The 72,089-nt window shown below is 43.2% G+C and overlaps 2 protein-coding genes across 2 annotated transcripts in view; one reads left to right on the top strand and one right to left on the bottom strand.

Annotated features, from left to right (window-relative positions):
* The window catches only part of MED17 (mediator complex subunit 17), a 20,399-nt gene extending 10,962 nt beyond the window's left edge, over window positions 1–9,437 (top strand). Inside the window, exons 9-12 of the mRNA XM_063093952.1 lie at window positions 2,250–2,387; window positions 5,606–5,723; window positions 7,616–7,775; window positions 8,805–9,437. Of these exons, the coding sequence (XP_062950022.1) occupies window positions 2,250–2,387; window positions 5,606–5,723; window positions 7,616–7,775; window positions 8,805–9,016 (628 nt within the window). The 3' untranslated portion in view covers window positions 9,017–9,437. The remainder of the gene's footprint in view (window positions 1–2,249; window positions 2,388–5,605; window positions 5,724–7,615; window positions 7,776–8,804) is intronic.
* A 7,791-nt stretch (window positions 9,438–17,228) lies between these two features.
* Window positions 17,229–42,952, bottom strand: VSTM5 (V-set and transmembrane domain containing 5). Its single transcript, XM_063092654.1, has 4 exons — window positions 42,862–42,952; window positions 17,639–17,965; window positions 17,405–17,545; window positions 17,229–17,272 (listed from the first exon to the last, which is right to left on the bottom strand). Exons 1-4 carry the CDS (start codon window positions 42,950–42,952, stop codon window positions 17,229–17,231), a joined length of 603 nt encoding a protein of 200 aa, XP_062948724.1.
* Between the last annotated feature and the right edge of the window lie 29,137 nt (window positions 42,953–72,089).

Below are 72,089 nucleotides of genomic sequence, written 5' to 3'. Positions count from 1 at the left end.
TGCTAAAAAGTGTTCTTTTGTTCTATCATTGGCACTTAGTGAAGGAGTCTATTTTTACTTCATTTGTAATTGTGCCTTAATAGTGCTCCAGAAATTTAGGTGTGGGCACATTGTCGCTTAATAGATGATATTTTTATTTTTGATTTTCAATTTTTTCTTGTTAGTACAGTGATGGTCTTATAAGCACGTTAGTTTGTAGTCTTAGAATGGAAATTTAGGTCCTTCAGCTTTCAGTAAAATGAATTAAGAAGACATGTCAGACAACAGTATGATGCAGTGGAAGGAGTAGGAATTTGGGGTGAAAGATGTGTTTAATCTGGGGCTCAACCACTTGCTAAGTAACTATGGGCAAGTCACTTAGTATCTAGGGCCCTTCATTTAGTCCTCTTTTGATTGGAGTTATAGGAGTCTGGTTTTAGGATCAAAATTTATTTATATGTTTTTTTGGTCAGTGAGTCACTTTTGTTATATTTATTATTCTCCTGTCTTTATCATGGGGGGGGGGGTTGTTTTCTTTAAAATTCCTCTCCTGAACCTAAAGAACCTCCCTGCCCCCATGCCCATGTAAGTGGGCTTCTGATACACACCACCTTGAACCATCTCTGGAGAGAAGAAAGGATGTGTGGGCAGGCAAGGCCTGGTCTGTCAACCTCCATCCCTGCTCAGTGTCTCTGAAAAAAGAACCAAAACCAAAAAGAGAAAAGTCCCCACCCTTGTATGTACCCCGCTGTCCCCCCAGCTGCCTCCTCTCCTGTCTGGGAACTCTTCCCTCCTTCCTTTTACTGAGCTCAGGTGCCTCCCCCCAGTGGGACTGGCTGGTTTCCGGCCTAGCTGGCTTCTGGTCTGGTATCCTCCTGTAACCCTGGAAGGTGCTTTGGTGTTTGAGATCCTTGCCTGTTGTCTAGAAGACCCAGATGGATGCCCAGCGAACTCATTCCAGCTAATTCTGGCACCACTTGTCAGCCCTTCCCTGAGACAGGACACTGGCCCAGGGGTTGTCCCCCAGCCTGGACGTGGAGGAAGCCGATAGGATCAAATTAAATAATGTGTGCAGAAGTTCCTTATAAACAATAAAATATTATATGGGGGTTTACTGTTTCCATTTATACATTTTAGTTATAAAAGCTGTTAATTTGAGTATTATTAATCTTGCAAAGTTCAGAATTCCCTGAAATAATGAGGGGCATGGAAGGTAGTTATCTTTAGAACCATTATAAATTTCAGAGTAGTAAATATAGTCTTGGAAGCAGCAAAGCTTTAAAAATGCTATTTTTTCCCCCTAGTTATAGAAATAATGTTCCAATGTACAAAAAATATAATGAAAAAAAAATGTGTGTAATACAGAGTAAGATCTATTAATTTGCTAATGTACTTTACGAAAATGTGTCAGGGTGTGTGTGTGTATATATGTATTTACAAATCTGGAATTACAAAATTTTATATCCTGCCTTTACTTAATATTACATGGAGATACAAAAAATTACTGGCTTTGGAATTAGATTCCCAGGTTTTTGGCTCTGGAGTTAAGACTCTCAGGTATTTTACCCTAGCTCACAGCTATGTGACCTTGGCCAAATTGCTTAACATTGCTAAACTTCTTTTTTCTCTTCTTAAAAATGGAGATAATAATAATAATGCCTAGCTGACACACAGAGTTGTTGGTAAGATTAAATGATAAAATTCATGAAAGCACTTACTACAATATTTGATAACATAATGAGCACTTGATAAATTTTGTTTCTCATTTGTATTATATTTTTCTTTCTTGGAGTATAAGGTTTTGGTTATACAAAGTCTGTAGCTTCTCTTGAATAAAAATAGTTTCATTACAGTAATGGGTCTAGGTGTGGGTGTGTCCCAAGTCATTTACTACCAGGGATCAAGTATTGACATTTACGAATGATTTATACTAGGTAAGTACCCTAGAAGTATCCTTCTCACTTGGTCCTGATAAGCTTTTCTGAGTGGGAGAAAATGAGTGGGGTGAAAAGGGAATAAGCTCATCATGAATTGTGCTAATCTGGAGTATGTGATGAGCGTGTGTTGTAATGTGAAGCTGAGAACCAGCATGTTAGCACCACGTGAAAGAGGTTCTCAGACCTAGCACTGCCTTTCTTAAAATGTTGGCTTTTCAAATGGTCATATTACCAAAAAGTAGTCATCCTGTGTTCAAATCTTCATAAAGATTTATGATCCTATTGTTTTATATGGTAACTTAAAAAAAACTTTTAACTTCTTTTTTTTAAAAGAACTGCTGCAACCATTGACAGCTTAGCAAGTCGCATTGAGGATCCTCAGATACAGGCTCATTGGTCAAATATCAATGATGTTTATGAATCTAGTGTGAAAGTTTTAATTACATCACAAGGTTATGAACAAATATGCAAGTAAGTGTCAAAAATAGAAGTATGCATTTAACATGTTGTTGCTTTTTATATATGAGTGATTATATTAAGCTTTTGGTTTTTATTTGCTAGGGTGGCATAACATTCCAGTAAATTATATCAGCTGTAGAGTGTAAGAATGAGAGGTAAGAATGTTTGAAATAGTCTCTATTAGATAAGTGTCACACATTTGAGCTTTGGTGAAAAAGGAACCACAGCACTGAGCAGAAAGCTGCCTCACCTCCTTAGACTCCAGGTCTGCATCAGTTTTTGTCTAGAGGCTGTATATTTGAAGTGAGTAGGGCCATTTATAATAGAGCCTGTACTCTCCACGTTGTACCTAAAACAGCCTAAGAGTTCTAGTGTTTGCCTGACCTGGTGTTGATCCTGGTCATAATGTAGTTCATGATTATGTCCTTAAAGCTGTATGTCTGAGAAGGGGGCAAAATGACTTTTGCCCCCAGCGTTCATAGAAATGTAGTCTACTTGATTTACATTCACAAATCACATGTTGAGCTTCGTGGGTGCAGCCTGGGGGAAAAAAACAAAAAAAACTAAATCACATGTTATACAATTGGCTAGTAGCCGTGAAAAAGGGCATTTTGGGCCTCCATTTAAGCCTCTTTGAAATTTAACTGACAAGATAGAGCTGAGTTTCCTTCCCCAAGTCACTCTGAGAGAGCCATTAGCAAACATTTGTCAGTATTTTTATTTTTTTATTTTTCAAGTGTTAGTTGCTTTATTTCAGACCTAACTAGCCACAGTGGGCAAAACACTGAAATACAACATCACCATCCCTAGCAATAGGGGTGGAAAATACATTTATAATGCTATTTTTAATGTGGAGATTTTAATTCACAATTTTTTAAATAAGCATGAGATTAAATATAGAAGATAAAAGAGTACATAATGGAAAGGAAATTAGTCTTGAAACTACGAAGGAGAGATGGTGGAGTGAAGCTGGATCAGAGAGTTTTCTTCCCTTATACTTGAAGAAATAATAGAATAATCGGGGTGACTTGGGGGTGGGGTGAGAGGAGTGGGTGTTGAGTGTCAATGAAACAAGTTTGGCATGAGGTTCTGTTATGACTAGGCGATGCGATCATAGGCTTTCATTATACGATAATCTACCTCTGTGTTTAAAATACTCCATAATAAAAAGTTGAGAGAGAAAGGAAAACAAATTATCAGCAATGAATTGTTTATGTCTAGAACTAAGACAAAAATCAGCTGTGGGATTATGGTTACAGAACTCAATGTGAATATTCTAAATTTCTATGATGAAAGGTTAGTGGTGATGTAGCCTTGTCAGAATCAGGAGAGGAGGGAAGTGGAAGGGAGCAGTACAATGCCCTTTTCTTCATCTCATAGCTGGGCTCAATTTGCATGTGTGTGTGTTTTTGTTTGTTTTTGGTTTTGGGGGGTTTTTTTGGCAGCTGGCCGATACAAGGGTCAAACCCTGGACGAAGGCATTATCAGCACCATGCTCTAACCAACTGAGTCAATCTGCCAGCCCCTCAACTTTTATTTACAGTTGAAAGTAATCCTCAGATCTCCCCAGGAGCAATCACAAAAGAGTTTCTCACAGTTTTCTAGGAAAGTCTATACCTTTACAAACATATATATTCCACGTGTACCCTACCTCTTTTTGACAGTTTTGTGTGCTTTTTTAAAAAAAACTGATATATAGTTCACATAACAAAATTAACCATTTTAAAGTGTGCAATCAGTGGTTTTTAGTATATTCCCTATATCGTGTGGCTTTCATGACTAACTCCAGAACATTTTCATTACCCCCAAAAGAAACTCTTTATGTATTAACAAGCATTCCCAATTTGTGTGCTTTTTTTACTCAGTAGTAGTATATTAGTGAATTTCTTATCATTCTTTATCAGCACATGCAGATCTGCCTCACTTTTTTACAGCCTTATTGTGTTCCATTATCTGTACCAAGACTTTTTAATGCATCTTCTATTGATGAACTTTTTTGTTGGGTGCCAGCAAAATAATTTGTACGTGTGCAAGTATATTTGTTTATAAGATAAAGCTCTAAAAGTGTAATCGTTGGGTAAAAAGATAAGGACATTTGTATTTTTGGTTAATATTACCAAATTGTTCTTGGTGGTTGCCTCAAGTATGTTCCTATAAGAATTCCTATCCCTTGTTTACACCCTTGTTTACAAAAAAGAATTTAAAAAATTTCGTTAGATTTATAAGTCTTTTATCTAAAACTTTAATTCATCAAAATGACAATTTTAGGAAGACAGTTGCCAAAAATGCTTTATTCCCAAATATAAAACAAAGAAACAAGAGGTACTGTCAGTTGTAGAAAGGCATAATGCTGTTTTTTCTGCATACGCTCAACTAGATTATTTGATTGAGGGATTTTGAGTTTCTTGAACATGTTATCCGCTAAAATTTTCTGAGTTGTTTTGGAGTAGTGTAGTGATCTGCATGTTATTTATTGGCTATTTTATGAGTTTGTTTGGCCTAACCCAAGTACAGGGTACCTATTCTGATTTTTTTGCTGATTATTTCAGGAGGAGAGGGTAAAGAGTTAACAAAACCTTTTCCCTTTGTGTATGAGAATTTGACCTTTGGTTAACTTTAGCTATAATTCCTTGGAAACCTGAAAAGAAAGATGTCGTCTATATTATTAGGCACCATTGCTTGTAGTAAAAGTAATTCCAAATTGATAAAATGCATCTGAACTGGGAGGAATTTTAAATAACCTGATGGGGATGCCTTTGGACTTCCCTGGATGGGATGGCTTTTAAAACTGGGCTGTCCCTTGTGGGGACCCTGGAAAACGTGCCTGTGCAGTTGTTAGAGGAGCCTGTGGCTCCTTTGGGTAATGAGGTTTTTAAGTCAGGGCAGGTCCCACATATACCCAGCATGGATCTTGTCTTGTTGCAACAAGGGTATATTGCTGTTATGTAGACAGCTGCATGTCCTGCTGCTAGGACTTCCGTAGAAGAAGAGCATTTGATATTGGCCTGCTGGCAAGATGAGTTTCCTCTCCTATATCCTTTTGAGTAGACTGGTGCTCCTGTGGCCTATGGTAGTCTGGGGTGAATCAGTTTAGTTGAACCTAAGAAGACCCACCTTTTCCCCCATGGATGTTGGTTTAGGTTAGAACTCTCAGTTGCTTTCTTTTTCTTTGAGGCTTAATGTAAGATAATTTTGAACACTTCTGATTTTTAGTATGTATGTCTATAAAGGTCCATTCAGCTGCAATTGAATATTGGAGTTGAGCAGATCCGAGTCGTACACAGAGATGGAAGAGTAATTACACTGTCTTATCAGGAGCAAGAGCTACAGGATTTTCTTCTGTCTCAGGTAATAGTTTCAGACTACAAGTCTTAAGTCCATTCTTCTCATAATTGCTTAAAGAACAAATTGGATGAGACATAAAGTATAGTAAATTATATAAGAAGAAAACCATTTTCTTTTGCCATTTTATTTAATTTCTAATGCACATTTTGCAACCTGTTGGTTAATTGAAGGTGTTAGAGTGCCACCTTGTAACACCAAGGTTGAGGATTTAGATCCCTGTACTGGCCAGATACCCACCCCCCACTCCCCAGCAAAAAAGTGCTGATAAACTATCCTAGATTTGTTTCCACTTGGTTCGTGTTTAAGATGAAGGACCAGTTCTGAGACTAGTAAGTTTTTTTGTTTCTCATGTTTTCCAAGGTTTACACCCTCTCCAGGACAACATGAGAGTGGAGAAGTATTAACTCAAGAAAACTAGAGAAAAGGAGAACCGGCATAAAACTATAATAACCATTATCCATAATAATAAGTGGCATATTTTAATCTTAAGCCCCAAGAAAGAGTTCCTTATATTAAGAGGCAGTATAGAAAATGCTGAGTTCTAGTCCCAGCTCTACCACAAACTTGCTTTGTGACTCTGGATAAATTTATACCCCTTTCTGTCCTCATCTATAAAATAAGAACATTATTTTTCTACCTTCTATATGGAGTTGTGATGATCTAGTGAAATACTGAATTATGGGAGAAAGGGTAGGTTTTTGAAATGTTAATATAAGATACTTTTTCACATAAAATTAAAAAAAAAAACAACTTAGGACTCTTCATCCCAGAAGCAATACTACTACTACTAATAATAATAATGGTGCTTCTTTGGTACCAAGTAAATAAAATGTATTTGTCAGGTTTGGCGGCTCTTGACTGATTACACTCAAAATGGCTTTGGTCAGTTTAAGCACGCACACAAAAATGTGTTAGAACGCTGTTGGGTGGCTCCCAGAATCAATGGAAAGTCTAGAGAGCAAAGTTTGCAAATGGATAGGGATCAAAAGAAGCTAGATGATGAGAACTGCAGCCAGGAGAATGGCACTGTTGCTGTCCTGGCACTACTGCCTTAACCACTGGTGGCAGAATGTATTTAACAAGAAATACAGTGTCTTAACAAGAAATCAGAGGCACACTCAGGATAATTTCAGAAGAGTCTTTTTACTAAGGATCTATATACAAAAGTGTGGGTGTAGGAGAGCCACCAGGGATAGTGTGGTAACTAGCTGCTAGTAGTAACCAGGCCCCAGGGGCTTAGAAGTCACCAATCCTAGGCCAAGGTGAAGGGGAGGGACAGATTATAGGCCCCGTAAAGAGGAAAGTTATGTAGAACGGCCACCTTGAGAAGAACTGCCTTTTGTCAAGAGATACTACCAGCCTAGACAACTTCACGGGAAGGGTTTAAGGAGAACGAATACTCTGACCTCACTCTGTTCCTACTGTCTCCCTTGCATGGCTCCCATTATCTGAATCCAACCTGAAACCAGAGGACATAAGAAGCTATTGATGTTACCATATGGGTCAGCCATCCAGGGCAGAGAGTAAGGTGGAGAGTGGATTTGAGGGAGAAGATACTCAGCACATCTGCTACGTTTAATGTTGCTTCACATTAAGTGGTCCAGGCAGGAGTCTCCACTTGGCCAAGTTCAGGTCATGTGCCTGTGCTGAAGCTGCCAGTGGATAGGGGAAGCGAGTATCAGGCAACTTTTGCTTCTGCGGTGGAAGATGGGGTCTCTTCCCTCCCCCTAATAGTCACACAGAGGTGGATTTTTAAAACACAGGATAGAGTTGCTATGCCAGGCAGCAAAAACCCCAACAAAAGTTTATGATCATTATGTCAAATAAATCATTATGTCAAATTTACTGTAAATATTTGTGCTGATTGTCAATCAAGTTCCCTTTTTCATTCACAGATGTCACAGCATCAGGTGCATGCAGTTCAGCAGCTAGCCAAGGTTATGGGCTGGCAGGTACTAAGCTTCAGTAATCATGTGGGACTTGGGCCCATAGAGAGCATTGGCAATGCCTCCGCCATAACAGTGGCCTCCCCAAGTGGTGACTATGCCATTTCAGGTACTTTCTTCTGCTTTGAATGAGAAGGGACCACTGGGAGTTTGGCTTTAACATTTAGTTTTAATAATTAGATATATGTAATAGTAACTTATCTCTGCAATGAGTGAAGTAATGTATTTATGCTGAGCATTTATCTGATCATAGCTATTATTCAGACCAAGAAATTATTCTCTTTTTAGTAGTTACAGCTTGGCAGCACATTTTCCTAGGAGATAGTCTGGAAAGTGTCATCAGCATTGTTACTCTTGCAGTTCCAAACCTTTAATGGATAAAAGCTTTTTAAAAATGTACTGCTGCAAATGTGAGAAGAATAATGTCTAATCCTAAAAATAGCAAAAGGATGATGGAACACGGAGGAGAGGTATTTTGTTGAGCACCCCCTCTGAGTGGGCGCTTTAATAGGCACTCACGTGTACGTTTTATCTGGGTTAAATGTAGGTTTGGAGGGCTGACGGTTTTAGTGTGGTCTTTTATTCTAATACCTATTCTCAGTACTTTGTATTTTCCCACAGAATCACAGCTTGTGAATCTGCAAGCTTGGTTATTGCTGGGTCTTTATTGGTAGGAATTTCAAGATATTCTTTTCTTCTCTCTTGAGTAGTAGTTAAAGCCTCATTAAAACCTGAAGTTCTTAATTCAGAATAATTTTCCTTTAACCCTCCCAGTCCTGATTCTGATTGGTCGAGTTTTATTGTATATTAGGTATATATTAACCAACTCATTGAATAATTGAATTATCAAATGAATGTATTAAAAAAAAAGTAGGTCCATATAACTTTCCTAAGCCAAGATTTATTTTGCCTAATTTTTATAGTACAAACAGTAATTCATGAATGTCTATTCCAGCCTGGTATATATAAATGGTAAAATTTTAGCATATTGAAGCTGAAAAGCACTTTTTAACCAGAATGTTTAAATTGGAGGACAGGTAAGGCTTTTGTATTCACATTAGAACAGAGTGTGGGGTTTAAGCTTGTTATTTTCTAGTTTGGAAAAGGAATGTATTGATATTTTGGTTTTTCTCCACAGTTCGTAACGGACCTGAAAGTGGCAGCAAGATTTTGGTTCAATTTCCTCGTAACCAATGTAAAGACCTTCCAAAAAGTGATGTTTTACAAGATAGCAAATGGAGTCATCTTCGTGGACCATTCAAAGAAGTTCAGTGGAGTAAAATGGAGGGTCGAAACTTTGTTTATAAAATGGAGCTGCTTATGTCTGCACTTAGCCCTTGTCTACTATGATTTTTTTTCCCCAGAACAATTTCTAAGTTTTTTCCAGATAATTTTCCAGAAACTTAGATTTGAGGTGTTTGGAAACCAGCTATAAGCACAGGAAAGAGAAATCTTCTAAAGGAGTGTTGATTTAAAAAAATAATTAGCAAATGTTTACATAGCATTTTAAAACCTTTCACTTTATAAGTGACAAGTGTTTGAAATGCAGAATTTTATGTGTAGTTGTAGGGCATACAGTATGGAGAGATGTAAAATAATACACTTTTTATGCAGTTAACTTGAAAATGTTACTGACTTAAGGTTTCGATTTGCTTTTAAAAATATTCCTTCTGTAATGTTGACATAAAATAAAGCGTGTGGTTAAAAACATCCACATACTTTCTGAACTCATAACAACCCAAGTGAATTGTGTCTTTAATTGATTTGTCTCATTCTACTGAAAAGAGATCACTTAAGATGCTCTTATGACCCAGCTTTAATACAGGAATTCACTTATGTGGAATGAGTTCAGGCCCTTTCCCTGAATGTAACAAAGTACACACCAGCAGAATTGTATCCTTCATTTAATACTAGAGCTATTAGGGCTGGCCGGTTAGTTCACTTGGTTAGAGTGTGGTGCTGATAACACTAAGGTCAAGGGTTCCAATCCTCTTACTGGCCAGCCGCCAAAAAAAAAAAAAAAAAAAAATACTAGGGCTATTAAAGTGTGCTCCTGTATTCGTAAATGAAGTTCCTCTTCTTTTAGTTGTCTTCTTTTTGCATGACTGGGTCTAACCTAAACAGGTTGTTTAAGAACTTCCTCAGAAAGGACAGCTGAAGGCACAGAAGAAGGCAGATTGTATACCTTTAGGGCTTTCTTGTGTCTTTATAGTTAGGTCTCCCACTCAGTGGTTGCACAGCCTCCACCCAGTGGCCCTGGATTGCTTCCTCCTATTAAAGTCTCTTCCATTAGCTCTCTGCTTTTTTGAAGGGAAAAAACTAATGGATTAATGGATGGCCTTTTCCAAGGAGATGTTTGCCCTTCTTGGAAATAGTATCCCAATTCTAAAATGTTCCTGAGAAGTTCCCATTAGTAAGAAATACATTTAAACTTATGGGCCTTTTGGTACCACTGAAAATAATATCACATAGGTAGGATTTTAAGTAAGCTTTTCAATTTTTACAACAGATACTCTGCTTTTATAATTTATAAGATGATTATGTGTACTAATTTAAAAAATTCTTTGTATTTCTCTATCTTTTTTTATTTAAAAGACAAGTGGAACTTTTAGGCCGTGATATAGCAACCTTGTGCTTTTGTTTGCTTTATTTTCCTAATGATCAAGATACTGCATCTTTCAGCCCACGGAAATTAAAATAATTGGTATGAATCTGCAGTTAGTTATTTGAAAATCTCTAGCGCTTCAGTGGTGGTTCAGAAAATTTGCCTTGACTAGTAGGCTAATCTGTATGGCTCTACTCAAATGAGTTTTTTATGTGATTTCAACTAGTTCAGTGAGTCTCAAACTTTCACAAAAGGGCCAGTTTCTATAAGATACAAACTAAAAGGCCTCTTTTATCTGATTATAATAGACATAAAGTTGTCAAATATAAAGATTTCTGAATGCTTTATTTTCTGTTTCTTTGCTTAACTTGTCATGAACCAGTAACAGTTCATGGACCAGGACCGCACATTTTGTAGAATGAAAGAGAATATATGCGTACATAACTACCTGTTTAAATCACCATCTTAGTAGAGTGGGATAACTTAAGTAATGATCTTCATATGTCTTCCTTTCCCCATTCACTTGTCACTGTTTAGTGAATAGCCATTACCCACATAAGGAATAGTAGAAGCTAAAGCAGATGTGGGGAAAATTGCAGTTTAGGTGCTAGACCAGCAACTCTTGTGTCTTGTGATTATTTACATTTTCCAGTTTAATGTTTTAACCTGAATGACCTGGAGTTGGATGTGCTGTGGAACTTGGGAGACAGGCTGGAGAAAACCAATTAGTGCCTCAAAAAGTGTTTCACAGGTTGGCAAAAAGAGCTGTATTTGGACGTTTCTTCTTACTGGCTAGCTGTATGAGCTTGACAAGTCCTCCGTACCTGTTTCCTTTTATAGATGGTCCCCTACTAACGATGGTTCGACTTATGATTTTTCAACTTTACAATGGTGTGAAAGCGATATGCTTTCAGTAGAGACTACTTTGAGTACCCATGCAACCATCCTGTTTTTCACTTTCAGAACAGTATTCAATAAATTGCGTGAGACACTCAACACTTTATTATAAAACAGGCTTTGTGCTAGATGATTTTGCCCAACTGTAGGCTGATGTAAGTGTTCTGAGCACATTTAAGGCAGGCTAGGCTGAGCTATGATGTTTGGTAGGCTGGATATATTAACTGCATTTTCAACTTGTGATACTTAATGATGGGTGTGTTAGGACAACACCATCGTAAATTGAGGAGTATCTGTATGTACAGTCATACACTGCATAACATTTCTGTCAACTGCAGACCAAATATACAGTAGTGGTCTCGTAAGATTATACTGGTTATCCCATAGAGGCCTAAGTTTGTGTAACTACAGTCTATGATGTTCACACAATGAAATCCCTGTTGTTAAGTGACATGACTGTAAATGGGAACGTGAAAGGTGGTTCAGAGGTTTCAAAAGGTTCGAAATGGATGTTAAATTCTAAGGTGCTATACAAATATGAAGCGTTAAGCAACTGTTATTGTAAGAGTCAAGCCAATTAGAAGCTGGAAAAAGTTGAGATACCAGCTTTATGTATCATTAGGAGAAAGCGCTTCAGAATGTTTTGTATTTATATTTATAGATGTTTTGTATATGGTGAAGACAGTGCTTTTGTGGCTGTGAAGATTCTGTTTTCTTCCAGTTACCTTTCAAAGCCACGCTCTGTAGTCTTCCTCTCTCCACACTCTCTGCCTTTGTCTTCAATTTGTTCAATTCCACTTCTCCATTCCTGTTCTTCCTTGATGGCTTACATACCTGAGGCTAGAGTCTTTTCAAATCTTTCGGATAACTCTTTCCCAAGCCTTACTGACATAAAGGCAGTTCACAACTGAGAAACCCTATGTCTCTTTGACATAGCACTAAGATGCAATTATACTCAGAAGTCAGTGACCACAGCTTTGACATTGTTTTTAAGTTTACTGTTTCATAACTGCAAGTTTATGTCTAGAAATTTATCCTACAGAAATACTTAAAGCACAGATTTATAAAAGATCATTGGATAAAGATTTATTGAGGAGGTCTCTTTGTAAAAGGGAAAAATTGAGACCAATCTAAATGTCCTTCAATAAGACAATGGCTAACTTGATTATACAACAGGATCCCCAGGTACAGATGCTCGTTTTTACTTCTGTAAAACTAGAGCTCACATGGCCTCAGAGTTTTTCTGCTCCCAATATTCTGATTCCCCTTGCTTAGGAACCAAAAAACTTGCATGTTAAATTGTCTTCATAAGCTAAAAGTTAGCTCAGTTGGTTAGAGCATGGTCCTGATAACACCAAGGTCCAGGGCTTGATCCCTGTACCAGCCAGGCACAAAAAACAAAAACAAACAAAACTGCTTTAATGAGTCTCTTATGTGCAAATAATTGTTGTAATAGAGCAGACTGTATTTGACTTAAACTTTACAGATGAGTGAGAATTTTGAGATACAAAGGTAACATGCAATCTGGAAAACTCCCTGATGGTTTAGTGAGTATGCCAAGGAGAGGCTGGTGACAGAATCTCCTTTTTCACCCAAGTCTATTCATGACTTCTCTTTTAACTTTCTTTACAAGTGGTCCCAATCTGAGCCTCTTGGGAACCAAAGAGGTAATAATGGAGATCTATCAGTGATCTGTGTCTGGTATTTGAAAAAGTCTAATGGAAATTATACATTTACCTTCTCAAACTTCACCATCAAATTTCTTTGCAATACACCATCAAATCAAAGTGATACCCCTCATTATCTCTTGTTGATGAGGAATTCTGATTGGGACTTATGTATTGTTGATGAATAAATATAGGAAACAATTATTTAATAGGTTCACTTGGCTTAGAAGGAGAAAATCTTTTCAAAACATGAGGTACCTGAGGGAAAAATATTTTTAGGGACAGAACTGCCTGAACAACCACTGGTCTGTTACATCAAAGGAATTTAACCTACCTGTGTGCACTTTATAAGACCAAATCTAAAGCTTAAACTAGACATACTTTACACTAGTAATATCTTCTCTCCTACCCTTCTTCACTCTCACCCTATTCACTCTTCAACAAACTTTACATAAAACCTGTTAATATTATAAAACATTGACTCTGAATTCCCTGAAAGAGGAAGAGATTTATAGGAGACAGAGCTGAATGTATTAGTTAACATCTTGATTGAAGAAACTAGTCTGATGTAATAGAAAGTTTGCCCAAGATTTTTATTTGTGTATACAGCATTTGAAATAAAAAGTAGTTTTTCAGTGGACAAACAATTATAATGTATCCATGCTATGGACTGTATTGTGCAGGAAAGAAGAATGAAATTTAGGTAAAATGAAATAGAGACACGAAATAATGCCAAAGACACAGTAAGAGAAAACAGGCAAGTTTTCGGGTAATATGTATAATAGAATCCCACTTAACTGAAAATAGGTTAAATATGTATATTGTGGTGTATATATAGACAGAGATGTTCATATATGCATAAGCAAGTCTAGAGGGATATACACCAAATTTAACTATTGTTCTCTCTGGGAAGTAGTATTGAAAAAGGAGGGAGAACTTTTACTTTATAAATAAACTTCAGTATCATTTGAATTTTGAAGAATTTATCACTTTTGTAGTTAGACCAAACCAAAACCACCCACCTAATTTTTAAAAGGCAGTGGACATAGTGGTCTAGGCAACCATGTTCTCCTCAAGGATTGGAAAAGCTGGCCACAGGGAGGGATGGATTCGGTGTGCGGAGCCACCCGCACTAGCAACCCACACCATTCGTTAGCAGGAATTAAGTTGCGGATAGATGTGCTCATGATAACCATAGGGGTTTGCTGTGCTTTCAATAAACTATAGGTGTGTCTGATGCTTCCCAAGAAAGCAGGAGGGTTTCCGTTTTCCTCAGTATCCCCTCTGATGTCAAGAAGACTGCATATGAGTCATATCCCTGGGGGTTCACCCTATCACGTGTTTCCTCTTTGGTCGTGGTTACATCTCCAGCATTCTATTCTGCCACCTCTTTTTGGCCCATTTGTTACACTTGTGTAGCCCTTCTGAACTGCACCTTCTCTAGGGCTTGTCTCTGCATCCTTGCACTAGGCAAAACATACTGATGACTTTATCTCTCCCTGCCTGTGCTCCTCACCTTTGTGTGGTATTGCTTTACTAAATTAGAGTGAATGTAAAGTGCGCTCAGCTATTTAGCATTTTATGTGGACCTCAGAGGATGTGGGTTGTTTCAGTTCTCCTGGCATACCTAGAACACCATGAAATGAGAAAGTACAATATATACCTTTTTGGGTTCTTAGATCATAATCTCTGAGCATACCTTCTGTTGACAAAGCATGTATGTTTTGTATGGCATCTTTTGCACCCTTGAACTAGGCAGTACAGTTGTCACATGCTAGTTTCAGCCCTTTCCAGAAGCAAAAAAGGACCCTATGCATTACAATTAATATTCTGGAAGTACAAATTTCAAATTAGTCTTCTGGCTACAATACAGGGGAGAAAGGTGCTGCTAATAAGGTGGTTTTCTGAAGTGCTAAAATATGTTTACTGTTACAACAATGTGGTTAGTTCCATTGTGGTTTAAAATATTTGCCAGTCCTGTGCCTGTGGTTGAGTTTTATTTATGCCCAGTACTGACTGGAAACATCACCCAGAGCCTTCAAGTACTTGGCAGCAATGCGCTCACACAAAGGACCAGGGCTTTAGTTTCAGGTTTTATTTCATTCGTTCCTTAAAACACTTTTTTTCACAGTTTGAAACATAACTTATAGTTTAATATTTATACTGGCCAATCTCTATGATTTAATGTTTTTCAAAAAATAGACAAAATCCTCAGGCTCTGGAATCAAAACATTTCCACAGGAATGTTCAGGATGGGGGAAACTATTTAAAAGTGCAAAATAAACCCTTTTTCAAAGAAATAGAAAGATGATGGAATAACCTTTCATGAGATTTTTGGGGGACAATTTAATGTACATCTTGGTTTGCCTATGGAGGCCTCTCACTGGTTATTCTTTTCTGTTTCTCCTTTTATTATGAAGATGACCACCCCTGACTTCTGACAACCTGGCAGGGAGAGTTCTGAAAAGCAGGTGGTATAAAAGGACACACATGCTGCAGCAGCTGCCCAACTCCAAACTGGTTTCCTGTTGATGGACTTTCTGTATGAAAGAGGAGAAAGAAATAGATTATCCTTGATCCCCTTTTTTCTCAAGTACTTCTCACCCCATTTCTCCATGGCACTGGAAACTGTCCTGGCACAGGTCCTCGTTCTTCTGTCTGCTGCATGGGGAAAGTTTACAGATGTGCATGTTTACACGCGTGTTTACAGGAGGTAGCCTGAGGGTGAGTACCTTCTATATGTCAGGTGCTAGAGCTACAATCAGTTGTGCATAACAGCTGCTCTGCTTTCTGAATGAAGTAGTGCCTTCGGAGCCCTTCTCTATATCACTGACAGTCCCTGTGTGAATATTCCAACAGACCCTTTCCTGTAGCTCTGGATTCATTACTTAGGGAAAGGACTCTAATTTCCCCAGGAAACTCCTTACCTGCCACATGGGAAGTAGAAAAGTAGGTTCCCCACTGGGGACCTAAAAAGAGGGAGAAGAGAAAGGAATGGTCTAGCACTTCTTCACCTTTGCATGGATGAATTTGCAGCTGAGGGCTGAGAACACAGCTAATGACCTCGGCTTCCCCCATAATTGGAATGGTACCTTCAATCAGTAGCTTTGAATACTGGAGAGAGAAAAGAAAGTGGAAAATAAATTCATGCCTGCTTTTAGAGCTTGCCAAAAAAAGTAGGGAGGGAGAAACTTTCAGGTAAACATGGTGACCGACAACCTGAGAGAATAAGGTCCAAGGCCAGCTGTGGTCTGGTCCCCAATCTGACACCTGGAGCCCCAGTCCCCCAAAAGCATGTTATCAATTTCCAATACTCAGTATAGTGCTTCTCAGTTTAGCTTTCCAGATCCTTGAAGACTTCTCATGCTTTTAAATTGCTCAGAGAGCTCTATGTCTACTGTGGGCTTCTCTAGTACCCTGACGATGAGGTAGGTGAGGGCAACATATTTCTCAGCCCAGGCAGAAGACAGCAAGGGCCTGACTTGAAATATGAAGTGTTAGTGACTCAGAGGGACAGATCCGAAGCCCAAGATTACTGATTTTCCAGTCGTACCACCAATGTGCAGGCTCAGCTTTCGTAAAAGTGACATTATCCAGCTTGTCAGGAGGCCAGATGCTGCCCACAGTGGACATGAGCTACTGTCTTTTCCTCACGCTGGCCTGTTTGGGCCTAGGAGGAAAAATCCAATTAAAGTTGGAACAAAGGAGGAAGAGAAGGATAATTTTCTCCCAGTTTGTTGTATCCAAAGCTGGTCCTTCAGGAGTGCATTGAGTCCTCTCTCTAAAGCTCCAAGCCACAGGGCCTCACCTTGGAGCAACTCACTACAGCGCAGCAACATCCCCCCAATCTCTCCACCTCTGCTTCTGCAGCAGCAGATTGTTTAAAGCCTCAGGGTTTCCCACAATAGCTCTCACAGCAGTGCTTGTTGGATATGAGATAGGAGGTTGGAGGGAATGGCAGTTTGCTGAGCAGACAGGAGTACAAAAGCACAGAGAGTATGTTCCAGTGCCAGCTGCACGTCAGTCTGGAGATACTCTGGCTTCTGATGCAGAGACTCCTCCAACAGGCCATCCCCCAGCCAGAGAGAGTGTCTTGAGTGAGCAGCCAGCACTGTTGGTCACGGGTCAGCTGGGCCCTGAAGCTGCAGCCAAGCAAAGCTCTTGGTTCAAGCCTCAGTCACTCTTCTCAAATTTAGAGCAAGTCCTAGAACTGACTTTGTCTAATCCACGGTCTTCAACTCGAAGCAATCAATTTTGTTAACTTCTGCCTGACCCATCAGGAATAGGTTGCTGTGGTAGGACCACAGGAGGCTGGAGCGTGGACTGGCTGTGTTTGTTCCTTTGTTGGAAAATGTTTTCCTCGAGGTAGGAATGTAACTGGGCCCAACCTTGGCTAACACTCAACATCCTGCAGCTCAATCTCCACAGTTGTGCTTTCTGAAAAGCAAAAGACAAGTCAATGAGTTGAAAATCAGCCATGCAGTGATTTCTTGGTGAGAGAACAAGCTGACACGTGCCACTTCTGTCCTCAAAACCATGAATAGGTTATCACAAGGCCTAGAGTGTTACCTTTGAGTTTGTGTCTTCTTTTCCTCTGGAATTTGTACGCACACTTATTACAAACCCACATGAGGCTGATTAACACTGCGGCCACAGCAGCGAGAAAAGCAAGGAAGACAGCGACAAAGTGCAGGTCTTCATACAGGATCTCTACGGGGTGAGGGGAGGGGAAGACAACGCCTCTTTTAATATCATAGAAGGGGCATGTTTGGAGGGACGCCCGGGCCCCTGGGGCTGTCTTACCAGACACGTGCAGCACGATGGTGCCAAACTGACTGCTCCCCAGGCGCTCCGTGACGGTGATGACGTAGTAGCCGGAGTCCCTCACGCCCACGCTGAAGAGCTGGAGGGAGCCATTGTCGAAGGTGCAGACTCTGTCCCTGTGGCTCTGCGAGATGTTGGCCTGAGCCCCTGGTGTCCACTCCACGATCTTCTGCACTCCCCAGTTGGACGTATATGTCCATTCGATGGTGGGCACCCCGAGGCAGGAATACTCAACCGAGAGCAGGATGTCTTCTTCCACGGTGGCATTGATGGTGGACTGCGGGATGTACAGTGACACGCCCTGACCTGCAGGAGGGAGTGATACATGTTGGGCACCCTTATATGAGCATCTATTGAAATGAATTTACGTAATCCACTAATTTGTTTCACAAATGTATTGAGTGCCTATCACATGCCAGGCATCGTTCAAGGTTCAGGTGCTGATGCTACAACCGTGAACAAGACACAAGGTTCCCTGGAGCTTACATTCTGTAAGGGAGACATACCAGGAGTAAATAAGCAGATGAGATCATTTTAGATAAGGACGGGTGCTTTGGAGATACTAAAATAGAGTAATAGTGACCAGTGGGGGTGGAGGTGTACACAACATTAGATCAGATGGTCAGGAGGAGGAGGAAGAGACAGCCCTGTGAAGACATGGGCGAAGAGCATTTTAGGCAGAGGGAACAGCAAATGCAAAGCCTGTGTGGGGAGAATGAGCATGAGGGAGGCGGCCTGTGTGCCGGAATGCAGTGAGCAATGGGGAGGGTTTAGGAGATGAGGTTGGAGAGCTGGGCAGGAGCCAAGTCATGATGTCGGGTACTCAAGGGGGTGAGCAGCCACAGGGGGGCTTGGGCAGGAGGGTGACAACAGTGCTGTGGAGAATGTAATGGGGGTAAGAGGGGCAAGAGTGGAAGCAGGAGGAGCATCGGGTGGCTGCTGCAGGAGGCTAGATAAGAGATGGTGGTGGCAGCCTTGGAGATTAGTGAAGAGTGGTCTGATTAGGATGTGCACTTGGAGGTAGGGAGGATGTTACATGCTGACCAACTGGATGTGGGTGTGGGGGTGGGTGAGGCAAAGAGGCAGCAAGTCGAGGTTTCTGCTTAGTATGCAGATGAATAGTAGTGCCACTGGCTGAGACTATCCATCCATCCATCCATCCGTCCATCCATCCATCCATCCGTCCGTCCGTCCGTCCGTCCGTCCATCTGTACATATATTACACTGGTACCATGCATCAACTGCTTTACATTCATCATCTCATTAAAACTTCACATAACCCACTGCAATTCTACCAAGGATTTACATATAAGAAACCTCAGGCTCAACAGGACTAAATAGCAAATTCACTCTGCAGGGCTGAGATTCTCACAAGGGCCCCTGACTCCAAAGCTCACACATTTAATCTCTATTCTCAAATCAAAGGTCAGTGGTCAGCAGTGGGGGGGCACAGAAAGTAACAAATGGCCCTTGCACACCTAGAGGAGTGATCAGGACTGACCAGAGACTGGATAGTGAATAGGGCATGATTTAAGCTTGGAGCTCATCTCCTGGTTTTCACCTCCACTTCCTGTTTAGCCCCCTCATTCTTTGGGTGGCCAGTTGCCCCGGGTTCCTTGCTGTGTGGCTCTAGGTAGCCACACCTGTCACTTTTCCAGGCCATTTGTGCCCCCAGGTGACTGGAGATAATCCAATAAATTCCATGCTGAAAAACTGGAAAGTCATAATGGCTATCAAGAGTTATAGCCACTGGGGCTGGCCAGTTAGCTCAGTTAGTTAGAGCACAGTGCCGGTAACTCTAAGATGAAGGGTTTGGATCCCCTTACTAGCCAGAGAGTTATAGCTATTAAGTAACAGAAATGTTTTTTCTCCCCAACTTTGTATTTTTAAAAATGTTAAAAAAAATTCAAGTCAAGTACAATTAACATCTATATATCCTCTCCTAGATTCACCAGTTATTAACATTTTCCCGTATTTGCTTTCTCTCTCCCTCTCTCTCTCTCTCTCTACACACACACACACACACACACACACACACACACACACACACACACACACACTTATTTATTTATTTATTTATTATTTTATTTTTTTAAAAAGATGACCGGTAAGGGGATCTTAACCCTTGACTTGGTGTTGTCAGCACCACGCTCAGCCAGTGAGCTAACCGGCCATCCCTATATGGGATCCGAACCCGTGGCCTTGGTGTTATCAGCACCACACTCTCCCGAGTGAGCCACGGGCCGGCCCGTATATTTAAATATTTTTTAATTAAAAAATTAAAAAAATTTTTTCTGAACCATGTGAAAGTAAGTTGCAGACATCTTGACACTTCACCCAAGAGCAAGCCAATCTCCTATATGAAAACATTATCCACTCAAGAAATTTTACATTGGTATAATTTTTTTTAATATACAATATATATTCAGGTTTCTCTAATTGTCCACAAAATGACCTAACTGGTTTTCTGTTTTAATGCAAGATCCCATCAAGGGCTGCTCACTGCCTTTGGTTATTGATTTAGTTGTCTTATTAATCTCTAGTAAAATTTCCTCAATTTTTTTTTTTTCTTTCATGACATTAACATTTTAAAGAGTCCAGGTCAGTTGTTTGTAGAATGCCCCATGGTCTGGATTTGTTTAGAATGAAGGTAAAACTACTGTAAAGGTGATATTTTCATATTGTATCACTCCAGGCAGAAAATAGTATGTTTGTCCCATTGTTAGGGAAGCTAAGTTTGATTACTAGGGTTGATGTCTTGACAGATCTCTCCTTAGCAATAGTAACTTTTCCCTTGTAATTGATGTCATCTGTGAGACCGTGTGACTACCCTGTCACCCAACAACAGTGCACACATAGATTTTAGCCTCTCCTACGTGAGTTATTTCATAGCTGCAAAATGGTGATTTTTCCAATTTCATTATTTCTTCTAAATTTAGTGGCTGGCATCTTCTGTAAAGATGAGCTCTTTTTCTTAGTGTCTCTACAGACATGGATTCTTTTTTTAGGATGTCATACTCCATTATCATCGTTATAATTTTTCCTGCTGGGTTATCCTACATTTGGCCGGTGGGAGCCTCCTCTGGACATTTATGTGTTTTTTAAATTGTTCCCACTGGTTTTTAAGCATTTCCTTCAAACAACTGCTTTTGAATAGGGACCCTTATGCCTTAAAGCCAAAGAATGAGAAATTTAGGAAATCCTGGCATTGGGGAAGGTTGCTGAAGAGATCATTCTGGAGAGGTAGTCTTTTTGCATCCTATTCTTATATCATGTAGGGCAATAGGGTGATAGATGTGACTCCACTCATGGGCCACCTTTGGGGATAGAAGCCCAGGGCAAAGAGTCCTGGTCTGGTGCTATGCATACTTGGGAGCTCAATAAAAGAATCACAGACTCTTTTGTTAGAAGACACCGTACTGGTCACCCTCCTATCCAGTGTGAGAATTAAAAGATCTCGCCATTCAATCTCTGCTTGAACTCTTCCTTATAGTGATGCAGAGCTCTCTGCTCATGAGGCAACCTTTTTCCATCTTGGAGAGGCTTTCTACCTCCCTTTTATTTCAACTTGAAATCTGCCCCCTTTGTAGCAATGTGGACTACAGAAGTTCTCTGCCAGTATATGGGAGCCCTTCAGATAACCGTTCTCATAACTCCCTTGATCACTCCTTCTCATTCAAGCCCTCAAAGTATGACATAGTTATTCTTTAACACCGAACGAAGTGCAGAGTTTAAGGCCACCAGAATAAAGATGAAAACAGAGGTCAAATTCCGGGTCAGCTCTCAGGGGGCAGGAATCATGTGTTTTCTGCATTCCTGTGTCCTCTGCACCCGGCACAATGTCTGGCACATAATGGTTGATTAATAACGTTTGTTGAGTAAATGAATAAGTGAATGACCAAATATTTACAGCAACGAGAAGCATGAGCTCTCTCCTGTTAGGGTAGTTTGACAAATTAGGTACCTCTAAAAGCTAACATACTTATAGGAAAGAGAAATATAATTTAATTAAGGCTTTATGTGCCAATGACTATATTATGTACTTTACAATCACTATCTCTTTTTTTTTTTTTTTGTCGTTTTTTTCGTGACCGGCACTCAGCCAGTGAGTGCACCAGAGAAATATAATTTAATTAAGGCTTTATGTGCCAATGACTATATTATGTACTTTACAATCACTATCTCTTTTTTTTTTTTTTTTTTTGTCGTTTTTTTCGTGACCGGCACTCAGCCAGTGAGTGCACCGGTCAGTCCTATATAGGATCCGAACCCGCGGCGGGAGCGTCGCCACGCTGCCAGCGCAGCACTCTACCAAGTGCGCCACGGCCTCGGCCCAATCACTATCTCTTTTATTTTTACATGAGAGTCAGCAACTTGCCCACATACCACGTAAATGACAAAGGTGAGATTTCAATGTAGTTCTGTCTGATTCCCAGCCCTGTAACTCTACTTTGTGGCTATTTATCCGCCATCTATTTATCTGTTTCCTGATTTCTCTGGCTTCAAATATGAGCAGTGTAGTAGCATTTACTGCCAGATTTGGAGAACTATATTTTTACATTCAATACATAAGTGAGATCATACAGTATTTGTCTTTCTGTGTCTGGCTTATTTCACTTAAGATAATGTCCTCCATGTTCATACATGTTGTCGCAAATGGCAGAATTTTCTTCTTTTTATGGTTGAATAATAATTTATACTTGTATGTGTACCACAATTTCTTTATCCATTCATTCGTCAATGGACACTTAGGAAGTTTCCATGTCTTGGCAATTGTGAATAATGCTGCAATGATCATGGGAGTGCAGATATCACTTCAGCATACTGATTTCATTTCCTTTGGATATATACCCAGAAGTAGGATTGCTGGATCATATGGTCATTCTATTTTTAATTTTTTGAGGAACCCCCATACTGTTTTCTATAATGGCCATACTAATTTACATTCCTACAGTGTACAAGGGTTCCCTTTTTCTCCACATCCTTGTTGAGATCTGTTACCTTGTCTTTTTGATAGTAGCCATCCTAACAGATGTGAGGTGATATCTCACTGTGATTTAATTTGCATTTCCCTGATAATTACTGACGATTAGTGACATTTTCATGTGCCTGTTGTCCCTTTGTATGTCCTCTTTAAAGAAATGACTATTCAGGTTTTTTAACCATTTTTAAATTGGATTATTTGGGTGTTTTTGGTTTTGGTTTTTTGGGTTTTTTTTTTTTTGCTATTGAGTTATATGAATTCATTGTATATTTTGGGTATTAATCCCTTTCCAGGTTTGCAAATATTTTAAAATTCTGTAGATTGCCTTTTCATTTTGTTAATTGTTTCCTTTGCTGTGCAAAAGCTTTTTGGTTTGATATTGTCTCAATTATTTTTGCTTTTGTTGCTTGTGCTTCTGGTGTCATATCCAAAAAGTCATTGCCAAGCCAATATCAAGGAACTTTTTCCCCTGTATTTTTTTCTGGGAGTTTTATGGTTTAGATCTTACATTTAAATATTTAATTCATTTTGAGTTAATTTTTGTGTGTGGTGTATAATAAGGGTCCAATTTCATTTTCCCATCCCAGTTTTCCCAACACCACTTATGAAGAGACTATCCTCTCCCCATTGTGTATTTTTGGCACCCTTGTCAAATATTAGCTGATCATTTATGCATGGGTTTGTTTTGGGGCTCCCTATTTTGTTCTTTTGGTCTTTGTGTCATTTTATGCCAGTACCATGCTGTTTGGATTACTATGGCTTTGTAACATAATTTAAAACCAGGAGGTGTTATACCATCAGCTTTGTTCTTCTTTCTCAAGATTGCTTTGACTATTTGGGGTCTTTTGTGGTTTCACAGGAATTTTAGAATTTTTTTCAAAATTTCTGTGAAGAATGATATTGAAATTTTGATAGGGATTGCATTGAACCTATAGATTGCTTTGGGTAGTATTAACATTTTAACAATATTAATTCTTCCTTCTCCCAATCTATGTTTTCTTCTTTTTTTCATCAGTGTCTTTCAATGTAGTTTTCAGTGTAAGGTACAGATCTTTCACCTCCTTGGTTAAATTTTTTTCTAAGTATTTTATTGTTTTTGATGCTACTATAAATGGGATTGTTTTCTCTATTTCTTTTTCAGATAGTTCATTGTTAGTGTATAGATTTTGGTATGTAGATTTTGTATCCTGCAACTTTACTGAATTTATTAGTTCTAGAAGTTTTTTGGTGAAGTTGTTAGGTTTTTCTATATATAAGATCATGCCATCTGCAAACAGAGATAATTTTACTTCATCCTTTCTGATTTGGATATATTTTATTTCTTTTTTTTGCTTAATTGCTCTGGCTAGGACTTCCAGTACCATATTGAATAGATGTGTTGAGATTAGGCACCCTTCTCTTGCTCCTGATCTCAGAGGAAAACCTTTCAGTAGTTCACCATTGAGTATGATAGCTGTGGGCTTGTAACATATGGCCTTTATTATGTTGAGATACATTCCTTCTATACCTAATTTATTGAGAGTTTTTTTTTTGACATCATGAAAGGATGTTGAGTTTTGTCAGATGCTTTTCCTGCATTCATTGATATATCATTTTTTCTTTATTCTGTTAATGTGGCATATTACATTTTTTGATGTGATATGTTGAATCATCCTTACATGACAGGTATAAATCCCACTTTATTATGGTGTATAATCCTTTTATCTTTTATTTTATCTTATTTTATTTATTTATTTAGTTTTGTTTTGTCTTTTTTTGGTGGCTGGCTGGTAACAAGGATTAAATCCCGGACTTTGGTGTTATCAACAGCATGCTCTAACTAACTGAGCTAACCAACCAGTCCAGTGTATGATCTTTTAATATGTTATTGAATGTGATTTGCTAGTATTTTGTCATGTTTTTTGCATTTAAGTTGTTCAGGGATATTGGCTTGTAATTTTCTTTTCTTGTAGTGTACTTATCTGGCTTTGGTATCAGGGTAACGCTGGCCTGTAAAATGAATTTGAAAGTATTCCCTCCTTTTCAATTTTTTGGAAGAGTTTAGGTAGAATTGGCCTTAATTCTTTAAACGTTTGGTCGAATTCACCAGTGAAGCCATCTAGTCCTGGGCTTTTCTTTTTGGGGAGGTTTTTGGTTACTGATTCAACCTCTTTTCTCATAATTGATCTATTTAGATTTTCTATTTCTTCATGATTCAGTCTTGGTAGGCTATATGATTTCAGGAATTTATCCATTTCTTCTAGGTTATATGATTTGTTGGCATATAATTGCTCATAGTAGTTTCTTATCATCTTTTCTATTTCTGTGGTACCTATTATAATGTCTACTCTTTCATTTATAATTATATTTGAGTCCTTTCTCTCTCTCTCTCTCTCTCTCTCCATCTTTTTAATGTACCAAGGGTTCGCCAATTTTGTTTAACTTTTCAAAAAACCAACTCTTGGTCTGGCCAGTCAGCTCAGTTGGTTAGAACGCGTGTTATAACACCAGGGTCCATGGGCGGCGTTGGTGGTATAGTGGTGAGCATAGCTGCCTTCTAACACCAAGGTCCAGGGTTTGGATCCCTGTACTGGCCAGCTGCCAAAACAACAGCAAAAACCCAACTCTTAGTTGTGCTAATCTTTTCTTTTGTTTTTCTAGTCTCTATTTCATTTATCTCTGATCTAATCTTTATTATTTCCATTCTTCTGCTAACTTTAGTTAGATAATTAGTTCTTCTTAGTTCTTTTTCTAGGTCCTTGAGGTGTAAAGTTATGTAGCTTATTTGATGTCATTCTTTTTTCTTGTAGACATTTATAGCTGTAAACTCTCCTCTTAGAAATGCTTTTGCTGCATCCTATTAATTTTGGTATGTTGTATTTCCATTTTTGTTTAAGATAATTTTTAATTTCCCTTTTGATTTTTTCTTTATCCCATTAGTTGTTCATAGGTGGTGTTAATTTCCACATATTTGAGAATTTTCCAATCTTCTTCCTGTTATTGATTTCTAGTTTTATACCATTGTGGCCAGAAAAAATACTTGATTTGATTTAAATCTTACTGAATTTGTTAAGACTTGAGAAATAACCTCCACTTAATCATATAAACTTATAACATCAAGGTCAAAGGGTTTGGATCCCCATACTGGCCAGACACCAAAAAACCAAACAAACAAAAAATCATACAAATGACCAGGTATTCAACTAGATTTTAGGAACAAAGAGTTCCTTGTTCCTCTCCTGTCAATCTACCACATACAATTAGGAATAAATTGTCTATAACAAAGATGGAAAATTAACAGTTCTAATGGTTTTAAGGCAAACTGCTTGTTAACTATTTAAAAAGTTGAATTAATGAGTAACCACCTTTGCACCTCATGCTAAAGTCATTTCAGAATAAGTCCAGAGAAACTTAGTGGCAAGGCCAATATTAAGAACTGGCCAAATGTACTACTCAAGGATGTTGGTTCAACACATCAGATTTTACTTATAAATGGACACCAGGCAGCGATTAACAAGAATGAGCTTTGTATGGGCAAGGAAAGATGTCTGTGGTGTTAAGTTAAAAAATACATTTATGGGCCAAGCCCGTGGCGCACTTGGTAGAGTGCTGCGCTGGCAACGCGGCGACGCTCCCGCCGCGGGTTCGGATCCTATATAGGACTGACCGGTGTGCTGGTCACAAAAAAAACGACAAAAAAAAAAAAAAAAAAAAAAAACATTTATAAAATAGCATAATATAGTCTCATATTTGTGTAAATATGTGCTAATATGTACACATATGGAAAAATGTTGGAGTAACTCATGCTAAACTCTTAACAGGGATTACCTCTCAGAGACTGGATGGCAAGAGAATTTTATTTTCCAAGTTATATGTTTATATAATTTTGAGATTTTTATTTACTGAATTGATAATTTAAAAAATACGGTATACTTTAAAAATCTTTTTAAATTCTCCTGATTAGACCAAGCAACCTGGCCAGCAAAGTTTAAAGAAAAGTTTAAAGTTTAAAAGCTTACCTTTAAATTGTCACTTGAATTCTGTGAAAAGCAAAAAGGAACTAAATTTGTCGCCCTCTCCCAGACAGATAGGGATGTCTCCTTTAAAGAACAAGTCCCAGAACTGGAGATTTTAGCAGGGCAAAAGTCACAGGAACCTGAACCAAAGGACTTCCTGAAAGCCTGATTCCCTGGAGCTGGGGAGACCCAGGTAACTAATCAGAGAACTATTGAGAGAAAGTACTAAAAGTAGGAGGCCGGAGAAGCCACCTACTGAGCAACGGGCTGGAATATAACACTCAGAAAGGTTACTTATTCCTTTGCTTACAAATAAATTACATAAGTTGTGCTTTTCAGTTTAAAAAAATTGATTATTTAAGAAGGGGGGTAAATTTCCTGAAATCACAACAAAGGTCAATACTGTTCAGATAATTATGTGGACAAGAATATCAACTAATGATGAGACAGGTACTTTGCCAATGTGGTCTGTGAGTTTAAGGAGTCATGGAGGTACACCTTAATTAGGATAACTCATTTTCACTTCACTTGTCTGGAAAACCACTTATCCAGCAAATGTGATCATCAGAAAATAAGCATCATTGTCATCCTTATCTAGCCTTTAAGCAGCTAACATATCAGTCACAAAACCTAGGGTTCAGGAATCCTAATTTAGAAAACTGTTGGAGTGGGGTGGTGATAAACTGCATTACAGTAATTTCTTTTCTTTTCTTTTTTGGCGGCTGGCTTGTATAGGTATCGAACCCGAGACTTTGGCGTTACCAGCACCATGCTCTAACCAACTGAGCTAATGGCCAGTCTGATAAATCACATTACAAAAGGATTATTTCAAGTGGCAGTGAGGTATAGTGGAGACACTGGATGTGGGCAGGAGACACATGGTTTCTACTGGGGACCTCCACGCTGGGAGGTCTGCCTTAAATTATGAGAGCCTCAGCTCTCCCAAGAGGACGAGGTAAGATGACACATCTAAGGCCCAGCAACGGGCCAGGTGATGAACACAGCACTTAGTGCTCAACCAGGAGCTGCAGCCCACACTGCTTGCCCTTCTCTGATCAGGTCTGTGTCACCTACCTTAGGGGGCCCAATTGTCCCAGTTTGCCTGGGACTGATGGATTTCCCAGAATGTTGCGATATTAGTGCTAACACCAGGACAGTCATGAGCAAATCAGGATAGTTGGTTACATTATCTGAGACTCAACAGAGAAATGTTGAAGAGCAAAGAGAAAAATCCAAGATATACAGCTGCTTATTTCTGAGGGGCCCAAAGGAGCTCAGCAGGGGAGCAGCAGAGACAGCCAGCTCCACGTGAGCTGAGGAGGAAAGCCAGCCTTCTCTTAACCAGCTGGCTCCCTGACACATCCCACAGGGGTCAGCATCCCAAGCACCCCCATTTTAGTGGGGACCTTCTGCTAGTCCCTGAGCCCAGCACTGCACTCTCGACAGCTTCCTCAACAGCGGGACACTGGCTCATCAGGTGCTGGCCTGGTGAAGGGTATGTTATTATCTCCATTTTACAGAGGGGCAAATTGAAGTTCTCTGTGGTTAGGTCATTTGCCCAATGTCACAGTAAGTGGCTAAGCATAGACTCACATCCTGGGTACTTTTCATTGTCCTGGTTATGAGCCAAGAAGTTTGCAGGAGCTGGGGAAGGGAGAAGATATTCATTTAAGCTGGGGCATAAAGAAGATTGTAAAAGCCTGGGAAAGGGAGGAAGTGCAATCCCAGCTGAGAGAAAGTGAGCAGACCCAGGGAGGCATGAAATATCTGACGATCCTCAGGTTGGGACCTGTAAGAAGTGCAGGGTGGCCGTCGCACAAGGAATCTGTGACAAAATGGGAGGCAGAAGCGGAACAGGCTCGGGATTCCCAAAGGAGTACTCAGGCAGTGAGGACCTAGGAGGCTGTTCAAATAGAGCCATGGCATGATCTGAACCAGGCTTCCAGAAGGACAGTCTGGCAGAATTCATTATCTTAGCATTCACACATATCACAAACACTTCCCTGGGCTACCACAGGTGCTTATCCTTTGGGAGAACCCATGGCAGGAGCCCAAAAAGCCAGGAACAGCCTGAGAAGCTGGGTGTGGTAGTGTCCTACGTCACCCGGCCGAAGGGCAGCCTCCGGGAGAAGGGGCAGCAACCCCAAATAATGGCTTTCCTGTTTAGCTGTCAATAATAGTGTTGATGACTGACTTGTGCATGCAGTTTCCGGGGTACCTATCCCTCATGTTAGCTCAGGTGGTAATTCCCCGACTCAATGCCTGATTGCTCCCAGACTAAAGCTCAGCTCATCTTGGAGGAAACTCCCCATGATCCTGCTGTTTAATGGCCTTGGGAAGTCACCCAGATGTCAGCCAAACCCAAACAATGTGGACAGATGCAGGTTTAGGTGGAGGCTGCCAACCTACTCCCCTTCGTCAGGTTTCAGAATTTGTACCCCAACCTGAAAAACCACTCTGAAATAGCAACAGTCACCATCTCTATCAGTAACGCCTGTTAAGTACCAGATGTTATACGCCATTATCATAGCCCACTGAAACCAAGGTTCAGAAAGTTGAATGACTTGGCCATTATCAGACTGGCAAAGATGAAGAAGTTTGATAACATTATGTTGTCAGGAGTGTGTGAAAGTTACACTCAAACATTATGGTGGTGATTGTAAATGGGTGTAACCTGCTTAGAGGGCAACACAGTGAAACCTATAATACATTATTTAAATAGCACAAACCTTTTGACTGAGAAATGCCACTTTTAGGAATTTATCCTACAGGTAATATGGGCACATAAATACAAAGATATATGTGTAAGTATTGTCATGAGGTATAGTATAGTCTGGAGACAACCTATGTATTCACAAATAAAGGACTGATTAAATAAATTATCAATATTTATACTTTGAAACACCATGAAGACATTCTGAATAATGAGATAGATCTCATACGTGTTGATCTGAAAAAAATGAAGAAAACACAGGGCAGAGCAGTGTGTAGAGAATGCTTCTATTTGAATAAGGTAATTATATGTGTATACACACACTCATACATATACCGATCGACACACACACACGTATCCATATAAATGCATAGAATATCTCCAGATTGTTACTCTAGAACCCAGGGGCTGTGGTTGTCTTTGGGGAGGAGAATGGGTGGCTGGGGTGAAAGAAAGCCTTACATTTCATTCTACTCCCTTTGAACAGTTGAAATATTTTAGTAAGTTTGTGAATTACTAATAAAGATAAAAACACTGTGATCCTAAAAATAAAACACATGCCAAGATTTGGTTTGAGCTTGAGCCTATAGGGTCCCTTGGTCCTGCTGCCGCCTCTCCTCACTTTCTTTTTGTGTCCTGACCAAAAATCAGAGTGCCTTGACTCCTGTGACCTAGCCAGCTGCATGTTCCTCCCAGCTGACTTGAAACAAAACGAGTACCTTAAACATTCCCAGGCACTGATAAAGGTATCTAGGTTGTTGTCCAAAACACTGAAAGAAAATGGTCCTGGCCCTGAGCCAAATTCCTTAAACCCTCATATAAATTCCATACCCTGATCCCCTTCCTAGGTAGACCATCCCTTATCTCTCACTGTCCATCAAGAGGATATGCTGCAGCACTTTGTATGTAAGTTCCCCTAATAAATGCTTTGGACCATCACCCTGGTGTTTAGAGCTGCTTTTGTTGGAATCCCAACCAGTACCATCTTGGGATGGTTTGGCGCACTCCCTTGTGGGAATTCCCCTGCCGCAGCTTTTGGGGCAATTCCAGCAGAGGGTTCAATGGCAAAAACCGAGCTCCAGATTTTTCACATTTGAAAATGTTAATTGTTCATTTTTACACAATTGACAAAGTTCTTCATGAGCATTATCTCAACCTGTGAATGTAGGCAGGAGATTTGGACTAAGGAACTACACTTTCCCCTTCCCAGGCACTTGCTTATCCAATCACTACTTTACAGATGAGGAAACTGAGACTTGGAGACATAACGTAAGAGCCCAAGTTCTTGCTAAGTAAAAATCAGAGCTGATAGTGGAACCCAAGTCTCTTTTCACTGTCCAACAGCTGCCTCTAATAAGATAAGGCACTTGAATATAGAGGTAGAGTTTTACATTTCCTTTATGTTTCCCAGAATAGCACATCACTCAGTGCTGGTGAAGACTTGGGAGACAGATGTGGCAAGAATCAAGAGTCTAGCCTGTTCTGTCAAATACAGTCGCTGCTAGCCACATGTTGCTACTGGATCTTTGAAATTGGCTAGTCTGAATTCATTCATCTAACTGTCTGCCTGACATCTGCACTTGACAGTTGAAAGAATTACATTAATTTAAAAACAAAGCAATACATTTATAATTCCCTCCCCAACTCCCAAATTTGGTCTTCTGGTGTCCTCAACCTGACAGAAAGACCCTCTCAGACAGTCAGCTTCACAAGACACCATCCCGACACTTCCTCCTTTCTCCCCCCGAACATCCCACCAGTTGCTGGGTCCTGTCAATTTTACCTCTAAAATATAATTTTTGTTAGTGTTGTTGGCTGGCCAGTACTGGGATCAGAACTCTTGACCTTGATGTTACACCACCACAAAAATGCAATCTGAAACTTATTTGTGTACTGTGTCTTCCACTATCATCCTAGTCCAAGCCACCAGCTGATCACAATGGTCTCCTAGTCTGCCTCACTATGCTTGTTCAACCCCCTCTAACCCATGGAGTAATATTTTCAAAACATAAACTGTATGTGTCACCCTCCTGCTTAAGACCCTTGTTTGGCTCCCCATAGCTCTAGGAACAAAGTCAAAACTCCTTCAGTGGCTTGACTGGCTAGGCGTGGCCTGGCCCCTGCCTACTACTCAGGCCTCAACGTCCTCAGCACATCCTCATATCCCGGGCTTCTGGAGCACTGCCCTTCAGTCCCTTAAATTCATCATGTTTTCTTCCACCAGAGGGACTCTGCACATGCTGCTCTTTCTGCCTGCTCCCTGCCTTGTTTGCTCGTTAACCTTTATCTTTCAGACCTCAACTGTTACCTCTTCTGAGAAGCCTGTCTCAATCCCCAAGCTAGGTCAGGTCTCCTCTTGTAAATTCTCAAAGCACCTTTCCATTATGGTAACTATCACAGTTTGTAAGTATACACTTGTACGATTATTTAACATCTGTCCCCCTTTAGATTGTAAGTTTCACGAGGGCAGGAGCTGCCCTTTTGGATGTCACTGCAGTCGCAGAACCCAGCAGAGTGCCTGGCACATGGACAGGAATTCCTGAGCAGTGACTCCCCCTTATAGAGTTACACATCTGGTCTAGGGTGTAGGTGCAGAACCCAGGACTATGCTGAGCTGAGCACAGGACCAGGGGTTAGGGCTCCACAGCCAGCTCTGGTGTGATTGCTGGGACCCAATTTGCCTCCTTTGCCCTGTCTGAAATATACACGTGATCTTTCTGCCTGAGCTGCTCTGTAACACAGGCATGCATGTGTGTGCAGCCTGCTCTCCCCTATGCACTCATGCACAGAGAGCCAATTTGTGAGTTTCTGGCAGATGAGGGCCACTTGTGGAAAGAATTCCAAGGACACTCTTATCAGGGAAGTAAGGGCTTCAGAGGAGATGAATCAAGCAGATATGGTTTCAAACACTGAAACTTTGGCCAAGTTATCTCAAAGTCACTGAGTCTCTATTCCTTATCTGTAAAACTAGGATGGCCATAACCACCTCACTGATCGGCTATGTTAGAAAGGAATAAAAGTGAATGGGTGTTTGCCAAACGCCCAACACGGTGCCTGCCCTCCCCCACGCTTAGCAAATAAACAATAAATGGTAGGCAAGGGTACATACCAGGGCTATGTACCAGCCACGCCTAGAAGAATTCCAGGACTAATTAGAAGACAATTCATGGTGTACCTCAGGCTGCTGCAAACACACCCAGGAAAAATGTAATTTTTAAAACAAACAGGCAAACTGCTTCTCGGTCCTTTGAATGGAAACTCAGCAGACTGTGTAACAGGTCAGCTTCACCCTCCTGCTCCGATTCCAACGGTGCACCTGTTCCTGGGCAACCTGGATAGGGGTGGGGATGGGCGGGAGCAGAGGGTGGCAGAGGAGGGCAGGATGCGGGCAGGGGTAGCCCGGGGAAGGCCCGCCTGGCAGGGGGCACACATCGTGGAGCCAGAAGACCCAGGTTCTGTTTTGTCTGCACACGCCCTAGCTGGGTGACCCAGCACAACTCCCTTCACTTCTCTAGGCCGCCATTTCCTCATTTGTAATTAGGGACCATCGTGACTTGGCTGTCAATTGAAAAAAACAAACCAAAAAACCATGTGGGTTAGAGAGCTTGACAGTCAGGAACAATTCCAGGGGCCACTGGGGCTCCCTTCTCTGATCTCTCACCCGGAGAAGCCCTGATTCCAGGCCATGAGAGTTCAATCTAATCTCCTTCCACTCAACCAGCATTCGGGAAGGGGTGAGGTCCGGGACCTGCTCTCGGTCACACGCTCCACTTGGAAGGCCATTGTTAGTTAACTGGCTGAGCCCCCACCTGAGCCCTCAGAGAGGCGAGCCCACCTATCTGGCCTCAGCTCACAGGACCAAGGCGGCCCACCTGATATGAGCTGGACCAATCAGAGTCTCTCTCCTGAGTGTCTGGAATGAGAGTACCGTGTCTCCTCAGCTCCTGTGGTGCCTCTGAGAGTGACGTGAGGCTGCACCATGGCCGCAGTGCATATAGTGGGGAAAGCTGGTCCAGGAGGGGCAGGGGCTCACGTGGCCCAGGGACTGCTGGGGAGAGAGGCTGCCGTGGGTCCCAATGGCTTCCCTGACCCTGGTTCCAGTCCTGGGGAGAGACCTGGCTCTTCTGACCCTGGCAGTTACCTTACCTCTACTTCCCTCTAATCACACCTTCCCTTGGGCATCTCCTGTTGCTTACAAATTACTTAGCCTCTCTGAATCTGTCTTTTCCTCTGTGAAGTGGGTAGATCGTAATGCCTACTTTGCCATGGCTGGCTTGAGGATGCGCTGCAAAGGGCTGACCAGGGGCTGCTGAGGCCTGGGTGGGAGCTGCAGACTACAGGTGAGGATGGAATCTAGGTAGGGCGTGGTCCCAGCCAGACCTGCCCTGTACCCAGCACTCCCACCCATTTGCCTGAACCACCCTCCCCTCCCCCTAGAGATACCTTGGTGTCCTATCTGGTACTCAGAATGTAACTTTTTTTGGAGATAGTGTTTTTACAGAGGTAATCAAATTAAAATGAGGCCATTAGGGTGGGCCCTAATCCAATGTGACTGGTGTCCTTCTAAAAAGGGGAAATTTGGACACAGAGACAGACATGCACACACGGGGAATGCCGTGTGAAGATAAAGGCAGAGATCAGGGGATGTGTCTACTAGCCAAAGCATGCAAAGACTCCCAGCAAACCACCCAAAGCTAGGGGGCAGGCATGGAACAGATGCTCTCTTACAGTCCTCAGAGTGAGCCAGCCCTTCCAACACCGCAATCTCAGACTCCTAGCCTTCAGAACTGTGAGACAATCAATTTTTGTTGTTGAAGCTACCCAGATGTGGTAATTTGTTAGGGCAGCCTGAGCAAATGGAAATGCCCTGCCCTTCTGTAGCGTTTGTTTCCAGGAGTAATTGCCCTTAGCTATCTAGTTTCCAACTGGAACGGACTGAATCAAATAATCTAGTCATTTTCAAACCTTGACTAAACAGTAGACCATCAAGAACACCCTGCCCTGGACTAATGAATTCAGAATCTTTGGGTGTGGCACCAAGGCCTCTGTGATGCTCTCAGGATCCCAGGATCCCAGCAGGCCAGGCCTCCCTCTCCTTCCCCAACACTGCTAACACCAGTCTGCCATGCAGGGGACCAACCTGTGATGCAGAACTTCTCATTTTGGCGAAGGCAAGACTTGGGACACCCAAGTCATGGCCAGAACGAGGGCCAATGGATGAAGACTGAAAGGAGACAGGTTCTGATGCAAAGAATTAAGAACAGTGTGTGTATAATGGACACAAGCATGGACTCTGGATCAGACAGACTTGTGCTCGAAAGTTAGCTCTGCCGGTAACAGCTGTGTGGCCTGAAGTGAATTACTTACTTTCTTTAGCCTCAGTTACAGTGCCTCTGAAATAAGGATACTATCATAGTGCTGTGGCAGCAGAATAAAGTGTAAGCGAGACAATACCTGTAAAGAGCTTATCACACTTTCTAACACTTGGAGATCACTCAATACATATTAGCTATTCCTAATGAGAATTCTTTGAAGATACACAGAGTTGCTTGCTTAGGCAGTGAGCTTCCCATCCCCATGGTGTGTGAACAGAACCTGGAGTTGTACCAGGGACTGAAGCAGTCATCTGGGCCTGGGAGCTGGAGTGGTATGTGAAGGAGGCTGGTTCTTCCAGCCCAAATCACATGGTAGGTGTGGAACTGGGATGAGCATTAGCTATGGTCTGAACGTTGTTGTCTCACCACCAAAATTCCTGTTCTCTTTTCTGAGAGCCCACTCGTTATGGTAGTCACTGCTATGATTCTAATCAGATGCCACCGAAGTCAGGCCTGACAGCGGGGCCACCTCAGCCTGCACAACCTCGAGGGGTGGGAGCTGGCTGGGTTTGCCCTTAGTATAGGTGGGCTGCAGGACTCAGGGTCAGGCCTGGAAGTTGGGATCAGTAAATGCGTGTTGAACAGGAGGACAAAGGAAGGAGTGAGGTGACATGAACTCCCAGTGATTCTTTTGGGGAGACTTTACAGGATACCTGAAGGCACTTGGAAGAGGGTCACGGAGTGATCAAAAGAAAATTCAGGCACACACTGGGTACCACAGATCAGGGTACAATGCTCCTCCAAAGAAACTAATGGGCCAATTCCTCTTCATCCTTTAGGTCTTAGTTTGAATGTCACTTCTTCCAGGAAGCCTTCCCTAATCCCTAGGCACCAGGTTAAGGATCCCATTTGTGTTCCCATTGCTCTCTGTTCCTGTCTATCAACACACTTATTCCACTCTGTTGTAATTCCTCTTGATTCATTCTCCTAGATCAGCTGTCAGCTATGTGAACATAGGGGGCAGGTCCGTCTTGGTCACCATTGAATTCCCAGAGCCTACTGCAGTGCCTGACACCAAGGCTTTGCATAAACACCTGCTGAATGAATGTCTTCAGGTAAGTCCCCTAACCTCTATGAGCCTCAGTTTCCCTATCTGTTAAATGGAGACTAATAGCAGTTCTTTGCAGGATTACTGTGAAGATGAATTGAAAGCAGCTGTTACGTGCCTGGCACAAAGTAAGTGCTCAGTAAAGTCAGCTATTGTTCTCTTGTAATTGTTATTAACATTTATAAAATCTCAGGAGATACTGGCTTTTCTTCTCTTTGGTTGGCTGAAGGCTATTATTAGTGATCTTTCTAAACCAGTCATCTGGCAGTCTCCCCTGGCTATGTCTCCCCTGGCTCTGAAAGACCTCAATAATCTGGTCCCAACTTTCTTTTCCATCCCATCTGTCATGACTCCTCCCCACCCCCAATTCCAGTTGCACCAAAACTATGGAACATTCCACACTGAGCCTTTATCCACTCAACCTCAGTTTAGATCACACCCTCCTCGTTCTCAGGTTCCTGCTCACTCTTCAAGGCTCATTTTAAATGTCACCTCCTCTGCCAGGCTCTACGAGGCTCCCATGGCACAGCTCACAGCCTTCCTTGCACTCAGATGAGTGACTGCCCACCTCCCCTGATAGAAGGGACAGCAGACACCACATTGTGCTTGGGTCTGATCACTAGCACACAGCAGTATGTGACATAAGGGATGGCTCATTCAAGTAGGGGCTGTCGAATTAAATTGACCTGATGTAAAGGACAAGGTCTGGTTCAAGACTCCCTGAAATCCCATCCCAAAGAATGTAGAAGACTTGGTTGATAGAGAGAGGAAAGAGCAAGTCTGATGTTCTGCTTTTAGGCACTGGCCTCCAAAAGGCACATGATTCGTCCCCTCAGTGAGCCTGGGCCAGGGATCTCATATTAGCACAGAAGAGCAAACAACTGAAGGAGCTTCATGTTAGGTGCCCTCACCAGTGCCTGGCACTGGTATAAAGGCCTATCAGAGGAATTATTCCAGCACCCATCACCCAGCTCCAAGATCTTCCCAAGCTCCACTACTTTAACTGTCAGATGACTCGTTAGACTGAATATGAAGAAATTGACATGAGTTGAAAACCCTGTTTTAACTAAAGAATCATCATCCCTTCCACTGGTCCCCAAAGAGAGAAGGTGCCTGTGCTCATGACTCCTCAGTGCTCAGAACTTCTCCTTGCTCACCTGACTACCTCCTACTTTGCCTTCAAGGTTTCTTCTTCAAGAAGTTCCTCTCCACTCCAAACTGAGCTAACTGCCTTTCTCAGTGCCCCCAGGGCATCTAACATCACCTCCAGGCTATGTGATCCCTTGGCATGTTGTTCCAAGCACAGCTGGTGTTCAGGAGCTACTTGTTGAGCCTGACCAAACTTCAAAGCAAAGCAGTATTTTCTTCTTCCCTAAACCTGGCGAGAAAGTAGTTACTGGTTTGTCATGATAGAACCACAAACAAGACATAAACAAGACTGTAGGACACAAGAGTGGGTGTTCTGAGAACAGAAGGTGGGAGATGTGGGCACGTCCTACAAACTGTTTCCCCTGGACCAGCCTAATGAAGGGGACCTGGACACAGTAGGTCTCTGCCTGGCCACACATTACAATCACCCAAGGAGCTTAAAAACAAAACAAAACGGTGCCTGGGTCTTGCCCTGAGAGAGATGGATTTAACTGGTCTGCAGTAGGGCACGGGCATCTGTTGTTCTTACAAGCTCCCCAGGTGGTTCTCACGAGCAGCCCTGGTTGAGAACTGCTAAGCTCGCACACTCTTCTCATCCTGTGCATGCAGAGGAGGGTGGCCTCACATATGGGCTTACTGGCAGTGCTGGGACTGGAACTGGTCCTCTCTCTAGGCCCTATCCCCCAGCCAGCTGGGTATTCTCTGCAGCAGGGTTCCTCTGCGGTCAGTGTGGCACAGACCTGAGATGCCCCCCCGGTTTGCCTGGGCAGGGGGAAAGGCCAGTGATCTTCCTTGACTGGCTGGACACATGAGCAAGGAATATCCTGTGCTCCTTTATGGTCCAGTGTGTCATTTTCCCTTAGCCCACAGCCTTCCCAGCCCAGCAAACCAGTTACAGGAGAAAGTCATTTTCCACCTTTGAACTTGCCAGTTCCCCCTCCCTCCTATTACCCCCCCCCCCCCGCCACTGGCTCTGGGCAGCCACTGCCTGGCCTGTTGAAACTGAGGCGATGGCCCCCCCACCTTTCTGAACTGAGGGGGCAGCCCTGCTGATCTCTGATTTGCTTTGGGGATTGTTCATCTCCTTTCTTGAAGAATAGTAGAAAAGTAAGTATTTTCCTACCCCAAGCCCATTTTCCAGGAAAAACCCAGGTGCGGGGAGGCGATCATGGCGAGTGCGTAGGCTGTGGGGGTCCAGTGTCATGGGGTCTCTGAGTGTGGCTCCAGCTGAGTTCCCAGCAGGTGCGTGCTAAGGCCACACCCACTTCCTCATCTCTTGCCTAGCACATCCAGACCCGGCCAGGCCCCCAGAGGAACTGTGCATGTATTTCATGAGTACCAGCTGCATGCCTGTGATGCTCTTCTCCACCCTGTCCTCCTGTACACACTTACTCATCTTTCAAGACTCAATCTCACCTCCATGAAGCTTTTCCTGACTCCCCAGGTAGGATGCCTCCAGTGTCTGGCACAAGCAACACACATCCTCTCTGGAAAGACTCAACTTCAATTCAGGCTAGCAGAAACTGTAGCGAAGCTATTGATCTGTAACACGCATCCCTACTCTAGACATATTAAAATGTTAAAAGGAAAAAAGAGTCTTACAGCTGATGAAGTATATAGCTAGCCTTAGGTGCTGGGGATAATGGAGAATGGAGGGTCTCCTGGCCTGAAGCCCCCCACCCCCAGACCAGCTGGGAGTATACTCAGGAAGGCCTTGGAGATCAGGAATGAAGAAATTTGGGTGACTTTCTAGTTGACTCCACCCCTCCTCAATAGCTTCAATTCAGTATGCCCGGCCTTTTTTGAGCACTAACCCTGTGGGGAGGAGGTGTGTATGCACGGGGCCCTGCCAGCCTAGGAGCTGGCACCTCCTCCATACATGTGATATCACTAGCACTACACACGTCACCCCGTGTTAGGGGTCTGTATGTCCTCCGAGTGAGGGCTGAAAGCTGAAAGCTTAAATGTCTATCAAGAGGAGGAGCTGGCTAAGTAAAAAGTAGTATATTTATATGATGACATGTATGTTGGAGTGAGCGGGACTGAAGCCATGCTGGGACCTAAAACTGCATGAGATCTAAAGGATTTTGAAAGGACACAGTTTTTTTCTTGGCATGCATTTTTCTGAATTCCCTTTTCCCATGGTTATTTGATATTTTGGACCTTGGTTATGGGGCAAGATCACATTATTTACATAAATATAAAGTTGTTTTCCAGCCATCCTGGAGTTGCAGACTTGCAGACTTGCACATACTATCCAGACCCTGGGAAACCAAGGAAGACATCAATAAAGCTATGCTGATTCCACCCCTCCAGCAGGACCCTAAGATAACAGCAAGGATGGGAGGAGAAACCAGTTGGAGCTTTGGCAAGACCTTGCACCTGGATCCTTGCCTGGGGTCCCTGCAGCTCATATCCCCTCCCTCCTGCTTTTCATTTCCCATGTTCCATTCCCTCAGCCCCTTCTTAAAAAAAAAAAACCCTCAATAAATCTGAGTCTTTTTTTTTTTTTTTTTGTCGTTTTTTCGTGACCGGCACTCAGCCAGTGAGTGCACCGGTCAGTCCTATATAGGATCCAAACCCGCGGCGGGAGCGTCGCCGCACTGCCAGCGCAGCACTCTACCAAGTGCACCACGGGCTCGGCCCTAAATCTGAGTCTTTGAGATGGTTTTAGTCTAGCCATTCTCGTTTGGGTTTACTAGAGAGACGGGTTTGCCTGACATCTCTCCTCAGGTCACCAGTATTCCTGAATAAAGCTGACTTCCATTTTCACTAGTGTTTGACTTTTGAGTTGTTTATTTTTGGAAAGGGGCAGGCAGTCCAACCTGTGCCTAGCAAATTGTATAGCAGATGAAAGGAATGCAGAAGATCTCTGCTTATGAACATGGACAGAGCTAAAAAAAAAAAAAAAATTGGTGTGAACTAAGTTGCTGAATAAAAAGTATAGCATGATTGCATTTTTTAAAAGTACACTGAAAAACCACATTTTTCCAGTAGGTACATTTGTCCGTTTGCAAAACTATTTTCTGTAAATCTGAAAGAACAGTGCAGAGTGAGACCACACCTCACTCGTCTCAGTTTCATCAGGGGCCAGTGCAGAGCCTGAGGCAGAACAGTAGGTGCTCGGGAAATGTGTGCTGCAGCACCTGGTGACTAGTGGGGCCTTGTCCTGGAGTGATGGATCCAGGAGTCTCCTGTAGGGTCTCAAGGGCTTTCCTCCCACACTGGCCTCTCTCCCCTTCCCAGCCATCTCCACGATCAGCTAAGCCCAGAACCCACAGCTCCATTCTGGTTGTGGTGGCTCTGGGTCTGTCCTCTCCCTCCCCAGAACCAGACTCAGCCCTGACCCTGTTCCTCTGTTCTCCCGGACACAGGGTGGTGAGTGACTCACTGGGCTCACCTGTGAAAGGATGTGCATGCAAGAGTGTTTGTGTGTGATTGTGCGTGTGTGCTGGGGGAGCTTACTGCTTCTTAGAAACTGTGGCTGGAACAAAAGAAGTGAGCTGACGTGGGCTCAGGCCATTAACTGAACTATCTTCCTTTAGTCTTAGATCATCTGCTTCCAAACCAGAGGGAGTGCTGGGTACCTATAGGCCTGATGGCTAATTTACTGTGTTGAGAGCTAGGAAGGGTCATGAACCAGGGTCCTAGAAAGGTGCTCTACCCTGGCCTGCCAGCTTTCTGAGGGGACAAACCTTTAAGTCCTTGTCCTAGTCAACTCGGACTGCTATGACAGATTACCATAGACTGGTGTGCTTAAACGACAGATACTTATTTCTCATGGTTCTGGAGCCCTGCAAGTCCAAGATCAAGGCCCCAGCAGATTCAGTTTTTGGTGAGGGCCCTCTTCCTGACTTGCTAATGGCCATTTTCTTGTGTTTTCACATGGTGGAGAGAGAGGGACCTTTGGTTTCTCCTCCTCTTGTTATAAGGACACTAATCTCATCATGGGGGCCTCGCCCTCAGGATCTCATCTAAACCTAATTATCTCCCAAAGGTCCCAGCACCAAATTCCATCACGTTGGAGGCTAGGTTTCAACATATGAATCTTGGGGTGGGATACAACCATTTAGTTCATAACAGTGCCCTTTATAGAGGAAAGGCCTCAAATGCAGGGTGTTCATGGGCATGCTTTACACAGATTTCAGTGTAAATGACGAATGACTTTCTGGATGGAAGCTTCTGACAGGCTGGAGAGGCAGGGAGTGGAGGGAGCTGATGAGAAGGAGAAGGCCCACTCCACATCATTAGTGCTGGCCCCAAAGCACAGGCCTCATTCAGGCAGGAACACATTTATTCAACATGTTTTAAGGGGTACACCCCGGCTTGCACTGGGTAAGTGCTAGAGACCCAGAGCTGAAAAAGGGTGTTTGTCCACCTGGAGCTCACATCTGTGCAGGAGACAGATAGTCAATGGATATTGCAAACTTTTGTCCTCCAGGTTTTGCAATGTGCTGTCCTCTGTCTGGGACACCCTATGTTCCCTCTGTCCCTTTCTCTCAGCTACTTCTACCTGTTAGGTCCAGGTAGGTGTGGCTCCCTTTGGGAGGTTTGCTCTGGTTCCCCAAGTCTGGGTTCTGAGCCTCTAGAGCTCCCCTAGCATGGTTCCTCCTGTTTTGCAAGGCTTGCCACTCCAAGGCTGGCACTCTTGTGTGCTTGTGTGTCTCCCCATTGGACCCTAAGCTTTCTGAGGACAAAACTGTGAACCACGTGTCCTCTGTACCCACTATGGCCTGCTTCCTGCAGGAGAGGATTACAGTCAATGAACGAGTAAATGAATGAATTATACACCTTAGCGAATGTCAGAGGCATCTAGTAGTGATTGAAAGCATGTGCTTGGGGTTTGCAAGATAATAGAAAAGGTCACTGCAAAGACAACCATACCCACCCACTTGCCAGACTAACAACCAGCTATTTCTTGCTCCACAGCCACCAGAGGAACATGTCTCATCCCAGTCTTACTGGGTTTCTGACATCCATAGCCTCCAAAGCTGGGCTCCAGCCAGAGAAGGTTAAATGTCAAAAGTGCTAGATTGCCCGGTTTGAATGCTAACTTCACCACTAACTAGTTGGCCACCGTGTACAAGTAACATAACCTTTCTGTAACCTCAATTTCCTCACTGGTGAAACAGGGATAAGAGAAGCACTCATTTCATAGGGTTGCCTTGAGGGCTAAATGATAGGAGTCTTGAAAATTCCAAGGGATGGTGAACACGTAAGTGCTAATAAGTGCTGTCCCTTACTTTAGGTTCTCTCACCTCCGGTGGTCCTCCTCTGACCTAAGACTCACTTAACAAACCCGTAAAATGGAAATGATAATAATGATTAAATGAGAAAGTAAAACTGCATTATACTCTGCCGTTTGCACCACGGAAGTTTGTGGGACTGCGAGATGCACTCAGACTCATCAGACCAGGGATTCCAGCGCCAGCCCACCCAGAGCCACCTGCTCGGTGCAGAGTGGTGAGGACCATCTCCTGCTTGAGGAATTCAGGCCCCTACGCCCAGCCCAAACGCGCACGCAGATCCTTCTTTGCTCGGGAGCGGGCTGCTGCGGGTTCGTCTCAACGGTGGGGGAGGCCTGCGGACCGCCTGATGACCCCCAGAAGGGTGGAGAGGTCCCCGCGGTAGGGGACGGGGTGCATGCGCCCTTGGGGGCTGCAGTCTGGTTATTCCAGGAAAAAGAAATGTAAAGGTGTTGCAGACGAGGCTGCCACCGGGCGGGGAGCCGGTTATCTCCGGACCGGCTTCCGGCTCTGATAACTGCGGGCCGGGCTCGCCGGGCGGAGCGGGCGCCCGCAGTGGCCCAGAGCGCCGGGCCCGGGACCCCCGGGCCGCAGTCGGCACGGAGCTCGAGGCCGCGCCCAGCCCGCGGGACGAGGTGGAGAGACCCGGCGATCCGCCCGCGCCCCGCGCCCCCCGCGCCCCCCGCGCTTACTCTGCAGACAGCGGGCTGCGGCCACGCACAGGGCGAAGAGTCCCAGGGAGATGCCTCGGGTCTTCCTCCCCCGGCTCGGCAGAGGCCTCATGAGCAGTCCCCGGGCGGCACGGGCTGGGCATGGGCTTCCCGGGCGACGCGGCGCGGACCGGGCCTGGGAGCTCGCGGCGCCGCCACCCGCCGCTGCCGCTGCCGCCCGCAGCTTCTCTCTCCTCCTCCTCCGGCTCCTGGGGGTTCTCTAGGGCCACATGCAGACGAGCTGGTTGTACTGTGGTTGAACCAGTTCCCAAGGAGCGGGGCGGGGGGGAGGGGGGAAGGGGGAAGAGAGAATGCAAACGAGTATGGGAAGGAGAGGGAATGCACACAGTCAGAGGTAAATAATGGCAAATAATGTGAGCAGTCTCCTTCCGCTCACGCCCAGTTTACTGGTGTTGATTCAAGATTCAGCTGGATGCTGGGTGACAGCAGGGAGGGAAAGTACTAGCTGTTGCCTGAAGATCGAGAGGGACCGTCTAATGGCTCCACACGCAAAGGGAAGGCTTTTAGGAAGGTGAAATGACAGCGTGGGGTGAGACAGAGGGGAGGGGAGGGGGACAGGGAGATCCGGGCTGCTCTGGGTGGAGCTGCTGGGCAGCGGTGATACCCATCCACCAGCCACCCATCCAGGAAACGTTCACTGAGCGCCTCCTTATTTGCACAGGGCCCGGCACAAGGTAGTCAGAGAACGTGGGTGGAATGAAGACCGGCTCTGCGCTAAGCGTTGGGGATACAAGAAGCTGTCTTCCTGGCACCTCTTTAGGGGCACCTCTTTCGAAATCCTAGCAAGGGCCGGGGCCCGGAAAAAACCAGCAACTGCTGTGCAGTGGATGTTCTCCTACGATCAGAGAGACAGAGATGTTACTGGAGCTCAGAGCCAGACTGACTAACCCTCAGGAGGGGTGGGGGTGGCGGAGATCAGTATTGGTGCAACTTAGTCATGAAATTCTATTCCCCTTTGTCAGAACTAGATTCCTGACCTTGCTTACAGCTAGGGTTGTAGCAGTGTGACCAGAGCTGGGTAGTGGTATTTAAGGGGAAGTCTTTTAAGAGTATTCCTGGAAAAGTTTTTGCTTTCCTGATCAAAGGGACAGGTAAGGCTGGATTGCCCCTCCCCCTGCCATCCTGCCTTGAACGCATTCTTTCTGTGTAGGTCTGTGGCACCTACCTTGAATCCATGAAATTACATGGATGAGGACAAAAGCCATCATGCTGGGTAAGTATGGTGGAGCAGAAGTATAGAAAGACCTAGAAGACCATGGTGGTCCAGCACACTGTCCTATATCCTTCTGTTTCCTAAAGGGGGATTCCTTGCCCATTCCACATGTTCCTGGTGAAACTGATAATACTGGGATCCTGCTGACTGCCCTAGGGTGGGAACATCACCCACGCTGACCAAAGTGTCCTCATCACCAGCCAAAGTGTTTGGCTCAGGGATGGGCAGACTGGGTCATCAGAATCTTCTCTGGGGAGAATACGTGGCTACTGTTGGGAATGCTATAAGCAGGGGATATGAGCCTGGGGCTACTGGTAGACCGCCTTGCCTGTCTCGTGGAGAAGCCCTGGGTTAAGAATGAAGCCACGATGAGACAAACAGCTGGGAACTGAGGAGAGAGGGAATTCCAATGACACAGTCTGAGCTCTGGGATTCTGACCCTTAGGTTTGCCAGTTATGAGCAAATAAATGCCCTCTTTGCCTCAGCAGATTTAAGTTAGATTTCTGTGATACAAAACTGAGGTTGTCCTGAGTAAAACAATGTTAAGGACTTTAGAAATTTTTTGGATTCGTTTATTTGTTCATCAAACATTTATCAAATCTGCCCCCATACCAGGCAATGTGTTATGCCCTGAAGTTCCAGAGATGAATAACTACGGCCCCTAGTCCCAAGAAACTCACTAATTCGTGGAAACAGAATGATCCAAATTGATAAGGGCCTCCAGGCACACAGGGTTTTCCTGCTGAGGCCAAGGTGAGAGGAAACTGGCTCTTTTGCTCACTGCTGTATACCTGGCACACGGCACATGGTAAGTTCTTAATAATTGCTAAATGAATATATGAATGAGAAAAAAAATGAAGTCTGAGAAACGTAAGCCACAGAGAAGGAAGAATCGCATGAGATAAAGAGCTGAAGAAAGTTAGAGGGGCTCAGCGATGCTGTGAGTTCATCTCCTGCCCTGTCACCTACTAGCTTTCTGGCCATGGAGAAGCGACATCAACTCTCTGGACCTCTAACAGGGCTAGGCTGGACTCTACCAGAAATTGTCAGCTCTGGCTGCACGTTAGGAAAAAACACCATGGCCTGGGCCCCTCTCCAGTTCACTTGAATCAGATTTTGTCAAAGTGAGGCCGAGGCATCAGTGTTTTTAGAAAGCTCCTTGAGTGATTTTAATGTGCAGCCAGGGTGGAAAACTACTGCTTTAGATTGGAGGCTTCTCGCAGTCATGTGTAGAACTTTTAGGTCCAAGTTTATCAGATCTTTTCTTTAGGGTAGGATTTCACAGAGGGGAGGAGGAAGATAGCATGAGTCCATTGAAGATATAATTGCATTTACCATTTCATTCATTCATTCAATGAGGAAATATTAAGTGCCTACAAGATCTCAGACATGGAATTAGTCTGGTTGAAGTAGAGCGGGGAGAGAGGGGAGGAGAAGCTAGAAAAGTAGATTGGGACAAAGGCTTGAAGGGTCTGTTTACTGAGTACTGAGGATGCTTGTTATTGCTAAAAGGACGTAGCTCAAGAGTCACACTTTGTATGAAACGTTGGCTCCTCCTTTGCAATCTTTGGCAGACGCTGTAGCCCTCAGGTATTTGGTAGCTCTTCTCACCCGTCAACCACTCTGAATAAAAACAGTACCTCCTCATGTTTATTCTTAAAGAATTCTTTGCTTAGGAGCCATTCTTTGCTTCCAAGAGAAGTAGGTGTATGTTTATAGTGACCTAGCATTATGACAGCCACACATCCCCATGCATTTCTCATTTTTGAGGCCAGTCCTGGTTTTAAATATGCTTTTCTGTTATTTCTGTCAGCACATTGAAATTTGTGAGACCACGTATACTTGTCTGCAAAATTGATCACATATTCAGATGGCCTGTAAATTCTTGCTTCTTTTGTCTCTCTTGAAAATATGCTTGTTGTTTATTAGGGGATGTGTGTTTTGGTGACAGGCAGGTGGCTGAACTGGGAGATGTGTCAAATGCTACAATACGGAAGATCTATTGGAACTTTGTTAAAGTTGGTTTCTTTGAGCCGAGCTTTTATGGTGCAATATAGTGCCCTAAACCTCTCTAAGCTGAGCTGGTTTGTGTTCCCAGTGTCACCCAGGGACCACATGAAGGCCAAGCCTACTAAGGGAAAGGTCCATTTACAGTAGTCTCTTCCTCCTTTGAACTCTGATGGCCCAACTGCCTGCATCACACAGACTGTATTTAACCTCTAAAACCAGAAGTTCTGGTAATTGATGCACACAAACCTTAGTTCCCCTGTTAGACTTATTCTCTTTGTCTCCCATCCACATGATAATGGAGAGGCTGGGGAGCACATTGGTTAAGAACCTGGCTTTGGAATCAGATAGACCCAGGAAAAGCTTGGCTCTTCCGCTTGCTAGCTGTGTGAACTTCGGCAAGTGATTTCACTTTTTAGTGGCGGTTTGTTTGTTTTTTTTTTATCTGTAAGATGGGATTCTGATATTACTACTTAATAGTGCTTTTATGAGGGTTAGATAAGACACTGATTTGCAGTGGGATAATTTCATGGTAAACCCTTGATCCATGTCCGTTGTTATTACAGTGTCCAGCTCAATGACTGCCTATTTCCTGTTGCTTATAACAGAATACCTGCAAATGGGTAATTTATAAAGAAACAAAATTTATTTCTTACAGTTTTGGAGGCTGGAAAGACCATGGTCCAGGTACAGCATCTGGAGAGGGCCTTCTTCTGTGTGGGAAATCTCTAGAGGGCCCTGTGGCAACCAGGGTGTCACATGTTGAGAAGGGCCAGAGGGCATTTCATGTGCTCTCCTCATAAAGCCACTGGTACACACCCATGATTACTCACTAGACCATGCACCCATTACTCCATGAATGGATTAATCCATTCATGAGTGCGTGGTCCTCAAGATCTAATCACCTCTTAAAGGCCCCACCTTTCAGGTACCATAATTGGATCTCCCACACTCCTAACACTGTTACAGTGGGGGTCAAATTTTCAACACATGAATTTTTGGGGGACATATTCAACCCCTAGCACTGAGTAGCTACTGAATAAATTGCCCTCTTGTTATTTATGCTTTTAAATGTTAGGCTCTAAGACTATATAGTTCTCAAGGGCAGAGACTATTTCTTCCAAATCTTTTATGAGCTATCCTTTTTTTGCTGGTCATGTAGAAGCTGCGCAGTGAATACATAGTGGGGGCAGTGTGGTGGAATGCAAAAGTGTAACCCGAATTCTGGTCTTAGCTCTTCCCTTACAGAAATGATTTCGTTTCTCTGGGTCTTAATTTCTTCACTGGTAAAAATGAGTGGTTAAGCATTGGATATGTGGTCTGGAGCAGATGTCGTGCTTGATCTCAGCACTAATAGCTTTGTGACTTTGAGCAAATGGCTTTATCTTTCTGAACTTGTTACTTAATCTGTAAATCGAGTATTATTTACTTTCTCACAAGGTTGTAAAGATGAAAGTAGATTACAAATAATGGAAAGCCAGTGCTGTCCTAAGTACCCCCCACCTGTAATAGCCCATTTAATCCTTTAATCAGTTAATCAACACCACGAAGAAAGTTCTATTATTATTATTCTATTCATTTTATAGAGTAGAAAACTGAGGCATAGAGTTAGCAAGTGGCAGAGATTCCCTCAAGCCCAGGCTGTTGGGCTTATAAAACTGTTTTCGTCATTCTCTGATTCTGCTTCTCTATGCTATTAAATATGAAGTGCCTAGCGCAGTACCCAACACATACTAGCTGCACATTAAATATTAGCTGTCTTCTTTTTTTAGGTATAAAGTCATAGAGCAAGATGCCAAACATCCCATCATTTACCTACAGTTTCAGGACCATGTGTGCAAAGTTGCAGCAGGTAAAATTCAATGGAATTTTGTAGATTGTGTTATACTGTATTATTTTCACCATATTGACATTTCAGTTTCTTGGGTTTGAAATATGATTTTAAGTACAGGGAAGTATGTCAAATGAATCAGTTTGACTATATAGTTTTCTAGTAAATTAGTTGTGAACTCTTGTTTATACTCATGTCTCAGAAAGAGACTCTCAAGCCCTTTTTAAGGCATTCCGGGGTCTGGCCTGAGAGTAGGGTCTGATCCTGAGACTGTCCAGGTTATCTCTGCAAGCAACTCACAGACTCCCACAGGGGACCAATGCCTGTCAAACAAATCAGTGTGGGGTAGGTGCTGACCATCAGGGACGGGTTGGCTATTTTCTGATGTGGACCATAAAGCACTCTGCTAAAAAATAGCTGATTAGCAATATTCTTAGAGCTATAGGCTGTGAACTCTGTTTATAGCCTGTTATCTGGTGGCCAATCTCCCTGGATCTGAGGGAGAGGCCCTCAGATCAGGGAGGGGCTGGAGTGAGGGAAAAGCTGGCTGAAGTTGCTCACAGCAGTAGAGCTCTCTCTGCCTTGCTGGCACAGTCACACAATGGAGGCAGGTGCAGGACAGGTGACTCAGGCACAGGCCCTGTTCCTGAGCTTGGGGTGGTGGGTAGGGCAGGGGGGAACTTCTGCATGTCACACCCAGTCTTCCACGAGACATAGTGGAGGAAGTAGCAAAGGAGTCACTCCTTTGATTCCCCCGACAACTTGCAGTCTTACTGGGGAGGCACAGAGCCTTGTTACAATGCGTGAGGAAGGCCCAGGCACACAGCATGGCATGCCCATGGCACAGGGGACGGGAGAGGGGGTGACAGGGCCAACAGAGATAGTTTCTTAGAGGAAGAAAGTCTTGGTTTTGACTAATCTGCCCCAGGACTGACTTCGTGGCTATATGGCCTATATGGCCTATGTGACCACCATGCTCGGAGGGCCTCCCACACTTTAATTAATGCCCTGCTATTGCCATCTTGAAATTCTCAGTCATGTTTGAATAAGGGCCCCAAGTTTTCATTCTGTACTGGGCCCCGTAAATTATGTCCTGATCATCCCTAACAGGTTACATTTATTATTTTTCCTCCCAAACAAACTTCTCCCCTTTTATTCCCCATCTCAGCTAACAATGCTGACTTTCTGCCTGTTCTCTGGCAGCTGTCACTCGTGCCTTGACCTGGCCCTCCATGACAAAATGGTTCAAGGTCTGAGGATTATTCCTCTACATACTTCCCATCCTCCGGCTTCTCACCATTTCCAGAGCCACGCAGCTGGTTCAGGCCTCTCTCGTCTTTTGCTCAGCCTCTACTTGGTGTCCTCTGGGAACCGTCAGCATCAGCATAACCCAGGAGCTTGTTAGAAATGCAAAACCTCGGGCCTCACTCTAGACCTACACATTGACAAAATACTTAGGTAATTCATATTCACTTTAAAGTTTGAGAAGTCCAATCAGTCGTTCTGAACTTTGGCAATATGTTAAAATCACCTAGGGAGATTTAGGAAATATCAGTGATTGGGTCCCATCCTTAGAGATTCTGATTTAATTAGTTAGCATCAGTATTTTTTTTTAAAGCCCCTCCTTTCCACTTGTTTTCGTTATCTGTTGCTGTGTAACAAATTACCCCAACACTTAGTGGCTTAAAACAACACACACATATTATCTCACAGTTTCTGTGGTTCAGGAATCCAGACACAGCTTGGTGGGTCCTTTGCTTCAGGGTTTCTCACAAAGTTGCAATCAAGATTCAACTGGAGGGCCGGCCCCGTGGCTCACTCGGGAGAGTGCGGTGCTAGTAGCGCCGAGGCTGCGGGTTCGGATCCTATATAGGGATGGCCGGTGCGCTCACTGGCTGAGCGTCGTGCAGACCACACCGTGCCGAGGCTTGTGCTCCCCTTACCAGTCCAAAAAAAAAAAAAAAAAGATTCAACTGGAGCAGGATCTGCTTCCAAGCACACTCAACGTTGTTGGCAGAACTCGGTTCTTCACAGGCTGCCGGAATGAGGGTCTCAGTTCCTTGTTGGCTTTAGCTGGGAGACCACCTTCAGTCCTTTGCCACATGGGCCTCTCCAGCCCAGAATCTTGGCTCACCAAAGTCAGCAAGACAGAGAGTGCGAGCAAGATGGAAGTGACGATCTTTCCTAACCCATTCGTGGAAATGCCATCTCATTCCTTTGGCCACATTCTCTTCATTAGAAGCAAGCCCCTAGGTCCAGCCCACACTCCAATGGAGGGGATTACACAAGGGCATGACTGCCAGGCGGTGGGGATCATGGGGTGCCTATCCCGCCATGCAGGGGGTTCTCACGTGTACCAGGGCTGAGACCATTGCTCTAGAACAGGGATGTAAAAAAGCCCATCCTTGACTTTAACTCCTATTAAATAGTAACGGAAGCCTGGAGTGGTGAGTGGGATTGTGAGGCTGTATCTGGTCTGTATGGGAACAGCGTGGTAATTGAATAGTTACATCTGCCAAGGCCAAGGGATGTGGCAAGTGTGAGATATGTCATCCCTATGCCTAGTCTGCACTGCCAACTCAAATATGCAGTTTTGGAGTGGTCTAATAACTCTCTCCAGTCTCCCCCAGTCCTCCAGTAATATTTATTTTTTCTAACCTGTTTGCAACATCAATTGTTCTAAGCCCAGTTTTATGTCCTTCCTCAAGTAATACTACAAATAATTGGTAGTACCTTTTGAGGGCTTACTAAATGTCAGGCACTGTTCTAAGTGCTTTACATTCATCGTTCCATTTAACCTCACACAAATCCTGTGAGGTAAGTTCCTGTTAATATCTCCGTTTCCAATGAGGAAATTGAAGCAGAGAAAGGTTAAATAACTTCCTGGATCACACAACTGAGATGTAAGTGGTGTAACTGAGACTCAAACCTAGCTGGTCTGGCTCTGGAGTCTATGCTCTTAAATCATTAACTTGATGTAAAAAAATTTTCAGTTTCTATACATTTCCATTTATGTTTGTTATGACATTACCATGTGTAATAGTGAACAACTGAAAACAACGTAACTGCCCAACAATAGGGAAATGGTTAAGTAAATTATGATACAGCTTCATGATGATCTATAATAGCCATTAAAAGGGATGATTTTCAAAGAATTATTTATTTATTATTTTTTATATTCTAAGATATTATTGTGGAGCTGTGGGAGGGGGAGGGGGAGGGAGACAGGGGGCGGGGCTGGCCCATGGTTGCAGATGGTGGGGTGGGGGTGGGGGTGTGTGGCTGAGGCCCTCAGCGCCCCCCACTCAAGCTCAGAAGCCTGGGGGGGGGGCTTCTGGTTGATTTTCAAAGAATTTTAAAGGCAGGGGCAAGTGCACAAATGATGTCAAGAGAAAAAGAGGTGGACACAGGATAAAGGAGGAGAGGAGCAATGAGAAAGCAGGAAAAGGGAATAGAGACAAAGAGAGTGAGAAGAGGTACATGGGAGGGGCACAAAAAAGTGGCGTGGGATGGGGAAGGGGTGGGGGGGATGGGGATGGGAGATGAAGAAAAGGAGGAGATGAAAGAGAGGGAGAGAAGCCAAATCCTTCCCATGCCATCCACCCATTAGGCAGCCTTGGAAAGGCCCAGGCCTGGAGGGAAATGCATTTGCCAGCAGGATCTGTTTATGCTCCTGGTGGGCTGAGTTGTGCTGAGAGGATCCCTTATTAATATCAGAGGCTCCAGCCATTCCTAATGGCCCCTGAACCTTGTGAGCTGCAAAGAGACTGGGGAGCTAACATGTTGGTTGGTCAGATGCCAGGCTGTGCTCACAGAGATGGCACCTTCCCTGGCCAAACTGGAGTCTGATGCCAGGCCAGGGCTGGAGGCTGCTGATTGATCTAGAGGGCATGGAATAGTTCATCTGGAGTGATCAAAACATGGTCAGTCCAGTTCCCCCTCTTCGGCCTGACCAGGGTGATAAGCAGTCTCCGTGGGTATAGTTAATGGTCAGAGAGAAGCAGCTTATGGCAACTGTGTTATTTAAGAAGTGCTTTGGGTTCATTCGGTCAGTAGCAGACACTGAATCTTGCCTGGATCCCACCTCTCCTCAAAAAGCTCACAATCTAGCCGGTGGGAGGCCGGTGGGAGGTGGCAGTCAAGTAAATTACTAGTAAGACTAAAATACATTCTCAAAGAGGTAAATACTGCAGCTCCTTTTAAATATCGGGGACTCAATAAAGACTTATTGAATAAATGAATAAATAACTGTCGAATCCATGTATCTAATAGCATGGAGGAAGAAGGGTTATTTGTGAACTAATTCTTTGCACAGGATTTGACACGTGATAGACACCCAATACAGTTTTATTAAATGAATGGCTGATTACATTTCACTGAGGAGAAAAATACAGATACTCCTGAGGAAGTGGTACCCTAGGCTGCTGTCACTTACTGGCACTTTAGTGTGAACTTACTCCTGTTGTCCATTTTTGCTGACATTTACAAATCACATTAGCTCACTTAAATCTCTTATCCATTCTGTGAGGTAGGCAGGGCCAGAATCATCATCTGCATTTACAGATAACGAAATTGAGGGCCAGACAGGCTGAATGTTGTGCCCAGTTGAAATACTAAAGCCACATCTGGAATACAGGATCCTGTCCTGACAACGAATCCAGTTTTCATAACCCTGGTCCAGGCACACATTAAGAGCAAAGACTGAGATTTCCTGAAGAAGCAATTCTGTCTGACGATTGCAACGCAGAAACCCTGCCTGAGTTTCCAGCCTGCTGGCCTGTCCTGCAGATTATCAGGCTCAAGACTGCAGCATCAGCTCCTTTACCTGATTTCCAGTGTTTCCCTAGGACTTCAGACTTGACAGCCCCTACAACCATGTGAGCCGATTCCTTAAAATAAATCTCTCCGTTCTCTCTCTCTCTTGCTCTCTCTATGCGCGCACGCGCACACACACACACACACGCACGCACGCACGCACGCACGCACACGCACACACGCATACGCACACACACACGCACACACACACACGCACACACACGCACACGCGCACACACGCACGCACACACACACACAGATGCTCCTTGACTTATAATGAGGTCACATCCCAATAAATTCATTATAAGTTAAAAATATCTTAATCTGTACTATCATAAATTGGAGACCATATATGTGTATATATATATGTATGTGTGTATATATGTAAATGTATATATACACACACGAGGGGTCTTCAAAAACTTCATGAAAGAATTTGTGTTCTTTTTTTAAAAAAAACTAAGCATTTCATTGATTTGAAAGATTAAACACTTTTAAAATTTGAAATATTTTAACATTTACTTGTACATATTTGTGGGGTACAGTGTGTTATTTCAATACATGCATGTACTGCACAATGAATAGCTTATGGTAGATAGCATAGCTTTGTACCCATTAGTCCACCTCTTCTCCTCCCCCCACTTCCTGCCCCCCACCTCTGGTAACCATTATTCTACTCTCTACTTCTATGAGAACCACTTTTTTGGTTTTTTTTTTAGATTCCACATATGAGTGAGATCATGCAGTATTTGTCTTTTTGTGCCTGATTTGCTTCACGTAACATGATAGTTTCCAGTTCCATCCACATTGCTGCAAATGATAGGATATCATTTTTTTTAACAGCTGAATAGTATTCCATTGTGTATTCCCTATGCACACAGTTTTTTAATCCATTCATCCGTTGATGGACATTTAGGTTGATTCCATCTCTTAGCTACTGTGAACAGTGCTGCTATGAACATGGGAGTGCAGGTGTCTTCTTGATACATTGATTTCATTTCCTTTGTGTGTATAGCCAGTAGGGGGATATGTGGGTCATAAAGTAGATCTACTTTTAGTTCTCTGAGGAACCTCTATACTGTTTTCCACAGTGGCTGTACCAATTTATACTCCTACCAGCAATGAGGGAGAGTTCCTTTTTCTCTGCATCCTCTCCAGCATTTATTTTTTGTCTTGTAGATAATAGCCATTCTCACTGAAGTGAGATGATATGTCATTGTGGTTTTAATTTTCATTTCCCTGATGATTAGTGATGTTGGGCATTTTTTCATGTGCCTTTAGGCCATTTGTATGTCTTCTTCTTTTCCTTTTCCGTTCTGAGACCTAATCAGTAAATATGGCCTTGTACCAGTATCTTATGTATAAAAAGACAGCTGGCTTTAAGTTTTGTTTTTTTGTTTGGCAGCTGGCTGGTACAGGGAATCGAACCTTGGACCTTGGTGTTATCAGCACCGCTCTCTAACCAGCTGAGCAAGCCAGGCAGCCCACCTTTTGTTTTTTTGACCTTTTAGGAAAAAAGAAAATTTTTATTTTTTGGTGTTGTAACACCACACTCTAACCAACTAAGCTAACTGGCCAACCTGAAACATATTGATCTTACATATTGATGGGATACAGAGTTATATTTTGATACATGTGTACAATGTGTATTGGTCTAGTCGGGGTAATTTGCCTATTCATCTTTGCAAAACTAGATCATTTCTTTGTAATGTGCATGTGTGATCTCTCTCTAATTATTTGGTTGCATGCAGTAAAACAGTATTCATTGTAGATTTCTGGGTCGACTGTACACCAGTAGGCCTTATTTTTCCTGTCTTTCTGTACTTTTTTGTCCATTAATCAGCCTTTCACTATCCCTCCTCCCCTCTCCCTTTTTTCACCTCTAGCAACCACAGTTCTTCTCTCTTCTTTTAACAGTTCAATTTATTATTATTTATTTGTTTGCTTGTTTTGTTTTGTTTTCCTTTTTGGGGGGCTCCCACGTGTGAGTGAGAACATGTAGTATTTCTCTTTCTGTGCCTGGCTTATCATAACATAACATAATTTTCACTTAACATCATTTAACATAATTTTCTCTAAGCTCATCCATATTGCTGCAAATGGCAGAATTTCATTCTTCTTTTTTTTATGGCTGAGTAGTATTCCACATTTAGTAGTAGTACAGCATTTCTTTTATCCAATCTTCTGTTGATGGATATTTAGGTTACTTCCATATCTTGGCTATTGTGAACCAAGCTTCGATAAACATGGGGGTGCAAATATCCCTTCAACATGGTCTTTTCCATTCCTTTGGGTATATACCCAGTAGTGGGATTGCTGGGTCATATGGTAGTTCTATCTGCAGTTGTTTGAGAAATCTCTATACTATTTTCCATAATGGCTGTAATAATTTACAGTCTCACCAGCAGTGTATATTTCTCCACATCCTCACCAGCTTTGGTTCTTTTCTGTCTTTTTATTATTTTCTGTCTAACTGAGGTCAGATCTCTCACTGTGGTTTTGATTTGCGATTCTCTGATGATCAGTGACGTTGAGCATTTTTTCATGTGCCTGTTGGCCATTTGTATGTCTGCTTTTGAGAAATGTCTGTTCAGGTCCTTTGCCCATTTTTTAATTGGGTTTTTTTTTTTTTTTGGCTGTTGAATTGTTTGAGTTCCTTACATGTTCTGTATATTAGCTCCTTGTCTTATCTGTAGTTTGCAAACACTTTCTCCCATTCTATAGGTTGTCTCTTCATTTTGTTGATAGTGTCCCTTGCTGTGCAGAAGCTTTTCAGTTTGATGTAGTCCCATTTGTGTATTTTTGCTTTACTTGCCTGTGTCTTGGTAGTTTTGCTCATAAAAGTGCTGCTCACTCCCATTCTGTGCTGCATTTTCCCTATGTTTTCTTCTAGTAGCTTCATCGTTTCAGGTCTCAAATTTAGGTCTTTAATCCATTTTGAGTTGACTTTGTGTATTTTGAGAGATAGGGTCTAGTTTCAGTCTTCTCCATGTGGATATCCAGTTTTCCCATCACCATGCATTGAAGAGCCTGTACTTTCCCCACTGTATATTCTTGGCACCTTTGTTGAAAATGAGTTGGCTTCTTCCTCTCCCCTCCTCCTTGTGAATGTTGGCTGTTCTTTGCCCTTTGCATCTTCACATAAATTTTGGAATCAACTTTTGACATCTCCCCCAAAACCTTTTGGGATTTTGACTGGAATTGTATTGACTTCATCACTGATTTGGGAGAATTGGTATCTTTACAATATTGAGTCTTCCAGTTTATGAACATGGTATATTTCTTGATTTAGTTGTTATCTTTAATGTCTCTCAATAAGTTTCATAATTTTGCCCATTAAGATCTTGCTCAACTTTTGTTGTATCTATTCCTAGGGACTTCATTTTTTTTTTTTTTTGATGCTGTTATAAAAGGTAGAGTCTGTCTGCCACAGATAAAGAAAATTTTTCTGTGTAGTTTTAATTATTTGTGAAATGAAAAAGCCTGTTTGAGGAGGCTGGCCACTTAGCTCAATTGGTTATGGCAGTGTTATAACACCAAGGGCAAGGGTTCAGATCCCTATACCAGCCAGCCACAAAGAAAAGAAAAGAAAAGGAAAAGAAAGGAAAGAAAAGAAAAACCCTGTTTGATAAGGCCTCTGTATTCACCTTACCTTTCTCTCATTTACCAGGGTCAGTGATGGCTCATCACTAAAAGAGGGAAGAGTTTTTCCTTTTTGGAGGGTACTTCTTTATGGACTAGGAACAGTAAAAATCAAGACTTGATTGGTGCTTTAAAATGTATTTCCTACATTATGTTATTTAATCCTTATACTATTCTGAAAGGTAGGCATTTTAATTTCCATTTGACTAGTGAGGAAATAGAGTCTCACATAAAAAGACTTGCCCATCTCATCAATGGGTGAATAGATAAAGAAAATGTGGTAGATACACACAATGGAATACTATTCAGCCTTAAAAAAGGAAATCCTGTCATTTACAACAACATGGATAGAATTGGAGAACATTATGCTAAGTGAAATATGCCAGGCCCAGAAAGACAAGTACTGCATGATATCACTTACATATGGGATCTAAAACAATCAAACTCATTGAAGCAGGGAGTAGAATGGTTACAGAGGCAGAGGGGTGGGTGGACTGGGGAGTTGTTAGTCAAAGGGTACAAAGTTTCAGGTTTTTAATTCAGAAAGAATAAGTGTTTTGAGATCTATTGCACAGTATGGTGACTATAGTTAATAATAATGTATTGTATTTCAAAGTTGCTAAGAAAGGAAATTTCAAATGTTCAAAATGTTCTCACCATAAAAAATGATAAGTATGTGAGGTGACGGATATATTAATTAACTTGATACAATCATTCTATATTGTATGAATACATCATAACATCGCTTTGTACCCCATAAGTATGCACAATTATAATTTGTCAACTTACAATTAAAAAAGCCTTAGGACTAGTTGGTTAGCTCAGTTGGTTAGAGGGCAGTGTTATAACACCAAGGTCAGGGGTTTGGATCTCTGTACCAGTCAGCTGCCAAAAAAAAAAAAAGCCTCACTTGAGTTCACATGGCTTTACTTAGCCCAAATTCAGGACGTGACTTCAATCTGTCCCCTTTCCCTACGCCACAGTTGCCTCCCCTGTTGGAGCCTTTGAAGATGTGGGTTTTTGTAGAGCTTTGAGTAGTGTTTTCTAGTGTCTGGTCAGATTAAAATTTAGGGAGCTAGAGAAAATGACAGCAGGTCCAGAAGAAAAACAGTTTACGTGACCTGGATTTTTCTATTTTCTATTTAACAGTGGATGGTATGCTTTCTTCTCTTTTATGAGGAAACATAATTCAGCCAAGATCTTAGTTTTCGTTAAATTTGCTTTTAATACAGGCTTTCAATTCAAAATCAGTACCAAACCTAATTAACAGTTACATTTTTTCTTATTAGATTATAAGAAACCTGAGTGCATATATTTGTAGTCATGGTGCCTGTCACAACGTTTTAGGTCATTAATATTTGCTGAATGAGTGCATTTTCCCACTACCTGTACAATCTACAACCCTAACCTCCGGGAGCTAAATATTTAATCCCACGAAGACCCACCAGGTGGCGCTCCAAGACTGCCTCACGCAGGTCATACTCGACTGAAAAAGAATTCTGTGCACAGGGAAAGGAGCTGAAAATCTGTGACTTTTGGTTTAAAAGAAGGAGAGGGAAAGGGAGGAAGAGAAAAATCTTTGGTCCTGGCTTTCTTTTCATTCACAGTTGAGCCACAGTATGTGACCTGCTCTGGTTTTATTCAGGCATTTAGGATTTCCTCATATTTAATGCACTTTCTAGCTTCCCCCGTGCAGAGGTTCTCCTGTTTTTCTTTGTATTCGATACAAGGCCCAGCACGTAGTAGGCGTTTGATGAATTTTGGTTGATCTGAGATGACTGGCTCTGTCTGGAAGTCTGATGCCCATCAACTCTTCCTCAAATTAGGCTTCACCTCCATTCCCTTTCTTGGTTGATGCCATCTGCCTGCCCTGGAGTCAGAGCCATCCTGCTGCCCAGCAAGCCCTCCATGAGTCCCTGGTTGGCATCCAGTCCCACTCTTTTTTTTTTTTTTAATCCACATGATGAGAATTTCCTGGTTGCCAGTCCATTCATTACAGTCACTGTTTCAAACCTTCACTTCTCTCCTCCTTCCTCCCCTCCCCTCCTTTCCAGAAGATAACTCCCCATCCCCCAGTTCACAGCTAAAGTGAAGCAGTGGAGATTCCTCACCTTCCTCTGCGCCTTTGAGTGGCCCCATCCCCCCACCTATCCCTCCATCCTTCCCTCCAGGGATGCTGGGAGAGGGGTCTTTTATTTTAGTCAATGTGAATCCTATCCCCCCAAAGTCTTTCATATATTTGTTCATTTATTCACCTCATTCTTCAAAAATTTATTACTTCTTGCTATGTGGTAGGTTCGGGGACTACAATGGTGGGTAAAACTGAGAAGGTCTGGTGGGACAGGCAGCTGTTACCTGAATAAGCACCCACTAGATGAAGTGGAGTCAGCGCTCTCGTGCTACACTCAGGTGTGCTAAGCTAGAACAGCCGTTTTAAATACCGCGTGTTCTCACTTATATGTGGGAGCTAATAAAAATGAATAAATAAATATACAAACAAATAAATGGGGGGAAAAGAAAAGACACGACCATCACAATAATTCCTTGAACTTGTTACGATAAGTGAACAGATGTGATGTTGATGGGGGTGGGGGGAGAGGTAAAGGGGATACGAGGGATTGATAAAGGGACACGAAAATCAACTCCATTGTATGTTCATAAATTCAAGTTAAAAAAAGGAAAAAATAAAAAATGAAACAGCCGTTTAGTTCTTATCACTGATATATCTTCCTTGACAAGCCAGTCAGTGGTGTCTCAGGCTCAGAGGAGGGAATCAGATAGATCTACCTGGGAAGGCAATTCCCTCTGTGAGAAGCACCTGTACCTGCTGGGTAAGGGCCCTGCTTGACCCCAAAAGAAGGGCTTTGCTGGGCACAGTGGCAGGGAGGCCCACCAACAGGCTCACCACTCTGAGCCCTCATGTTATGCTGTTCTTGCGTCTGTGTTTCTGATCTGCCTATGGACTGCATGGGGGTGCAGATGAGAGACCTGGCTGGGGGTAGAGGTGTGCACCCACGATACCTACGGCTAGAAATGGAGAGAGGGATTCTGAGAAGAAGAGGAGGTGGGGGCTCCTGGGGTTTGGTCTCAGATCCATGCCCAGAATTATTAAATGCCAGGTGCTAGGACATGAGAATGGGAGTTAAGACAGAAGGAAAGGGGGTCAAGACTGAGAGGACCCAAGGTGTGAGGGGGTTTTCAGCAGATGTTGGGTAGGTAAGGCCTGGCTGAAAGGTGTGAGTTGGAGAATAAGTATCCGCTTCATAGCTCCCCAGGAACCTGTCGCTCATTTTTGAAATTCCACCATTAGCTACTTACTCTTCTGACTCAAGATTTGAGCCTATGTTAAAAGGGAAATAGAGTCAGGGGAGGAGACCAGGAGCTGCTCTCACTTCTTACATCCCCACCATCAGACTCAAATAGCATCTGCTGGGCGCTTTTGATCTGCCAGAGACGACGTCTGCTTTCACATACGCTATTTCAGTTCATTCCCATAAGGACACTGAAGGCGGCATCATTATCTCTTTTGGAGATGAGGAAATTGAGGTTCAGGGTTATCCCAGTCACGTGGCAGGTAAGTGTGTGAGTCTCTGGCTCCAGGTCCAGGGTTCTCCCTCCTGCATCACGTTGCCTTCATAGCAAGAAAGTGTTGAGCTGTCATATATGGAAAGAAAGCCCCAGAACATGCAGCCAACGTAAGGTAAAAACACTCCAGTGAGAGCCGAGGTGAGAACTCCTGACACCCCGTAGCCGAGTGTGGCCCTGCAGCCTCTTTTCTGGAACACCCCCAGCAGGCAGCGAGTGGCAGTCACCAGACAGGCAGCCTCAAGTCTGGACAGTGTGGACAGCAGACGGAGGAGCTTAGAGCTGGGCATGACCCCCAGACGGGCTGCGTGGGGGTGAAGGAGAATGAAATTTGTGGATGTGGGGTGGCACCAAAACCAAACTGCGGACTCCACTGTTTTATCCACTGATGGCCACGCACACCCCCTCCGTGACTCCAAAAGTAGTCTACACCGGGAGCTGTTATTACGGCTGTATCTCCCAGGCTTATAAATGCAATGGATCTGCAAAATAATCATAAAACAAGGTAACATAAGGTCAGTAATGCTTTATTTTGCTGAGAAAGGACAAAGAACAACCACAGAAACAAAAATGAACTAAAATCCACTATTTCTGGCATTGCATAAAAGATTTTTAACAATAGAAGGGAAGGACTAATAGAAAGTATTATACATTGAACACAGCTGAATTCACTGTCCTTATCTGCTCATTTTGTTGGGGATGGGTGGAGACTCTTGTGGACTGGTGTTTGGGAGTCTCTGCATTAGATGATTTTCCCATGGAAAGATCACTGAGCCTCACACCCTTAGCTGCTCATCCAATCCATTCATTTGATTGATAGCAGATATGATTAAATATGGAGAGAGGAGATATGTAGGCTAAAAAGGATATTTCCAAAATGTGTGAAGTTAAAGGCAAGTCCTTCTTTTGGGTAGTACCTTGGATCTTAAAGTGCCCACAATACTTATGGAAAGTGGTGGAAACAAGATGGTTCATCACATTTCCCAGATAATGAGCACTGTCCAATCTGCTGCAGACCCAGGTCTAAAATATGAAACATTCCAGTATAGGTTTAAGTAGTTATGCTCAAATGAATGTGATTCTATACCAGCCAGCTGCTAAAAAAAAAAAAAAAAAGAAAAGAAAAGAAAACAGAATGTGATTGAAGCTTATTTAATGGGAACCAAAACCTGGGACGTAGGCTTCTTGATTGAAGAAGATAGGTTGGACACACACATATATATAGACTCTCTCATCACTTTTCTAAGCTAATAATGGTAAGAGGAAGAAGGTGCACACTCCTTAGGACTAATAGAATGAGGAAAGGGGTGATAGAAATAAAACTTTGGAAGATGAAAAGAAATTGAGCCAAATTCTGGGCTGGCAGAAGAGGAATTCTGGGGAAAAGCCAAGGAGCCATTTATACCACGGGACTTTCCACAGACAATCAGAAGCTGTGTGAGATAGTAAATGCTTGTTGTTTTAAGTTGCTAAGTTTTGGGGTAACCTGTTCTTTAGCAGTAGGTCACTAATGCAGATTTTGGTTCCTGGAAGTGGGGTGCTACCATAACAAAAACCCAAAAGGTTTTGAAGAGAATGTAGCAAAAGCTTAAGGTGCCTTGAATACATAGTTCACAGAATTTAGGACTTTGAGGAGGTTGCTGGTGAGGACTTAAAGGAAAGAAAGGAAAATTGTATTGGAAACTGGAAGAAGATATCCTTGCTATGCAATGGTAGACACAGTTAGGAACACTATAGCCTACAGCAATGTGGAAAGTAGAAAATATACTTAGTGAATGGGGTGATCTAATTGATGAGATTTCCAAGCAAGGAGTTGAAGGTATCCCCTGATTCCTTCTTGCTGCTGTTGTGAAATGTGAAAGGAGAGAGAGAAATTGAGAAATGGGCTGTTAAAGAAAAAGAATCTAGGAATTGATGGTTTTGAATTTTCTCAGCCTCTCCAGATGGCCATTGGTACTAAAATTAAGAAATGGCTTCTGATAGAAAGTCAAGTCCAGACACTGTCAGGAAAACCTAAAGATAAAGCCAAGCGTGTAGCTTTAAAATCTTTTCTTAAAATCTTAGAAATATCAAAGATGATGCCTCAGAAAACCTTTTAGTTAGACAAAAGGCCCTCCTCAAAGACTAAGACTATACCTTACAGATCGTCTCAACCAAATATTAGGGCTTCTAGGAAGCCCAAGGGTATTGCTCCTCAGCAGTCTCAATAGAAGCCCAAGGTAGAGAAGGGCTTAGCTCAAAGGTATTTGTGAATGTGGCTCTTGTTTAGTGGAGCTGACCCCACTCATGGTTCCAAATTCTGTTTCTGTGTGTGTAAAGGGGTTTGTTACAGGAGTTTGATCTTATGCAATTGTGGGAGTTATTTAAGTAGTCTTTATAAGGTTGCTTATTATCTTTTCACCTGATGCTGGCAGTTGAAGTGTTCAGGGCAGGCAGTCAGGAAAGGCAGATGGATTTAAAGTGCAGGAGAGCAAAAACAAGCTGAAACTCACAGTACGAGCTGGAACCCACAAGAAGTCCCGTGTCACTACCTGTTGCCTCTGATCTTGTTAGAATGGGTATCCTGCAGAAGCTGGGGCTCTTCTTTACAGAGCTGAAACACACACCTGGCCTGGGAGTCCGAGAATCTTAAGGAAATCTCAGGAAAGGTGGAACAGGTGCAGACCTAACTGTTACCTCACGCCTATGAGCTAGTCCAGCAGATAAGTGATGACACGTGTGAGCTGCAAAACGGCTGCAGCTCACTTCTGCCCTCCACGTCTTGTACAGGAATTTCTCTTGTGGCCCACCCTAACTGGAAACATACAGGAAGAGCTTAGCCAAGTTGACACACTACAAAGCTATACATCAACCATTTACTTTGAAGAATTTCAAGCTGAACAGCCACTATGGAACAGAATATGGTGGTTCCACCAAAAATTAGAAATAGAATTATCACACGATCCAACAATCGAAAAAGAATTGAAAGCAGGGTCTTGGAGATATATTTGTACATCCATGTTTATTGTAGTATTATTCACAATAGCCTAAAAGTGGAAGAAATCCAAGCATCCATCAGTGGATGAATGAATAAACAAAATGTGGTATGTACATATAATGAAATATTATTCAGCCTTAAAAAGGAAAGAAATTTGACACATGCTACAACATGAATAAATCTTGGGGACATTTTGCTAAGAGAAACAAGCTAGTCACAGAAAGTCTGTATGATTCCACTTATATGAGGTGCCTAGAGAACTCAAATTCATAGAGTCAGAAAGTAGAATGGTGGTTGCCAGGGGCTGGAGGGAGGTAGGATGTTGAGTTGTTTGGTGGGGATAGAGTTTCAGTTTTGCAACATGAAAAAAGTTCTGGAGATGGGTTGCACAACGGTATGAATGTAATTAACACTACTGAACTGTACACTTAAAAATGGCTGAGATGGTAACAGTATTTTATGTTATGTGCAATTTACTGTGGTAAAAAAAGATTTAGGGGCTGGCCAGTTAGCTCAGTTGGTTAGAACATGGTGTTTCAGACCCTCTTACTGGTCAGCAGACAAAAAACAAAAACAAAAACAAAATTTTTAAAAAACTAAATATAATTTGAAAGACTAGTATGAACACTTATACACCCTTCACCTAGATTCATCAATTGTTTTGCTTTATCTACCTCCAAATATTTACATATGTTGCTAAAACATTGGACAGTAAGTTATAGACATTAGGGCACTTTCCCCCTAAATACTTCAGCCTGTATCTCCTAAGAGCAAGGGTATTATCCTACATGACCTACATCACAGTCAAGCAGTTTAACACAGGTGTGTGTGTGTAATAACGGTAATATTATCTAATCTATGGTTCATATACATAATTTCCCAGTTATTCCAATAATGATCTTTATATATATATTTTTTGGTGGGTCAATTTTAGTTAGTGAAAACTGCACACTTTCTATATGCAAGGCACCATTTAAGTGATTTATTCAGCAAATATTTATTGAGCACCTCATATGTACTAGACGCTGTCCCACTTTAGCAAACAAGGCTGGTAAAAATCCCTGCTTTCATGTAGCTTATATTTCAGAGCTGCAGAGAGTGGCTCAGGGAGGCAGTAGATGCTAGAGGGAGACGGTAAACAAAGTCAGTAAGGAAATGATATGTGGGATCAAAGACTTGAAGTGCTCTGGGGAGAGGGAAGGATTAAAGCTGGCGAAGGGAGTTTGATACGTGGTGGGAGAGGAAGCTGCAGTTTTAAATAGGTGTCAGAAATGTCTGACAGCAAAGGTGTCCAAGCCAAGGCTTGGAAGAGGTGATGGAGCGGCCACGTGGCTGTCTGGGGCAAGAGCTTTCAGGCAGAGGAAATGCACAGATGCCCCGAGGTGGGAGCGGGGCTCGGTGTGAAGAATAGCAGGAGGGTTGAGAGGAAGAGCAGGAGGGGAGGTCTGAAAGGGGGGATGTCAGCCTAGGGCTCCGGCTCACACTCGGGGGGATGGGAGCGGCTGGAGGGCTTCCACAGGAGTCGGTGGTCTGACACATTCTAACAGTTTCACTCTGGCAGGCTGTACGGGCAGCAAGGGCAAAAGCAGGGAGACCAGTTAGGAGGCGATGACAAGAATCTGGGGGTGACATGGTGGTGGCTGGCCCAGGTGAACCAGCGGGAAGTTGAGGGAGGTGTTTGAAGATAGAGGCGACGGGAATTGCTGAAGGGTTTGGATGTGGGGAGTGGGGAGGAATCATGTGGAGTCCTGGATGGCCCCAAGGCTTCTGGCTGAGCACGTGGAAGGACGGAGCTGTCATTCAGGAGATGGGGAAGACTGTGGGAAAAGCGGTTTGTCCTAAGCCATGTAATTCCCACAACAACCTCAGGAGGTAGGTATCGTTATTAGCCACGCTTTATGGGTGAGGAAAGTGAAACAGAGAGAAGAAGTAACTTGCTCAAAGCCACACAGCTAGTAAGTGCAGAGCTGCGATTAAGCCCAGGCCATCTAGTTTTCTTGACCACCGTGGGATGCTGCCTCTTGGATTTTTAGTTCCTTTTAAGGAACTCTGTAGAAATTATTCTTCCTTCCCTTTCTCTTTCCCTCTTTCTCTCCTTCCCCTCTCCCTCCCTTTCTTTCTTCCTTCGTCCCTCCCTCCTTCCTTTCTCAAACATGTACATGCAAGGCACCATGCTAGTTCTTATGCCAAGAACACGGTTTATATAGCTCCCTAACTAAGGAAACCTGCTTTTAAACAGATTCCTTTATGCTGGTCGTCCTCAGGGTTTCCTCTTCAGTCGTTTCTCACTTTACCATTCTTCTTTGGTCTTCCCAGACTTACTTGAGGATCACCTATAGCTAATGGCCCTGAAATCTCCATCTCCAGCCCAGAGTCTGACCTCTGGATCCTGTGCCCAAAGTCCACTGGCGTCTTCCCTTGGAGACTCTGCAGGCACCTCAAAGTTAACAGCCCACCTGACTCAACATCTCCCCAGCCCACACCTGCTCCTCCTCTGGGTGTCCTTTCCTCAAACCACAGTCTTGATAGTGTTTCCCCACAGCTCACCACTCTCTATTGACGCCCCTCTATAAAATTCCATGTGTTGACTCTTACTGCTCACTCCTCCTTCATACTTGCTGGGTGTCATCCATAAAGGACTCCTGGCAGTCCCTTGCACTTGGGCTCTCCCTCGCCTCTGGACCCCATGCATGCTGTCACCTCAGACTAAAATACTTTCTTTCCCCATGAGGAGCATGGCTTACTCATGTTCTTCTCCCCAAGTCTCCAAGACTAGGTCAGATGCCCCTGCTGTGTGCTCCTGTGGGTGGGCGATCCAGAAGGCAGGAGGCAAAGGGGAGGCACTGTGAGCAGAGCGAGCCCTGGCCACAAGGGGGAGCTGCTGTGCAGAGAAACATCCACTTTGAGAACCGACCTGTGACTCTATTGAAAGAGAACCTTGGCGAGGGACTCAGCGCAGGTGAGTCATAGCCTAAGATGGGTCCCGAACGAACATCTCGTCGATCACTGCCACAGTATCTAAGGGACAATGCCCACATAATGAAAATATTCTGCCTTTAGTATTCTGCTTTCCATAAATAGGTCATTTTCTTTTGTTGAGAGCTGGGCTGACTGACCAATTTCATGAGCATCACAAAAGCATTTTTGATACTTTCCCAGACCCTGATCCTTCAGAGACAAGAGCAAACAAGAATAGGAAAGCCTTAGCCCTGACCTGGGGGGGGGGGGGCAGGAATTGCTTGCTCTGCCACTGGTTTATGTGTGGCCCCAGATAATTCATTTCTACTCCCACGGTAGTCCTTTATTCACCTGTAAAATGGGTATAATAATTTTCACCTGCCTCAGAGGTGTGTTGGAAGGTATAATTAATGGTGGCTAAAGCACTTTGAGAGGCACAGATGAAAGGCTTTATATAAGTACATATTATTATTATGATTAATGGTATTTTTTTTTCCTTTGGACACACTAGGAGATGGCCCTTTTGACTTAGGTCATTTAACTGCATCTCAGCTCCTCTATTAGAAAAGAAACATTACAGCCTCCAGGCTGGCTACACCAGAAACCTTTAAAGCCCTGGAAATCTACAGCTGTCCTAAAAATGATTTTAAACTCTCTCTTACCCACCCTCTTTTGACATTCCCCCAAAATGATCTGACTGGAGGAGTGGCAGTTTTTGTATAATATAAATAACCTGTTTAAGCCAAGGAATTTCACCAGATGTAAAGGGATGGGAGAAAATTGCTCATCATCGTTAATTGATATGCTGATTATACCCAGCACCAGCCCATGCTTTTCCCAGGCTATAGAGAAAACCCAGACATCTGCATGCCAGTATGGCACTGGTTTCTCAAGGTGAAACCAAGGTGACATCATTATGGAGCAGCACTAAGACTCTGTTGGGTCCTGGGGTTCCTGGCAGTCAGAACCACTGACCCTGAGAAGGGACCTGCTTTGTGGATCCCCCCGGGCCCCTCTAGCCCCATCTCACAGGGCGTGGTGTTTAGTGCAGGCTGTGACTGTGAGTGATGATCAAGCTGGCTTCCCTGATGGGGCCTGGCAGAGGGATATGCCAGCCTGGGCAGCCCGGCCTGGGCCCTCATTCCCACCTGCTTCTTACTAGCTGCGTGGCCTTGGGCAGGTCACACACCACTCTGTGCTCCCTGAGGACAACACACGTGAAGTGTTACCTCATGAAGTGGTAAGGGGGATTAAAAGAGAGAAGGCGTGTGAAGCACCGTAATGCCTGGCACATGATAGGTGCTCGAGACCTTTTGCCTTCGTTCCCTGCAGCGGGCCTGAAGAAAGCTGAATCTACGTTTATAGAGCAGTTGGGCAAATGCCCAGGATGTCTGACCATAAGACAGGCTTCCGGGAGAGGCTGAGTCCTGTCGTTGCAAGGACATGATTACATGTCATGAAGTGGGACAGGTCTTTCCTCCACAATCCAGTAACCCAGAGGGGAGGAACATCCCAGTTACTTAGGTGGGAGGACTTGGGGCAGCTCCTGTGGTGGCCCTCAGACCCTCCGATTCCTGATTCTTCCAATCCTTGCTGCAGCGTTCATGAGACTAATAGAAATGGAGGCATGGAGGAGCTCGGGAGGGGTGAGGATCAGCAGTGTATTTTGAAATTGCTTAAAATTATGTTTTTTAGTATATAAAATGCTTTTTATTGTTGAAGAGGTTGTAAGCATATGGAGTTTATTTATATGCACGTATTCAGAAATAGACTCCACGTCCATCCATGTCTAGAAAGACACATCAAGGAGGCATCCACTGCATTTGTATCCCAACCCACTCCTGCAAGGGCATTGCTTTGTTCCTCTTTTTCTCGATCAGAACATGCCCTGGAGTATGGGGCTCAGTTCCGGATCCCACACTTTGAGGGATATAGACAAAGTTGGAGTGAGCTTGGAGCTGATGCTCAGCTGGTAAAGGGAATCACAGAGCTCAGGCCTTGGGGGAAGAACGACCCGGGGAAGACAGGATCAACTGTCTTCAAGTATTTGAAGGTGAAGTAAAAGAGTGGTTAGACCCAGGGGTCAAACTATGAGGCTGCAGAGAGATAGATCTTTTCTCCTTAGGAAGAAGACATTTTTAGCTGCCTGGGCTGCCCGATGTGGAATGGATGGGCTTGGCAATGGATTTCCATCCACTAATGTCTGGATGATCAAGTGACAGGGACTGTGATCTAGGCACTGGGAAGGTGTATTGACAAATAGTAGGGTCTCTTTCAAATTCCCAAAATGTGTGATTTATAATTCTGGAATTTGTCAAAATTAGCAAGCCATGCATAGAACACATGGCAGCTTTCTATTAAACAGCATATTTGCTTAATGGAACAATGCTTGCAATGTAGGGTTTACTGTACTTTTTTAAGTTCTGAGAGCAAACTTCTGCTTTGTACTAAATACTACTAAGCGTGTGAGCACAAAATTTAGTATTAAGCTACTCTGCCAGGCCCTACAAGTAGGGAAGGGGAGCCATGGTGAGAACTCTTTTTAGCAATCCCACAATCCGCTTGACTGCCTTGGTCACGGTAGATAAGAGTTGCTAAAACAGTTTGATCAAATTACTTGATTTAATAATGCTGACAATACATCGCTGAAGGGTCTCACAGGCTCTTGGGGATGTGCTCTGGAAGCACATACACCCAGCAAGCCACAAGCCAGTGAAGGCCCAAGGGTAGATGTGGACACTGGAGGCTGCCTTGGACAGCATTCAGCACGAAGGTGCAAGAGCTCAGAGGTTGAGAGGGTCCCACACTGCCTCATTAGGGACATGACCCTGAGCCAGCTTCCTTGGCAAATGACTTCACTTCTTTACATCTTAGTTTCTTGCTCTGTGAAATGGAGATGATAATATTAGTTCTTGGCCTACGTGTTCATCGTGAGGATTAAAAGGATTGATATGGGATATTCCAACGTCATAGTGCAGTTTTAAGACATATTATTGCCTTCAGAAGGATAAATGCTCAAACATAGAAGAAACATTATTTTAAATGAAATGGATTGAATGTAATTAAAGCATTTTAGAAGAGTGCCTGGTCTATTGTAAGTGTGATTCATACTTTAGAAAACTCTGGTGTGCTGAGAGGCCAATTCTGAAATCTTATAGAGGGAAGGTGTTCACTAGATGTTTTCAAGGTATGTGAGGAAGAAGAAAAGAAAACAGGCCTCCCAGGAGTGTCTCTCCTGCAGCACCTGTCAGACTTGCTCTGTTAAGCCAGTGGTCCTCAAACCTGAGTGTGCATCAGAATTTCCCGGAGGACTTATTAAAACCAGATTATTGGGCCCCATCCCAGAGTACCTGATTCAGTAGGGCTGGGCGGGGCCCCTGAATTTGCTTTTCTAACACAGTCCCAAGTGATGTGGGTGCTGCTGGTTTGGGGACCACACTCTGAGAGCCACTGTTTTGGGGGGTGGGTGGAGGAAGCTGGTCTGGTCTTCTGTTTACCCTATGTTCCCCAGGGAGGGAAAAGATCAGGATGCTGGACCAGAGTAGGCTCTTCTGCACACATAGGCAGGCTGTGTGTGGGTGACAGATGGCAAGAAACTTCCATGTTGGTGGCTGAGGTGGGAGCAAGCAACCCAGTGGCCCAGGGGTGGACCTGGCCGGTGGACCATCTAGGGTAGGTTCTGGAAACACTCTGAGAAACACTTTCGTGATAGTTAACTTCATGAGTCAACTTGGGTAGGCCATGGTACACAGATATTTGGTCAAACATTATTCTAGATGTTTCTGTAAAGGTCTCTCTCTCTCTCTTTAGATGAGATTAACATTTACATTAGTAGACTTCGAGTAAAGCAGATTACTCTTCATAATGTGGACGGGCCTCAATCAATCAACTGAAGGTTTTAATAGGAAAAGATTGATCTCCCCAGAAGAAAAGGGAATTCCGCCAGTAGACTGCCTTTGGACTTGAACTGCGACTTTTCCCTGGGTCTCTACCCGCGAAGCCTCCACAATTGCCTGAGCCAAGTCCTCAAAATCTCTCTCTCTCTCTCTCTCTCTCTCTCTCTGCACACACATCCTGTTGGTTCTGCTTCTCTGGAGAATCCTGACTAATACAACATTCTTTGGGATGTGACTGCTGGCATGCTAGAAATGCACATGTAATCTCTTACAATTGCCAAACACTTGATAGCACAGTTTATCCATACATTTGTTTGAAATGCTCATTCCCTCCCTGGGCTGGAGGTGGATGCGGGTGGGGGAGTGTCCTTTACTGCCGTGTTATTTGAAATGATCTCACTTAGCATGAGTAGAAGAAGGGAAGCCAGCACTGTGGGGCCCACATACCTGGTGACAAAGGGGCAGGCACCAGCCTGGTGTTTATTTTCTAACAAATGATATATCTTTTTATTTCCTATTTTGGGATACTTATGCAGTACTTCCAGCTTCAAAGGGCACTGCCAGAAGTCATTAAGATATTCTTCCAACAGCGCTAGGAGGCAGTGGGTATTATTCCCATTTTATGTCTGGTAAGACTGAGGTAGTAAGTTTGTGACACACATGAAGATGTGGATAGAGACCAAACTCGGGACTTCCTGTCACGTAGGTCTTTATTTTCCATCAGGACTTGTTTCTTTATGAAGAAATTCACAGTTTGGGGAATCTAAATTATTCTTATTAATGATAATAGCTGTCATGTGTTGGCAGCTATCATGTGCTAGGTGCCATATAAAATACTTTGCAAAATCACCTGATTCAGTTCTTCCAACAATCCTATGTAGCTGGTGAGATTATCATCCATACTTCACAGACTCAGGAAGGTAAACATATTTGTTCAAGGTGGCACAGCTGAGAAGTGAGAGTTCTGGGGTTTGAATTCAGGTGTCATTTTCTCCAAAACCCACACCTGCACCGCTGCACCCTAATACCTCACACAAATCCAGAGGGTTCACTGGAGAACAAGAGCTTGGAGGCCAGTGATTCTGAGCATGAGAGATTTTGAGCACCACTGGATTATAAACAGCATGAGGGCAAGGGCCTGGGCTGGCTTGCTCAGGACTGCAGCCCCTGAGCAAACCTTAGAGTCTGATACCTAGTAGGCACTCCGTAAATATTTGTGGGATCAATGAATGAATAGTGGACTGCTTTGGGAACTTTCTGGAGAAATGCTTTGAAAACAAATAAAGCAACATCTTCCAGTTTTGTAAGAAGTTGCAAATATCATTTTGGTGCTCCAAGAATGAGGAAACCCTAAGGTCATTTATGGAGGTCTAATGTGGGAAAAGGTGTGATATACAAGGACGTGTATTGGCTGGCTCTAGGAATTTTCACAGAGCCCATTTTAATCCTTCTGTGACCTGTCTTCAAACCTTAACCCAAATGATCTTTTCCTAAACTGAATACCAGCTTAAAAAAAACAAGAAGGGCATTTATTGGGGTATGAACAAAGGGGAAATTGGCTGGCTTCTGTTTGCCCAGGCTGGTCCTTGGCAGAAGGTGCTGATGGGCGTTTTCTTGCTTCTCTCTGGACTGGATGTGGTTTTTGGGAGACTCAGTGTGAATAGCTTTTCCTGGACAGTGTTTCAGATGAATAGGTTCCCATATTTTATCTCCTGGAAAGCTGGAGAAATGGTATTGAGATTCAAGATGTCGTGCCAGACAGGATGGGATGACGTCCACTACAGCAGCACAGTCTGTGACAAGGACTTAAACTCTTTTAATAGTGCTTCCCTCCGATTTCTGTTCATCAGAGCAGCACCAGCTCTGCCCTCACCCTCTTGCCCAGCTTGTTACCTCGGAATCCGGAGGCTTGTCTCATTGTCTTATTCCTTCCTAAGACCCAAGCAGTGGAGAGAAGGTCTGCCTGTTATTAGCTCAGCCACATTGTCTCACTAGGTAGGGCTGACTTGATAAAACTATTTTTAATTAATGATATATTTTAATTAATAATACATTTAAAATTTATGAATATTTTTATTTTGTAGTAAAATGTACATAACATAGAGTTTACCATTTTAATCATTTTAAGCATACAATTCAGTGGCGTGAATTATATTCACTTTGTTGTATAATGGTCACCACCATCTATCTCCAGACCTTTTTATCATCCTACATTGAGACTCTGTACCTATTAAACAATGACTCCCCATTACCTCCTCCCCCCA

The sequence above is a fragment of the Cynocephalus volans genome, chromosome 4 (assembly GCF_027409185.1).
Source record: "Cynocephalus volans isolate mCynVol1 chromosome 4, mCynVol1.pri, whole genome shotgun sequence".
Taxonomy (NCBI): domain Eukaryota; kingdom Metazoa; phylum Chordata; class Mammalia; order Dermoptera; family Cynocephalidae; genus Cynocephalus; species Cynocephalus volans.
This window is presented reverse-complemented; position numbering and strand designations above follow the sequence as displayed.

Excerpts from the sequence above, each read along its gene's own strand:
- VSTM5 (XM_063092654.1), bottom strand. The coding sequence starts at position 42,952 with ATGAGGCCTCTGCCGAGCCGGGGGAGGAAGACCCGAGGCATCTCCCTG. Across the intron at positions 17,966-42,861 it reads CGCAGCCCGCTGTCTGCAGA|GTCAGGGCGTGTCACTGTAC; the intron begins GTAAGCGCGGGG and ends TCCCTCCTGCAG. Across the intron at positions 17,273-17,404 it reads AAGAAGACACAAACTCAAAG|AAAGCACAACTGTGGAGATT; the intron begins GTAACACTCTAG and ends TTTGCTTTTCAG.